We start from the raw sequence: 72089 nt of genomic DNA on the forward strand, positions 1-72089 counted from the left end.
TTTGAAAAATTGAAAGTAACTACAATTTTTTAGCAAATAAATTGATGAAGATAACTGCTATCAAAACTTATTTTATTGACATTGGTAAAACTTCATAGACTCAAATAAATCACCAACTAGCTATATTTTTTTCTAAGACATCTTAGTAATTTATAATTACAATAATAGTAATTGTAGTAACAACCAAATTATTGAACCATGATATTTGAGACGGAATTGGATTCATGCTTAAGAGGACAGTGGACTTTGATATAAGAAAAAAAGTGGATGAAAATATAAAATTTTCTTTTTATTATTTCATTATTAAAATATAAATTTATATTCAATTAAAATAACATTTTAAAATTTATCTTTTAATAAAATGAGTATTTGAAGAGTTTAGAGAAAAAAAGGAAATTTTAATGACATTTCGCAAAACGATATTCTAATTCGGTTTAACATCTTTGAAATATTCCAGGTCACATAATTTTGGAAAAAAGGAAATAAAACTGATAATAAACATTTCAGCTAAATATTGAAAGAAAGCGGGGAATGCATATTATGTTTCCGAGTTTCTTTAGATAGTTAAAAGTGAATTTTAACTCAGAAAAATATAAAATTCTTATGAAAAATGAATGCATGCGCATAAAATTGTTTCTAAAATTTAACATTGATTCGTATTAAAAAGTCATAAAATGTTTTGTTTCAAATAATTATATATTTGAAATAAAAGAAAGGAAAGGGTAATAGGAAAATAAAAAATTAAGTCGACAGGAATATTTGAAATTTTTAAATGATATATTAAGTTTTAAAGATTTTTTTAAGATATATGATTTATTTATATTTTAATACATATGCGTAAAACATTTCAGAATCCTAAGTGAATAATTCACAACACTTTCAAATAAAATCCACCACTACCTTAAGGTAATAAAATAATGAAACTTTTATTATGGGGATGATAAATTATTATACACCATTTCTCCTAAACGCAATTTTCAATAAAATATTTGGTTATCTTATGAAGATATTTTGTTATTCAGAAATTATATCTGGTTAAGTTTTTATAAAAAATTTATTTTCTTATTTCATTCAATAATGAAAATAATAAATGATTTTCATCAATGAACTTAGAAATATTAATAAACTTTTTAAATCACAGAAGAGCTCTCTAATATTGAAAATCAGTAAATAAATATAAGAGAAACTATAAAATGGCCTAAATCTATTGCTCAATGATATTAAAATTCGAAGAATGGGTTAATATTCAGGTAGAATAGCGAGAGCGTTTCATTCCATTAGAAAAAATATGTCAGACGGTTATTACAACCATTTCGCTGTTTACTGCATAATGGAACCACGAAAGTAGCTACTATATCCGAATGACCTTTATTACTTAAGTGTAAAGAGAATCATTTCGATAACGGCAGACCACATACTAGAAGAACGACCCAGAAGTGATTTCATACTTTTTGACTAGAACTTTTGCCCTAAATTTTTCATTCTGGCTAATCTTCCAGCTGAGAACGCAGCTCAGCTGTCTTTTCATTTGCTCGATGGAAGAAAAATATTCTATGGTAAGAAAATGTTACGAATCCTACTATTATCTTTAATTACTATTCTCTTCAATCCTACTATTCTCTTCAATTCTATAATCAAAATCTGCAGCAGGACATTTAAATTTTAATTCAATAAAGGAATTATAAAATTTTCTTTGATTTTTCTCTTGCTTTTTATATTAGTCTTGCATTATTTATAAAAGATTTCCTAAAATTTAAGTAACTTCTCCAAATGATGTCGTTTAGAATAATAATAAGGTAAAAAAATTCTTAATCCAATTTTTGTTTTAAAACATTTATAATAAAACCAAGTGAAAATAATATGGAAAATCATCTTGACAATGTTCTTTGAATTTCATTAAAATTCAAGGAACAATCATATCTAATTTAATTTATTTCTATTCATCGTACTAAATTTTGTATTTACTTTCTTAATAAACGAAATTATTTAGCATCCTTTTTTATTAAAGAAAAAAGAAACCGCAACAAAAATAAATAATTGAAAATATGTTCTCAGAATTATATTTTGAATAAAAATGGGCTGCACGGAAATATGAAAAAGTCTATCTGAAAACAAAACGTAATGAAACTTTTAAAAAATATGTAAATAAAATTTATATTTTGCACACTAATGAATCTTTTTTTTAATTTTTGGTGTTCTAAGAAGTGTTTTCATATTTCATATAATCCTTTTTTTTTAGTAGATTTTGTTCCCTTCCTTTCCAAATAAATTTTAGAATATCTTTTTTCAGAACATTTTTCAGTCTATGAAAAATTTCAATTTCTCATATTTTCATGGCTTTTAATCAAAACTGTTATTTAGGAAATCAAATTTTCTTTTACTAATTCTAAAGTAAATCTATTCCAGAGACTCGGGTGTCTTAATACTGCTGTTATGTAGAAATGTGAAAAGTAATAAAATACTTCTTCGGATTTTTACTTTAGTATCAAAAAATAATTTTAAATAGTAAATTCTTTATATTATAGCATGTAGAGTACATTTATAGTTACAACGTTAATTTAAAAATAGTATATTTATCTGGTAGTATTTAATTTGTGTTTTCTTTTTCTGTCATAATTTTTAGTAAATTAAATACAATCAATAGTTTACATAATACTTAATTTTAAATAACTTTGCATTTGAAAAATCTTCTATTCATTTTCGTTGAATTTCTTCTTGAGTAGTCTACGATTTTAATATGTTCAAATTTTTTATACATAGTAACTTTTTGATTCTATTCTACAAATATATCAAAATCTTTTCAATCTTAAATGCTAATAGAACCAAACAAAATGCGTACAAAGCGATAAAAAATCATGAACAAGAGCACAATATTCATTGGAAAATTACCACAACATGACGTTCAATCCCTAAAAATATTCTGGAATATTTTGACACCCTGTGATATTCCATAAACAAGTTGCGGTCACGAAATCCAAATAAAAAAAAACACTTAAATGTCTTAAATCTTCCTTTTCAATACAATACAGGAAAACCGTAAAAAAAATCTTCAGACTTTACGTAAAATCCGACTTATAAGATTTGAAACCATATTTCCATTAACTCTGGTGACTCCCCAATTTAAGCACCATTAGCTAAATCACGGGTGTGAGTAAAAAAAAAAAAAAACATACCTATGCAAAATAGAAAACAATAATTTCATAATTTATTTCGTCATTTAGCAATTAGTATTTTTCTTTTAATTGAGAAAAAATATATACGAGGGGCCCCATCTTTATCTGGCTGGACGGGTTAGAGGCCGCTGTAGAGGTGAGAAACCCTTAGGTAGGAAACCGTTCGACCTTCGGAGAACTTTTCAAGGTTCCTATATAACTCGGCGAAAACGCGATCGCTCAGGTTTTCAACAGGGAAGAATACCTCTCCACTCAAGAGAGGTAAGCTGCATATTCGAATCAGAAGGAAACATGATGAGAGGAAGTTCTAAATTAGCTCTTTTAGTGGTGTTGGTAGTGTGCGGCGGAACTTTGATTTCAGCTGCCAGTGACAATGAAACGATTCCTGAAGAACATGAAGAGACTTTTGAGGAATTGGAGAAGAAAATTAAAACGAGTATGGGAAATTTGGTGAAGATGGCCCTGCCTCATCTAATGAGAGGGTCTTCGGATGCTAAAGTTTCTGGCCCGTGTTCGGCGAGTATTATAAAGCTAATTGGTGGATTACGGCAGATTAGAGAGTGGGCAATGAGATGTAAGTAATGTACACTTTTTTTTTTCATTAGTAAATAAAAATTGCTTGTTTGCTCAAGAATTATTAATAGAAAGAAATGAAGTGAAATAATAGTGAATAATAATTCATTACTATATATTTCTGAGTGCTGTTCTCCTTTCCCTGATTTTGTGAATATATTCTTTGCATCTCTTTTTCAATGACTGCTATTTAAAGAGTTCGAAATCAGATTAATTTCTCTCTTGTATGTGGTAATTTTCTAATAATTATTTTAATCAAATATATTGTACATCACACTTTTTTCTCATGGATTTTCTAATTTATTTCTATCATAATAGCTATCAATGACGAATATATAAAAATCATTTTTAAGTCAACTAAAATGTTTTTAAGTTAACTATCTAATTCTAATGAACTATTTTTTAATTGCATGGTTACAAAATATAGAAAGAAACAGAAAATTTAGTTTAACAACTGTCAATTTGTTAAACTAGACTTCTTTGTTAAACTAGACTTAAACTAAGACTTCTTCCCTTTTGAATTTAAAGTATTGTGCATTTACTGTATCATTAATTTATGAACATTTATTGAATTAAGAAATAAAAAAAACTTCAAATTAACCAATGCGTTTTCCAACTAAGAATCCTTCGTCATTTTTTCTGCTTTTGAAAATGTATTGATAGGGTACGTATTTTCGCTTCATTAATAATTAAATTAGTTTATTTTTTGATTGAGAATAGTGGATAAACAATTAATCAAAAGCATCATATTTTCTTGAATCTTTAAAAAAAATCAATTTTTTTTTAACCAAAAGAAGATTGGAATTTTTGGAGATTTTTTTAACCAAAGAAGATTTAATTTTTGTATTCTATATAAGAAATAAGTCTTGAATAACCATTTTGTGCTTTTTTATAAAATGCATATAAAGTAATTTTGGGGAAATTCTGCTTTGAAATTTTAAACTTGGAGAATTATAAAGTTCCCATTCGGCCAATTGTTACAAACGGGGAAGAAAATAAGTCTACTAAATCATTAGTTCAGTGTAAAAGGATAAATACCTTCTTTATATACTGAGAAAAATAGCTGAAGATCTAATGCTGATTTCAGATTAAACTCCAAACTTAAAATATTTATAAGGAATAAACTTCTGTTGATAAATTCTTTCAACAAAGGCCAATTTCTTCCAAAGATTATTAATAAATGTTGTAAGAATCATGCACATTTTAATAAAACACTCGAATGACAATTTTGAGATACATAAATAAATTGAAAAAATATCTGAATAGTTTTCATTTAATAGAAATGAAAGCATTAAACATAAAATAATCTTTACTAACAAGGGAAACATGGTTTTATATTAATAAAAAAATTATTATTTATTTAACTGTGAAAAAATCGCCACTAATATCTCCCTTATATTTCATAATATTTATGTGTAAAAATTGGAAAATATCTATTTAGTAGTTTATTTTTTCTTTAAAAAATAATTTATTTTTGAATTTCATTTAATGGAATCATAAGTGATTCTTTAGATTCAATGACATTCTTTCTTCCAAAGAAAAATGCTCTGAAAAGTCAATAATTTATTTATTTATTTTAATTTTCTAAATGTGGATAGGAGATTTAAGGGCAATGTGTTTTCTACGTATCTCGTGATCTCCGAGGGCTTATGGATTCAGCTTTTACTAATATTAACGTTGAATTTTAATACACTATGCTAATAGAACAATATAAATTCTATCTGTAGGACATACCACATAGCAATAAATTGCAATGTGCTTTTTTTAAAAGTATTTGATCAAATTTAAAAATGTCGGATCAAAATAGCATTAAAAATTATCTAAAATGAATAGTATTTTAACTTATGTTGCTTTATTTAAATAACATCCTGTTTTGAATCTAGAGGAAAGCTATTTTAAAGAAGCACTTCCTAATTTTGGAACCATGATCAGATGCTAGTAACTACACATGAGTTGGAAGTTTCCTTTTCAACTTCTGCACCTCTATAGCGAAGAGACATTTAATTTTTTGCTATTATTAATTCTTACATAGGTAGTAAAGCGCCTATAACCTCAAACAATTAAAAAAAGTTAAAATTATCGAGTTTTTAGATATTATCGTTTGCTTATATGCATGATAAATATAAACACGGATTGAGAAATGCTTTATATGCAATATAAATTTCCAGAATATCAATTATAATTCAAATGCAAAAATAAAAACGTTCTTCTTTCGCTTATTGTTTAGTCTCAAAAGAAAACGTATTGATTTACCCATTATATTGCGGTATTTACTCATACAAAACATTAAATTAAATTTATCCGTATGTATTTTTGATTAATTCAGAAACTATGCAGTAGACATAGAGTAGAAAAGATAAAGTAAGGATAGAATATTTTCTCTAAATGCTGAAAGTTTGAAAAAAACTAAAGTTTTTACTGCAACTTTTTTATTAAACGTTCACCAATCTTTAGGAAATAGGAATACCATTTATAATATGATAATTTTATGATCAAATATACTTTGAAACAGTTTTAATATGATTACTTTCTTAAAAGGAATTAAAATGTCAAAATTCAAAACAACATACCAGTAATTTATCTGAAAAAATATATTTAATTTTTTTTTCTTATTTACGATTTATTTTTCTTAAAAAATTCGCCTGAATGATGCTGTAATCATTTCCAACTATCACTATCTTTTCTTTTCACTTTTTTCACAAAATTTTCCAGAACATAATCTACACATATAATAACTTTGTAAATCGGCAAAAAAAATTATTACATTGAATCATTACTATTGATTTTTTTCTTGAAAATTTATGATTAAAACTTTCTTTGACATTCAGCTATTTTTTTTATATTTATGTTTTTATTACTTGCTCAGAATTAGAAAACCGTTTCGCATTAAGTAAATATTGTAACACGTTTATGCGATAAACACGAATTCATTCATTTTTTTATTCATTTCCCGAACGCTTTGCAGTGCTCTTGAACTTGATAACCTACAGTTGTTTACAATTTTTATGTTTACTTCTTCATTGTGGCATGAGGTAATTAATTTATATCATAAGAAAAGATGCCTGGAATATAAATTATCAAACTTAATGGATCAAAACAGTAATATTAATCCTCTCGAATATTCATTTATTAAATCTCGTGTAATACTTTGCGAAACCAATAAAGTTGATAAAAGTATGTAATGAATTAATAATGCTGGTAGAAAAAATGATGAAACATATATTGTTTCTAAAGATAAAACAAATTATTTATTATGAGAATATCCATCTCTTCACTTTTTTATAATGAAATAAATTTATATATTATTATTAATTTATATATTTAATTATTATTAATTATTATTATTAATTGATATATTATTATTTGGAACAACATGACGTCTAACTATTTCATTCTCACTAGAAAAAAATAAGTACAATATTTATATTTAAATTCAGCAGTAAAATATTCTTTCTTAAATCCGATAATACAAGAAACAATTGAATTTATTAAAAGTTTTATAACTTTAACTAAAGCGCTTTCTTACTAAATTAATGCAGACGATATTATTCCACATATATCATCATATATTTTTATTTTTGAATTTTAATTGTGCTAAAACAATTCTACACAAATGTCGAAAAAGAAAATTTTATTTTTTTAACAATTTAAACTGTCAATTGACGTTCTTCAGTTTATAAGTATTTTATTTAAACCTAATTGACGCAATTTTTATGCTATCAAATGGAAAATTCAAAGATACTAATGTAGTTGTTATAATTTTCTTTTATATATTACAAAAAGTTATCGCTGATATTACAAGCTAGGAAAAATAAAGCATATAGCACATTTTTTCCTAATTTTTATTGCAGGCAATAATGAAAGACGACTGTATATATATTTAAAAATAGCGAACTTCCATAAAATCTTATCTGCCATAAAGTGTTTTACATTTTCATGCTTAATGTTGACATTTAAATAATAACAGCATTATGCACAATTGTTTGTTTGAAAACGGTCCTATGTTTCAATGCTTGTGAAGAAATTTTTAGGCTTCAAAGGTTTGGAATTACAAGATCCAACTTATCTAAGAAATATTTTGTATTTTGTATATAATGCAGAATATTTTCAATTTCCCGTATGTACCAAATGTTCTCAAATTTGTATGAAGTCAAAATCAAAAAGCGGTGTGTTGGCCTCCATGTCATTAACTCTATTCAACCACTGTAAAAAATTACTAAATAAGATCGCTTTAGCTTTGTTTAAATTTCAAATGGAACGTTAATTTAAACGGTTAATAATCAGGACGACTCAGATTATATAGAGCTCTCATATGATGTAGTTATATTCTAAACATTTTAAATTTTATTTTGAACTGTCATAAATCATATTCAAGTATATTTTAAAGAGTTAACACCAAAATAAAATAATATTAAGAATTGATGTGATTGAAATTGAAGCAGTTTCTAAACATATTTAGAGAAATTTTTAAAAATTTCCCTTTTTAAATTAGAGGATACTTTAACTTGTTGAGCAATAATATAACTGAAAATAAATGAATTTGTTGTTGCAATGGGAAAATAGCCTATAAAAATAAGTGTGCTCCATAAGAATAAATCACATTTCAAATTCATAATCATTTCATTCTTTCAAAAAAATCGGTGACAAACAATGATGATGAATAGATAAGTCAGCACTGAATTAATGAATTATTCATTTCACTATTTTAAATGTCTTGAAAATTAATTGCAGTAAATGAATAGCAATTGATGAATTTTTAATTTAAAATTAATTGCAACTGAAAATTTGTCTTCTAACAAACGATATTTAAGATTTTATTTAAAATCAGCACAAACTGCATGATTTGGTGAATTTTTTAAAGAAATAAAGCATTAAATTTTTAAAAGATAAATTTAATTTATTATTATTTTGAAATTTCCTTTTTTTTCTGTTAGATAGGTATGTATCATCTGATATTTATATTCATTTACCTAAACGATGTTAATTACGTTATGTATAATCTCATTTAGTGTTATCCAAATATAAGTTATATAAGTACATAATTTGCTAAAGTGAAACCATTTTTATATATTGATTTGACTCGACTTCTGTCATCCTCTACTGTTTCCATAGATTAGAATTGGATTTTGTTAATCAAATATATCGTTTGAAGCCAGAAAGTTTAACTGGGTTTTTTATTATTCATTTATGAATTTAAATTTTGAACCTTAATTAGATTGCTCGTCCTTCAAGATATAATTATTCATGAAAGCAGAGTGAATAATGTTTAATGACACAGAATTTAATGACATCGCTTTAACTTTCAAAGTCATTCGAAAACTATGAAATGATGATTAATGAGCAGAATTATTTTTCCAATAAATATTTCTTAATCTAATTATGTTTCTCAATTTGCAATCAGATAAATATTAAACATTTTTTTTTATCTTATTGCTCCACTAGCCGCTTTTGGCGAACAATTGGTTCACCAAGAATATTGTTTTTGTTTGATTTCTATTAAGTCTTACTTATAACATAATATCCTTGATACCTCTAAGAAAATATTTTTAAAACTTCAAATTGTAATAGCCATCAAAGCCAAATTATTTTAACAACCGGAAAGCTAAATAACCGTTCAGTTCATTTTGTATATGAACCATTCAGACTGAGTCAAGTTTCATGATGTCATAACTTAACTATCCGGATAATTTATCTTCGAATTTTCGCAATGCTTTGATACCATTTTCTTATTCATCACGTAAACTACACAGATAACGGACAGAATCTTTGTTCCTTGGCTTTCAAAAAAAATCGCACATTTAAATATGTAACGAAAAACTGTTAAAGGTTTAAATTTCATAATTCAAAAGTTGTGCAAAAAAGTATTTTTAAAGAATTACCAAAAAGATAGGAAAAAAAGAAATTGATATCGCTGAAAGGATATATTTTTTTAAATTTTTAAAATGATATAAAAATTGATACATTTTCTGAAGTTATCGCTGAGAAATTTCAAACTCTAATGCACTTTTTAATTAATTTGAATTCAGATTTTTTTTTAAAATACCTCCAGGATTATCAGTTCCGTAATCCGAAATATATCTGGGCTAAATTTAGTAGGCAAAGGCAAATAATCTAAGATAGGTAGGTATCTAAGCCAAATGTTCTATTCTGTAGAACGTCAACACACAGATATACATTCCTCGTTATTATTAGTGGAAGTACTTATGTACAAGTATATGTACATATACATTGAATTTATTATTTTTTAACCGATTAACCACTCACTTTTTCTTAATTTCCATTTTTCGCAAGCTAAATATAAAAATTTCATTTTGTATAGAAGTTATTTTATGTTATATTAAATGGAGTAATTACAGTACAAAGAAAATCACTTTTAATAGCTTTGTAATAAATAAATGGCAATTGATAAATATTTTCACTCCCTAATACGTCCTTTTCCCTTTTTGGCTATATAAACTGCGTATGCCCTACCATTTCCGTTACAAGGTTACTCGCCGCAAGCTGTGAGAATTTAGTAATCCGAGCTGAGAGACGTGAACATCACCATGAATAATGTATTCAAATTAGAATGCATTATTATTCAAGCATTTCGCATTCAGATCAATTAGCTTGTGAATATAGATTCAATTATAATTAGCGACATCATCTTTAATTTCTCTAGGTCACCGAATATCGTTATAGAAAGTGAAAGAGATTGATAAAAATTAGACGTTCTAGCAGCTTCTATGGTATTGTCATGCTAGAAATGATATCCGAAATATTATTAAATTCTTATTATGCTTCGATTTATTCTTAGTCATTGACAATCCATGTTGATAATATGAAGAATCGTGGTGCTCATTCAAACAGAGCTAAAAATTTTAATACAAAAATATGTTTGAATCTAAAAATAACTAATACTTTTTAATAATTTGATTTTTTTATTCTTTTAGACTCAATAAGGAATTATGTTTTAGACATGGAAAATTCATATTAATAACATGGGATAAAGAATCGTGGCGCTCATACAAACAAATTTAAAATTTCAAATATAAAAATATGTATGAATATAAAAAATAACTAATACTTTTTAATAATTTGATTTTTTATTCTTAAAGACTGAATAAAGAATTATGTTTTAGATATTAACAATTCATTTTAATAATATGGTATAAATAATCATGCCGGGACTTCAAAGAAAGTTAAAATTTAAAATACAAAAATAACTAATAATTTTTAATAATTTGAGAAAGGATTCAGATTATAGGCATTGGCCTTTGAAACTGACCATTCGAGATAACATATACGTTGCAACCTTACATGCATTTAATAATTTTAAAAAAAAATTAAATTTATTTTTTTAGCTACCAAAAAAATCCATTTTCGGTTTAATAATTATTTGAGATAAATTCTTCATTCATATTCCATTCATCTATCGTATTGCTAAATTTTTGCTAAAAGTTTATACCAAGTTTTTGCGAATTTTATAGAAAGTAAAGTACTCCAGAATCCACCTGGAAATAAATTTAGCGACTAATAATTAAACAATATAATCTTTAATTAATGTATTGATTAATTATTTCATCAAAAACTTGGAGGCAAAAATATAATTGTAAAATTATTAGATGCTAATAAACATGCCCAAAAGTTTTAAAGTTAAAAATATAAGTTTTATTGAATGTTTAAAAAATTTCTTTCTTGGGGCTTTATTTTCTTCTAATATCCTCCATAAAGGATCAAGATTTTTGTTGCAGCTTCTAAATGTTCAATAAAAATATTATATTCTACTTAAGAAAAGTATGTACTAATTAAAGTAGATTTCAAGTTCTATATATATTATTTTCCTCTTATTGTCTTTCATAAAATTCTTCTTCAATAGTTTCCTTTGGTAAACATTAATACTTTTTCTCAACTTATCAAGGGGATGCGGCTTTTCTCTCAATTAATAAAAATCACTAATTACTTAATAGGTAAGCTTCGAAAGTATTAAAGCATTGCGTTGTCATTTTTCGCACACAACTGTATAATATTCCAGAATTTTAGTACATAAGGAAGTGAACGAAAATTATTGCAACATTTCATATTTCCAAGCTTAAATGTTGTGAAATTAAATAAAGGAATCTACAATTAAAATAAAGGAATCTAAATGAACTTCTTTCTAGAACATAAACTTAAGGATAAAATAAATAACCGCAAACTTAAGGATATTTCCATAGATTTCCGCAATTCCAAGATTACAAATATATTTTTTTGCTGTTAAAAACAAATTTATTTGCGTCACAGAATAAAGCAAAGAAATGCTTAAACAATAACAAACAGTTCATTATCACTGTAAAGCATCCGAAATAATTTTTTTTTTTTATTTCTATAATGCAAGGTTCTTCAGTTGTTTCCCAAATCATTCTACTCAATATTTACGTATAAAAAGTGACCTTCCATTATCTCTCTGTTTTTTTTTTTTTGTTTTTTTTTTGTGAAGTAATAAATAATGGAGATAATCGTTGCGGAACTCTATAATTTCAAGACTATGATATCTAATGGTCTTTCATTTGCACTTGCGCAATCTGTTGACTGTCTTAAACTTACAATAACTTTTGGAAAAAACATGTTTAAAAAGCAATTCAAATTGGAAATTTGATTCCAGCAAATAATTTTTTAAAATAATAAAGGGAAATTGGAGCAGTTCTGAAATTAATTTGTGGGCTTCATATATTTACCATATTTAATGTGTATTTTTTTTTCAGTTAATGTATAATTCTTAAATATTACCATCTTTATTTCGTCTCTGATATTTGTATGCACTGATAATTCATTCATTAACTTTCATTCTGATAATGATAACTATGCACATAGGAGCAGTAAATAATTAATTTAATTACCATAAGAAAATACACTCATGTCCATAAATTAAGGATAATGCAAGTTCAGGAGAAAAAAGAGTCAGAAGAAAAACAAATGTGACTTATTTGTAAAGCCTATTTATTAAACAAAAGGTAAAGAGCAAAAAAGATGCTATATGTTTAATATCTTTAATAAAAATTGTGATTTTTTTTTGCTCCCTGGAGCAAATTACAAAAAAAAACTATTTACAAAAATCAATATTACAAGGTTGGTATGATGGTAAATACATAGCACGTCTTCCAGACGATGCAATATAGTCCATACAAGGCCTAGGCATGCTGAGTATCAAATTATCGATCTGATCTTGAGGAATATTTCACCATTCATCAAGCAATGCTCTCCGAAGGTCCGGAAGACATGTAAGAAGTGGTTGACGGGTGTCAACTCGTCGGCCAAACATGTTCCACACATGCTCTACTGGATTCAAGTACGGTGAGAATGTTGGCCAGTCCATATGAGTTATATCCTCCGATAGAAGGCATTCGTTTACGATTTTGCAAAGGTGAGGATGGGCGTTATCATCCATAAACACGAATTTTGAGCCCATGGCGCCCAAAAACATAAGTACATGTGGTTCCAGAATGACGTCCTGATAGATGTGGCCTGTCATGGTTCCAATTTGAACATGCAGAGCAGTTCTGGAACCCAGAATAATTCCTCCCCAAACGAGCAATCCTGCATCACCTTGATGGTGTTGTTCAATTATGTTCTCTTGGTGGCAGTGGGTACCTTGCGGTCTCCATATGAAAGTCCAGCGAGGATCAGATTGCAAGCTAAACCTGGACTCGTCGGAAAACATCAGACAAGCCCAATGTTGCGGTGTCCACAATGCATGCTCTCTACTCCAGGCTAACGACAAGCGAAAGTGAGCTGCAGTAAGTGTAACACATCTGAGAGGCCTACGAGCATATAAACCAATCTGCCCTAAGCGTCTGTACAAGGTCTGCATTGAGACTGACATACCAGTGTCTGAAGAGAGCTGAAGAGACAGATCTGATGCTGTGCTCCGTCTGATTCTTTTGACAGTAACTGCCAAATACCGGTCCACATTCGGCGGTATAACTCGGGGGCGACCTGTGCTGTAACGTCTGCTCACATTACCATCATCTTGGAATCTTTGCCAAAGCCTGGTGATGACACTCTGGGCGATTCCAAGTTCCTAGGATACTTCCAGCTGGATAAGCCCACATTCCAGATAGATAATTCTACCACGTAAAAAATCACCCAAATGCGTCCTTTGTGTCATAACTTTTCGGTTATTGCATTGAAAGGCTTATAAAGCGCTTGCGAACAATTTTACTTCTTTGCCTGTATTTCTTATACATCACTCTCTTACACTCTCGTCTTTGTGACTTACTATCGGTATCATCTGGTGTCTTTCTGCAATTTGCATGTGATTTTTGAAGATGTGTGAAGTCATTTTACGGGTGATATATGTGTTTTAGAGTTCGATTTCTGCGTGACTCTGAATCATCCTTAATTTATGGACATTAGTGTATATAAAAAAGGAGAATTAAAAGGTGATACCAGCCTTTCAGTTGAAACATCTTCATATATAATTAGTGTTTTAAGAATTAGTAATTTATTTTTTATATATTTTTAAAATTTACTCATAATTATATGGTAGCGATGGCATGTAATAAAAAAAATGCGTTTGGCTGAAAATAGCTGAGGAATATTTTTGGCGCAATAAAATGCTTTAAAGTAATTGAGGAGAAACGAAAAATCTTTTTAATAGTAAGTGCTTTATAGACATGAAGTAATTATGTGCCTAATTTGATAGCTCTAGTCCTATTAGTTTAACTTGGAAAATGTTTTGAATAGTTATTTATTTATTTTGTATTTTGCAAATATATATTTTTTTTTTTGCATTTTTTGTATAATACAATTTACGAATGTTAAGATGACTTATAAATTTAATCTTATTGTTAAAAAAATTCTTTTGCAGGGTACATTAGCTTAATATAAAGCATAATGTTAATTTCCCGCACTGATCTGAAGCATTTAAATTGAGAACCATTGCAACAGGTATATTATTCCTATAATATATATACGCACTGCTGTATCAATAAAAACCTTTTAAAATAATCATGGAACAAAATGCAAGAAAGTATTTTAATAAATAGTCGAGTGATAGGAGTTGCCAAAGAAACGAAAATGTTCTCCTTATTTCCAAACGTAATTATTAATTTAGTATTATTAATAATCATAGCATGTCAAGAATTTTTCTACTTAATTGTATGAATAAAATTGCTATGAAACATTATTTATTCATATTATAAACAGTACAATTATTTTGCCAGTAAGCATCAAAGCAACATATTTTATTAAATACTTAATAGAAAATACGCCATGAAGATCGCAGATTGTCGATAAATCAGTCCATAACATGTTGTCCTTGTACTTTCGGTATTTCCATTCGAAATGAGTGGTGACTATATATAATGAACCTTAAATCTTAGCATACATATTTCCAGACTTCCAACTATCAAATTCACGGAAACGTTCCATTGCCTACAAAGAAAAATAAAAGCTGACCCAACGGCATTTCCAGTTATTTTAATTCATTCTGCTAGTTCATTGCCAATGCAGTTCTCGTATCGCCTATGGCATATTAATAAATAAAGAATCTGATGATTAAAGAGCTTGGAAATATTTCCGAAGAGGAAAAGAAATTATTTTAATCTTACGTCATTTCCAACTTCCATCTGCGAGGAAATCATACAAAAAAATGTGCGCAATCCGAAAATCTTAATTAAATCAAAGTGTTACATTAGTTCAGTTTAATTTTATTGGAATTTAGATCAACTAAATTAAACAAATGTTGTTTGAGAGCACACTTCGTTAATTTGATTCATATCCCGATTATGGAAAATATTGTAATATGGAAAGAAAAAGAAAATTACAATTTAATATGACAAAAAATTATCTCCTTAAAATGGATCACGTGAATGGAAAATAAAAGATTTAATATTAATTGATTTTTTTTTTTTTTGTTTTTTTTTTTTTTGTTAAAGCGGCACCAGTGATAACTTTTAAATATCTGATGCCAATCATCGCTACGAATCATCAATATATGGCGCTTCATTTCTGCATTGTAAGTTATCGCCTATGTATCGCTACTAAACATACTTCATTGCTACATTATAATTTATCGCCAATATTCAATCAAAACTGGTCAATATTTCAGAATGGTGACGATTGATTAAGTATTTGGTTGGAACCACGTGTGACTACTACTTTGTTATTCTCATCGCCACTGAACATGTTGTACCGCCGTATGAGGGTTGAGCAAATAAACTGCTCGTAATTGGGGCTAATTGGCATCACCCATAGATAAGGATTGAAATACCGGACCAAAATTTCAATACCGGTATTCGGTATTTTTTAGATCTTCATACCGGGATACCGGTTTTAATACCGGTATTAGAAATTTTAGAAAAAGAAAGAAAACAGAGGTGTTTCTTTGTTTTATTTGCCAGTTTTAAATTTGCCAGAGTGTAAATATCACAAAAAATAATATAAATTATAACAATATATAAAGAATCACAAAAAAGTAAAGGAACATCTTATTTATTTAAATCACAAAAAAGTGTAAATATCACTATTCAGTCTGTGGTACTATTATAGATTTTTGAAAAGTAATCTTAAGAAAAATAAATGCATCCATTGTACTGTCATTAAGCCTGAAAAGTAATTTTGTGTAAAAATTACCACCTGTCGAAAACGCTCTTTCGGCATCTACGCTAGTTGGTGATACTGTTAGCAATGTGCGATATACTTTTTCCAAGTATTTACCTCTAAATCCCTCATCTTCAAATAAATCAATTTCTCGTAGGAGGGTTTTGGATATAGCTGATTTCGGTATTGTATTTTGGTTTGTTGAATTTTTTTTATTTACCGCTACTTCTAATTTTTGTTCAAGAGACAATTCCTTTTCACTATCGACAGTAGTGACATCATAATCTTCGATAACTGAACCGAATTCTTCTGAATGTGGATAAAGAATTTTAAGAAAATTCTCTATAAACTTAATCAGATTTGAATTGGTTATTTTCTTTTCGTATTTTTCATTTTCATTTTTAAAATCATTATAATTATGTAAATACCACAAGCATTTTCTATTTCGGTATGCCTTTCTTCTGTGCGATTTTTCAATGTAGTATATAATTCTTCAGATAGTGATGTGTGTTGTTCTTTCATGACTGCAACATGAAATTTATTGTTGCATTAGCTGTTAATAAATTAAAATCTCTCCGACATAATGCCTCTATAGTCAGTTTTATTGGAAGTAGAGCTGATATAGTTCTGGATATTAAGTCGAATTAACTATCTGAAATATTAATTTACATGTTTAAGTTGATTATTGCTTCTTTTGGATTGGTTTTCTAAATTTCCAAAATCGTTCCGTCATTAGGAGTAAACTGTTCCAACATGTCTTAGAATCTATTATTAACATATATTCTGTTTTTATTTTCAATTAGTATATATTTTTGTAATATGGCATTTTTTGTAGGAGAACGTTTGCATATCTTAACAATTTTTCGAACTTTATAAATTATAGGAAGCATATTATGGGTTAATATTTCAACCTCATTAGCAATATCGTCTGCAACAATTACATTGTCATTATCTTCATTGTGAATATCACTCTCACTCTTACTCTCTTCAATGTCGGAATCCGAAGTTTCTATATCCACAATATTTGAATTCTTCTGTTCTTTATTTTTTTGGTATAATACATCTATTACTCCTAATTGAATTCCATGAGCATAGCACAATTGTTGATTTGCACCAATCAACTTTCCAACTTTTTTCATAACTGTTGCTCCATTAGTCGTTATGGATACAATATCTTCTTTCAGGGATAATCCATGTTTCGCTAATTTATATTTAAGCAATTAATTAAGCCATTAATTAATTGCTAATTAATTTCGCTCGTTAGGAAGACATAAAAACAAAAAAAGTATACTATTTTGCTATGTCGGCGATCCCTGAACATATAGTGGAGACAATTTAAAAAATTTCTAGTAAATACCGAAAAACCGGTATTTAAACTTGTGAATACCGGTATTACAAAATTGTACAAATGGCTCAAAATACCGGTATTCGGTATCCCGGTATACCGGTATTGCAATCCCTACCCATAGAGCTCAATGTTATTTCCCGAGGTAAATCGGCCCTTAGATGATGTATATTTAGCATATTTTATGAAAAAAAATGCATCTTTGGGAAACTTCTAAAAATTCTAGCTCTTAGTTTTTAGTTAAATAAATTTATTTTTTGAATGTATAACATTTATTCGAAAATATTATAACCAAGACTATGCCAAAAAAAAATACGGATAGAATATTTCACAAAATTCTTTACTTATATATATTGTTTATATACTATGTATGTGTAATAATCAAAAACCAATGAATCATTGTATTTAGATTAAAATAATGATAAAATACCACTAAGAGGTAAAAAATAGTAATTGCTTGTTACTATTCAAACTTCTGGATATGGTCAGTTTGTTATTTTCAACAATTTTATGAGCTACCATGAGATAAGAATTTCATATCCTGAACAAATTTATCGTTCTTTTAATGCAATGTTGTAAAATCCTGATAATTTCAAATATTTTCAGATCTTCAAAATCAGATTTTAGCGAAATTCTGCTTTATGAAAGAATTATATTTCTTTCGAGAAATATTTCACAACAATTATTCAGTGAAAAAGCAAACGAAATAATAAAAGAAGCTGTATACTTAAAATAAATTGAACAAAGAAAATAACTTACCAACTTAAAAGGATAATTTTTCGGCAATTACAGGTAACTATTTTGAAGGTTCATATCTATATCGAAGTAAAGAAAAAACAATTTTTAAAGCAATTATCCCATACAAATATATTTAGAGGGAACTTTATCCATAAAAGTTTTAAATAAGGAAGAAATGTTTCGAATTATGTCCCGAAACATTATATAAAGTATTACGAGTATAATTTATATAATTGATTGCTTGTCACATAATTCACTTTTTCAGTGCAAACTAGTCATTGTTTAAAAGCACGCAATAAATTATCATTTAATCATAGGGTGTTTTTAGTAGTCACTCATGGCTTTTTATTTATTTGCCATTCACTTTTTACCTTATTTTCTACTCATTGTTTTAATAACTTCCTGATATGCATATAATTGCTTTCATAAAATTCAAAGTCTCCTTTATTTCACAAATTTTTAAATTCATTCCATGATTATAAGATAATCTTCATGTTGGCAATTTTTTGGTTTTTTATTATTTAAAGTTTCAAATAAATGGCAATAAATAATAGATTTCTTTTTCTGTTGTCTATCTATTTTCTGCTTCAAAAGACTTCGCAAAAAGTGTTGATTAATCTAAGTGTTTTTATTCAATATATTCTTAAGTGACATAGCAAACAATTACCAGACAAATCTAGATGAAAAAATGCAGGGTGCGTCAAAAGATCTTATTGTTAGACAAACTTTAATGGTATGCCAAGATCAAAGATCATTGAGATTATATAACAAATGGAAGAAATTAAATGCTGTGTTAAGGAATAGAGAATAAATGTAACTCTGAGAAAATTTTCTCCTTGAATAAAATATATTCATTCCTCCTTCAGTCATACTAAGTAACAAGTGTAGACTAAACAAATGATAAATCATAATTTTATTTTAAATTTTCAGCTCATTTTTTTCAGGGGCTGTGAGACATCTGTTACGGATAATGATTTCATGATCTTCAACATCATGTTCAATCATATTTCCATCATATTTTGACTGTAAATAAAATATATCTAAAGCCATTATATGTAATTAATTAATTTACTTGCCATAGCAACCCTTAACAAGATCGTTTAAATATAAAAATGAACCATTTGTACATCTTTGAACTTTACTTAATTTGTTATAATATCTGTGATTAAATTTGTATGGCAATTGCTGTAAATAATTTTTATTAACAAGTTCTTAATTTCCTTTGAACTAATTAAAGTAATTTCATGATTTTATTTTAAGAATTTATCAATCCTTATTTCAATATGTTGTCATTCATTCCTTAATAAAAGTCCAAATAATATTTAGCTGTATTCTTCCATAGTGGCTGATGCCAAACTTTGAGAGTTATCGAGTGCAGGCCTGTTTCATCTCTAATAATTTTTAAAAAATGCGCAGTAGTATCAATAATGGACATCTGTTGATTTAACGATGTTGGCATGTGAACACTGAAAAAATTAATGTTTTTCCTTTATTCAATTCCACATCCGAATTGACTACTTAAAGATCAAAATATAATATTTATATATCATTGTTTCCTGCTGCTGTAAAATAGGAAGCATTTATGCTAAATCGGTTTAAATTCATTCCTTTATTTGGTTATATAAGAAGGGCAATTTCTATTATTCTAAATTTCAATATCAATTGAAAATGAGGACTGTCGATGTTGAAAAGAGCACTCATGAATCCTTTTACGAGCACCAAATCTACTTACTATATATCAGCATATATTCTTAAATTAATCATTGGCATATTACTATGGCGCCTTATGTCTCATTTTCCATACACTAGATCTACTAATATATTTATACATCTTCTGAAACTGAGGATTGTCGATGCTGATGAGGGCTCCTATGATTAAGTGCATTGTTACTTATATATCTGCATATACTTATATATTTGCATATCAAATAAAGCTAAAGATTGTCGATGTTGATTGATTAATGCACTTACAAATATATTTTATGTGTACCAGGTCATACTTCCATATATATTATTTCCATCTCGTGAAACTGATTGCCAGTGTTAATGAGTACGCTCAAAATGCTTTTGACATGACTCGTATCTACATACTATATAATATGATCTTTAATACAAGTGAGACTCAAACTTGTGATTCCATGATTATAAAGACAAATCAACCAGAACATTACCGCTGCAGAAATGAAATGCTTTGAAGCACCGAGTTATTAACATTAACTATAACGAGTTATTAATTTGAGAACATTCTTTTTCAAGTGGTTTACGGCTTTACAAACGCAAAGTCTCCTATTTTATCCATTCCATAGAATATCAATTTTAACTTGAGCTTATTAAATCCATTAGTCAAACATATTCCTTCTGGGTGAGTGTATCAGCCTAGATATAAAATGACATTACACAGCCGTGATAAGTTGGTGATAAAAACTAAGTTTCCGGATCAGAGAGTTATAAGTACGAAAACTGTTATCATTAAATATCGGCCGTGCATGTTTGTTCACCGTTAATCATAAAGTCAAGTGTCTAATTCTCAGTCCACTTTTTCGTAAAACTATATCATTCTTAGGTAGAGATTACTTAAAAGTCATTGATTTTATCATTCAATGTCATGAAATGAATAAAAGTGTGCCAACTAAAATATTTTTTCTATATTAAAAAATAAATAGTGGGTTTATTGGTGGGTTCAAAATAAATAGTGGGTTTAAAGTTGTGTTTTCGCCAACTGAGCACATAAGTTTTAAATTCGTATGAAATCTATAAATCAAGATACAATTGGGCCGAAGAAATATATTTAAAAAAAATAAACTAAATACGTCCTTTAGTTTTTTAGATAAAGTTTTAAATTCAATTATTTTTCGAAAACTTTATTTGAAATTATGTTAAGGAAACGCTCTTTTTTGTCATTCCAACCATAAAGAAAGGAAGAAAGAAAAATATAAAGAACCCGACTTTCCATGTTGTTTTCTAAAAGAAAAAATATATATATCCTTTTATTCATTATCCTCACTTTGTTTCTATTCTTATTCCTTCATTTTTCCATTAATCATAATGTATTACCCATTTTATTACTGACTTTTATCTGCCAGTTCCTTTCTTGCACGTATGAATGGTGGTGGAAAAATAAAGGAAGAAAATAAAATAAACGTTGATTTATTGACAGATCACTTTAAATTAAAGATTAATGCTTGAATTCGCCAAAAGATTTTCAACATTATTAACATGGCATCTTTAGAGGCTGGCATGGTGTTTATAAATTACATTATGTGACACACATAATTAAAAATCAGCCAAAAGATTTTCAACATTATTAACATGGCATCTTTAGAGGCTGGCATGGTGTTTATAAATTACATTATGTGACACACATAATTAAAAATCAGCCAAAACATTCCTCAGAATATATCGTTCAACCTATAATTAACATACTTAAATGATAATTATTTCTTGTGGAGTTTATTTCTCCAACATAAGCTTATTTTATAATTTTAACTATATTTTTAATTATAAAATAATTGAAATTTTAATGTTTTTTTCTATAAATAAAAACAAATTTTAAAACATAATGATGTTATGATGTTTCAGATTAAAAGTTCGATTCTCCTCTGATTTATAATATTGTTCAATATTTGCATTGCGGAAGAATATTGTAAAAATAAAGTTACAATATTGTAACTTTTCTTGTGCAACATGGGACAACATATCCGATTCATTTATCAGAGAAATTTACCGAAAAGCATTTTAATGAAAGGATTACTGATGTAAGATGCAATGAGCAATTTTCATAACATATTTTTGTAAAATTAAATATTTGAAACATCATGAAATAGAATTTTTAAAATATTAGATTTTACACCTTTGAAATAAAACTACTAAACGCGATACCCCTCTTGGCAATTTTATACAGAAAAAAAATTGTTAAATGTACGTTTCTTAGTGGTATGTCACATGTAATGATTTCCTAAAAATAATAATATTTTTATATTAACTAAATTTTACGCTGCCTGTATAGTATTTTCCTATTCCTTTTTTAAAAAAAGCGGCAAATAATTGCCATTACGATATATTTAATTCCAAATCGAGGTGTCAGGTTAAAGTGGCGAAATAAAAAAATAAATAAAAAGAAACTGTGCCTCCAGGTAACCCTGAAAACGTACCATTTTATTAGGTCACAGAAGATGCAGGAGCAATAAAAAAAATAAAGTGAGATAATTTTCCTCAAAATTGTGACATCTCATTCATCCCAGGCAGGTCAAGGTTAGATTTACGCTTACTGTCGTGGCGACATCTCTCGAACTTAGTGAGAACTAAACGGTCTACATTTTACGCCTGTATTTGAAACAGAAGAATATGATCAAAGTTTTAAAAATATACTTATTATATTATAGAAAACATTTGGCTCAGTTTAATTTTTAAATTATTGTTTCTTATAATTGTCTCTGAACTTTTTTCTGATATTTCTTAATATAAATAAATTATTTGAAATTTGAAAGGAAATAAATAAAGTACATATTTATTTTATTTTAAAATACAATAATTATTGTCTGATGTTTCTTTAGTTAATTTTTAACTTAAAAATTAAAAAGCTTTCAAAATAGCTCTTGTTGTGAAGCTCTTTCCCATTAAAACTGACATTTATTGAGTAAATTAGAAAAAAAAACTTTTGTTTAAAAATCTATTTATAACGTATTTTACAAGAAATTTTTACTTTCCACAGTTTGTTATGTAATTAATTATTCATTAATAGTGATTAACCTAGATTTTTACTTTTAGTTTTTTTTTTTATTATTTCCTTTAAACTATTTTCGAAAAATAGAAATAGTTAAGCAAAGGCGTTTTTTCTGAAAAATTAAGTAAATGCAAAATTATTACTCTTATTAAGTATCAAGATAGGTTTGATTAAGAACTAATCGATGATATTTTAGCAGCTTTTAAGTTTAAAGATATCTAGACTTTTTGTAATGCTTTCCATCAAAACTATGTTGTGGAACAGGAGCATTCCAATTTTTATTTATTATCACGTTTTCTTTTAAGCCAAACAAATGATTTCTGCAACTTTCAACATTTTTGATAAGCAAAAAAAAAGATAAATATTTCCACTTTATCTGTTTAACTGCAATAGAGCATTTGAAAATATGTGTTATTAAAAACATTTTTTTAAAAAAAAGCTACTGTGCTTATTTATTACAAATCGAAACATTCTTTCATATTAACTAACCACATGTATATTCAAATTCAATAAAGAGTTTTACGTTTTCTTTCATTGCATTAATACGTCGTTTTTAAACTGGATGAGGTTCGAAAGGAAAGAATCCCATATTTTGTAAAATAATTAGAAATCAAGCTCTTAACGGCTGTCACTCTCGAAATTACATCAGAACTCAGAAAGCTTGAATTCACGGCATGAAATTGATTAAACATAGGTATTAATTCTGCGTAATCAAGAGTATGGTAATATTCTAGATTAAGCTGAATTAATACCTTATTCAGCTTAATCTAGAATATAATTCGAGGTCAAAAATCCTCTGACAAGCCACAAAGATTCAATTTTTTGTTTAATTGCTAAAAACATAATGCTTGGTAAATACTGCATCTAATTTCATATTAGCTTTTTTTCATAGATTATTATTCTTTCTAGTTGTTGATGCTACCGGAAAAATTCCTCCCGGTGTACTGGAAGGGACATCGCTTTCGATGGGGGACTTCGATGAATGTTTGGACATTTCAGTCGGTAAGAAGGACGAAATTCCTGTCCCAGAAGATCAGGCCATCTTCAGAGGACAATATTGCTTGTTGGAATTCCACAGACCCGAAGCTATTAACAAAGCCATTGAAGATTACGAAAATGGGAACAAAGATACACCTATCGCCAAAACAAAGACGGTAGCCAAAGCATTCTTACTTTTTTAACTTAATATACTAAGATGTTTTTAAAACAGTATAATGATATAATTATACTTCGGTGAATAATTATATCATTATATTCACCGACTATAATGATATCATTATTTTCACTTTATTTATAATTATGGTGAAGGAAATAGTAACTAATTGTATTCATAAAAAATTATTAATCGTCAAATAGATTAGTTGCCAGTATGCTACAACCAATCTATGGTGAATTTATATTTTCGAAACACTCCTAATTTCCCAAATATTTTATTTATTAGTTTTTATAACTTTTGCTCTTTGATAATCGGGGAAAATGCCCAGGAATAATATGTTTAATCAATCAATCAATTATAGCTAGCGGTTTTTTAAACACTTACGACATAAAAGTCAATAATAAAGATTAATCAATTCACATTAACTAACACTTCGCTGCTAAATCGCAATGTTTTTAAAGATGAGAATACAATTTAAAGACAAGAAAGAAGGGACATTTTAAATTTAATCAGTTTTTTTCTTATAATGGCATCAGTTGTTGTCAAGTAAAAATATTTATATCATGTCTCCTTAAACATTGGCGGCATGACATATAATATCCAAAAATAGTAACCAAATAATGTCTTAATATCTTGATGCATTAGTGTCGCTGCAGCATTATTAGACCTCCATCTCCTGCAAGAAAAATTGAAATGTAGCATTTTACGCGACTGTTTAATATAATATTCTCACTGATTATTTTATTTATTTTGCAAACAATTAAAAGTTTAAAAATTCATTTTTAAAATTTTAAAGATCTTTCGTGTTTTTAAAAGCATTCGGAAGACTTTTTCTTCTCTCCTTCTCTGGATCTTAACAATTATTCTTTTTACATTGTTTTGTTCATTAATATAAACTGTTTTGCTTCTTAAAATAAATTTCGATAAATTATTTTAATTTTGATCATCGTTCATATGAAAAATCCACATTCATATGACAAATATCATTTTTAGCTTTTAAGCACTTTGAAAGCACATTTTTTTAAAAAAAAGCACATTTAAGCACATTAAAAAAAACTCAAAAGTATTTTCGGTTGATCTTACTCAACTGTAAGAACGATAAAAACCGTTCATATCGTATATTTTGCATTTGAAAGTTATTATATCTGTTCTTTCGATTATTTGTTAAGATTCTTTATATTTCATTTTAGTTTCTCAACCTGTTTGTAAGATACAAACATTTAACTAACTCTACAATGAAGGTTGGGTTATGTATTCCTTCAAAATGCTCACAAGATGATGTGCAAAGTATAATGAATTCAGGTAATAAACTTATATCTCATTTAACCAAAATTATTTCATGTGAATGTAGCAAATTCTATATTTTTATTCTTTTGTGCAAGTTATTTATATGCAATTCAGCATTCAGTTTGTTTCTTTGGACTGTCATAACCAGGATAATCTTACGAGGGAAGAAATCGTTTTAGGCTATGAAAAGGGTTGCACTCAAAATTTATTCTAGAACTATAAATTTCTCGAAATCCATCATGAAACCAAGACGTTTTCCAAGCATTAAACAAAAATTTAGTCACTGAAACTCATGTTTAAAGCAGCACCTGTAAAGAAATGGTTTCGTTAGCTAGATGTAATCTTTAATCCCTTTTCTATTTATTTCTTTATCAACAGTATATTAATATTTTTCAGTTGCTTATCCGTACATACATTAAATTGAGAAGCAGTAAATTATTACAAAGTTATAAGAAATATGAAATGCACATGAATATAATAAACGCCGCAATATAAAACCTATTATTTCAATTTCACTAGTTTTATCATTAGGTAAGATTGATGTTGATTAAATTTATTTATAAATTATACCAGATTACTCATAAATACTTGCTCTTTCACGATTATATCGAAATGTGTATACTTAATATACCTAATAAATCAATCATTTTACAAAATTTTGCAAGTTAAATTGGCATTCTTGCATTAAATTTACATTTACTAAACCACCTTCTTAGATCTTAGAGATCTTAGATAATTCACTTAAATATGTTTACTTTTATAAGAGCAATTTCAAATTACTTTTTTTTTTTTTGCTTTAAAAGTTTTGTTTTTGCATTAAACTTTTGTTTCATAAACATTACTTTTCGTCAATTTATTAACTTCTTTTCAACACCTTTTCATAATTTTATTATTTGTTTTTTCACATTTTTCCTTTTTTTTTTTTTTTTTTTTTTTGTTATGTAAACATAAATTTACCTTGAAAATGGCACAGCATAATCAGAACTTATTTCTGTGCCATTAAATTCCAATCCAATTTATTCTGAATATGGTACTGCCCTCTGGTTTTTAATAAGTATTATTTCAGGATCTATGTGAAAGGAAAATTTAAACAATTAGCAAAATCTCCATTGATTCTGAAGTTTGCGAAACACAGTTCAATTCTTTTTTTCTGAATTCATTAACACTTGAAGTATTTTAAAATTATTTCCTTGAACTCATGGCACTCAACTAGAAATTTTTACCATCCTAATCTGAATTTTATACCATTAAAATTGAAAATCCAATCCTGCTTTACTTTTCCTAATACATATATTTTTGCTTGATTCGCCTGATCTTGGAACCAATCTGAAATGAGGGGATCATATGAAAATCAAAGATCTCTGACGAGAATTAAAATATATTTTTGACTCGGAAAAATGGAATTTCGGAATTATGGCAAACCCTGTCAATTAAATAAATGCCATTATGACTTTCAATTTTTAATTATATTTGTCATTATGCTTTGTTATTCCTTTTTGCTTAAACTTAATAAAAAAAATTTATCGAATTTTATCATATGGTTTATTTTAATCTCGATACAGTTAATAATATAATTTATTTTTCTAAAAAGTAGATAGTTATTTTATGATTAGTTAAAAAATTAAATTCTTCTTGACTATTTTATAGTTTTTTTAGTTAAATCTACAGTGAATTTTCTTTGTTACTACAATCTATGGTTAATAATATCCATAATAAAAATCCAAAATCCATAATATCGGCAGTTTTCAATTTGCATAATTCAAAAAATTGTATTCAATTTATATTTTTCATAAAAGTCACCAACTGGAAGGATTAAACAATAAAAGGCTTCTTAAGAATAAAGTGAATTTTATTTTGAATTTTTGGGCTGATGGGAAGCTGGTCGCTACTCCTGGGAATGCTGAGCAAAGACATTTTCATTTTCTGCTGTAGGGGAGAATAGGACCACACTTAGTTGATGTTATTTACATATTCATGCATTTTTACAATTAACCATTTGAAAATGCCGCAGAAAGTACAGGGGATTTCATGATGTAACTTTGGATAGAATATTTTCTTATAAAATATTAATAAGCGAAAGTTATTCTTCATAAATTGGTATAATTTATTTCAAAATAATGAATGATTCGATAGATGAAAACCTCAAATTAAAATTTGTTTAAATTTCGCGAAAAATAGTTCCACAGGTAAATTAAACTAAAATCAGTTCAAAATGGCAGGGTCATGATAAGAACCACATTTGTATTATGCAAATTTCATCTCAAAATACATTATTAAACTTTTTTCAGGATATCATTTTCGAAACTGATAATGTTTCTATTTAGAGTCTCTCAAGCAATACATTGGGAAAGTGAGTGTTTCCTATTGCGAAAAGAAAAATGAAAGCCATACTGGAACGGAGCAGATAGTTTTAATGTAAGTATTCCGCTTCTTCAAAAAAATGTTGAATATAGAAATAATATTTTTATCCAATGTAATAAGCAAATTTGTCTGATTTACCGATTTAAAAACCAAAAATTGAAATCCATAAATACTGCGCAAAGAAAGCAACATGCTGTTGTTTTAAAGGCACTTACTATAAATCAAGGAATAGGAATGAAAATAGGGAAATAGTAACAAAATATTTTTGAAATAACATTATTCTGGTATTGAAAAAAAAATGCATGTGTAAAATATTTTCATTAATATAGATGTTAAAGTTTAAATTCTATAAAATTTCAAAGCGCTTCGAAATTTCCATATAAATTTCTTTATCGATGCCATCTACCATAATTCTGTTATTAAAAAAACCTTATGCAATTAGAAACTAATTATTCCTTATTTGAAATTATCAGTTGGCCAGTCTTTACTGCACAGTCACTTTTAGAATTGGTTTAGTTATATTAATGACCCGTATTTAAGGCAACAGTAGAGTTATTTTGGGATGGACTTCGTAATAGTGAGCTGTAAGCAGATAATATTTTGGCTGTCATCTCCTTTCCAACTTGATGGCATTTGGCCATAACAGATTTAGTGTGCACCAGTACCCGTCCCCAAGGCAACTCTTCAGTGGTATTGGGTTTCAAACCTGGAACCCTCTCACGCCGAAGCCAACACTGCACCACCAGGCCATCGTGGCCCTGGAAACTGCTGAAATACAAATGGCTGCCTTCAGTTTGAACATTGTTCTGTGCTTTTTGAAGTCCAAATAAATTCTAAATGAATTTTGTAACTTGAATGCCTCAAAATTAATTTTGTAGAACAAATTGCCAAAATCATCTCTCAAATAACATTTTGTCACTTATGAAAAAAATTATTAAAAAAGGTCTCAGTCAAAAACGACTTTTGCTTTCCTAGACTAAATAGTGTAAGTTTGATAATTTATTGAATTTCTTAAGTCTGTTTTATGAATTCAAATTATATTGTGAATTTTTTTAGAAGTTAGAGGATAATGTGAAGATGTAAAATGTCTCCTAAATTAATTATGTTTAACTTACAAAATGTATTTTCGATTAAGATACCTAGAAAAACTGCTTAAATTTAGAGACAATTCAGTTTCTTTTTTCAGAATGAAAGCAAACAATCAAAGGGGAATATAGCACTAAATGCAATTTACAATCTATATATAGAGACTATTCTCTTTTTAATCTGGTCATGTTAAGAGAAAGTTGCTAAAAATGCTACATCAGAAAAGGTTCAGTAAAAGGCTATATCTTATATATATGTAATTATTTCTTTCAATATTACGTTAAAAATCACTTATAAACTTAATAGACATTTGTTTAAATTTATCTAATTTTCAAAAGAAGTAACTTGAAACACGGATTACTTGAATTACTAAAAATGTATTATTTGAGAATGCTTCATAAATAATCAAACATTAGGAAAATTGTATGATGTTTTACTAAGAGAGATTAACCTATAATTTTCAAATAATTTTTAAAAATTTCTAGACTATGTGGAAATTTCGTTTTAACCGTATAACTTTCTTTAAATAATCAACTAATGATATTATTTACACTTAAATTGAGCTTTCATTATCTTGGTTGCAAAATAATTTTAATACAAATGAGTAATTTTTATTAATTAATCTGAATGTATTTAATCAATTAACTAATCTCAAAGAAATTAATAATTTTAAATAAATGAAATAATTTTGGAATATTAAAATATCAAAATTTTTACGTGAGAAAGACAAATACCTTCAAATGATTTTTTTTCTCCTTTTCTGATATATTTGGTAGCACTTGACTTATTTGCATTGCTAGACTACAAATATCTTCACTTGTAGAGAAATTGCACTTACATATTTTTGGACCCAACAAAATTTAGATATGAATGGATAATAATTTAATAATTTTAATCAAATAATTTGGATTGAATTAATTAATTAATTAACAAATTAATCTGAATGAAAAAATAATTTTAATATCAAATATTACTAAATTATTTTATTAGTATTCAATTTTTTATTAAAAATTAGCAATCAGAAGTACCGAAATTTAAAAAAATAACTCATTGGAAATGATTATTATCAAATTCATCAATTGTTTCTTAACCTGACGTAGGGCGGTTTCTGCAAACCACGTTAGCTGGTTAGGATGTCCTTACCGGCATCTGATTCATAATTACATAATCTATTCCAAAATATTCTCGAGTATATTAGAATGATATATTAATTCATTCATTAATATAAATGCATTGAACTCCTTATTCAATTAATCTTTTATCAAAACGTAATACGGTATGCTTAAAACCGTTTAAATTATCATTATATGGTTAATCGAACTGTTTTCAACGTAAAATAAAAGATCTTTTTTATTTAATTTTAATAATTTAATTTATTTTTATAATTTTATTTAATTATTTAATTTAATAATTTTAATAATTTAATTTTCACTCTTAATTTTTATAATTTTTTCTTGCAGGTGTGTTTTCGGTTTTATTTTGTGTTGTCTGTTCTTGGGTACTATCGCTGATGCATTCTTGCGTTTACGAAAGGATTCTCAAGATTTAATATCAGAAAAATCAAGTAAGATAATATTACTTATCTTATGTATTTTACAAAATTCTCCGTTTATAATCAGTTGAGAAAATTAAATTTTGAAAATCCTAGGAGATTTATCTTTAAAATGTATTCAAGATTTTTTTTTAAATCTTATGTTTTTATATAAAGTATGCTGTGGACTTTTATCATCACAATCAATCAAAATTTCCAAAGCTTTACGTTGATTTTAAAATTTGTCAAGATATCAGAGAATTCTAAGTTACAAATTCGCACCACGATCTGGAATAAAAAACAATTCAAAACAAATGGTATTGAATTAAATATAAATGTTCAAATATGGCAACAGAAATAAAAATATAATGAGGATTATTTGTCCCCCAGAAGGAAGGAAGAAGGAATTCTGGGAACCAAGAATCTTTCGGCTCGTTAATCAATGGTATCGTTACGCTCAGGCCTATGGTGTATATTTTGAATAAAGTCTTTATTTATCCGCAGTGTCGTTTCATACCTTTTCATTTGAACAACCCTTGTATATGGAACCACTGCTCGTCAAAATCGTCTGAAGATTTCGTTACTGCCAAGAAACTGTAAAAAAAGACTTAAAAGAAAACTAAGAAGAAAGTACCTTGGCATTCACATTACTAATAATTGTATTTTTATCGCGTAAAATTAAAGCATGATTTAAAATAAGATTTTAATAAATCGCAATTGAAACATAGAGTTGGTAACGAAGACAAAGAAATAAATTATTTTGATTCGCCTTTTATTTTATTTAACATGATATGATTCTTGTTTCTGAAAATGCAATTTATAATCGATATATCACTCACTTACATCTGTGAACGAGTTTTGAAATTTTGTATGCATGTATATTCTTAATGTAAATAGTCTTTTCTAATAATTTATGAACCAAATTGTCAATTTATTAACAAAATAAATTAAATTTTAATTCCTAGAAGCTTCATCTGGTAAATAAGTTGGCAAGCAGCTGATTTCATGATTCTATTACTCTTATAACTAATTATGATTTAAAATCTAAAGAGTGAAAAATAATTAAAATAGAATTTTCTCCTTTTAGTGAAGTAATAAATCTTTGTTAAGTTCTTAACAAAGTTCTTTGTTAATCTTTGTTAAGTTCTTAGTTGTTTGTTGCTTAAGTTCTCTTTTTACTTTATTCCATTTATTATTGGATGTTCGTGTGAAGAACCTATATGAGCGAATTTCGTCCATCTTTAGACACTGTTTCTGAGTCTTCTTGATAATTAGCTGTTTATTTTCTTTACATAAATATTTAACCATTCATATAAATTAATTAGCAAAGAAAAGTAATAGCTATTATTATTGCAGATTTTATCCGTATCATCATCCAGAAAACATCTCTTTATGGGAATGCCATTAATGTTTTAAGCACCAAAAGGAAATCGAATGGCTTGGAATGCCTCCATGGTCTTCGAACGATTATTGTGATGCTTATCATTTATAGTCATACCTATGGTTATCTTCATATTTTGCATTTCCAAAAATATTGTAAGTTTTTTTTCTCTTCTGTATTTTGATAAATTTTTGAAAAGAAATTTAAAAATTGATACAATCATACTAAATATTATATTTTTAAAAAGTTAAACTGATATTTGAAATTTAGTTGATATTCAAGCTGGTAACTCAATTCCAAATTCAGTCAGCTAAAATTTTAAATTAAAATTGACAAACACAATTACGAAATAAATATTAAATTATTTACAGACTGATTGTTCAAATTTAAAATTTTATTGTATAAAATAATTTCCTTGGGCAAATCGCCACTTAATGCATAAGGGAATTTTCATTTTGCTTGCTCTTTTCTGAAAAAAGAAAAGCTATGTCCTTGTGGTTGCGCTTCTAATCAGAATACCACAGATTCGATACAAATTCGTCTGCAGATGTAGGTTTAGTTCAGCTTAGTTACTTCGCACTTTGAAGCTATATAAAGGCTACTTTGAGACTGATCTCGTAATTTTAAGCTATGGCCAAGTGAAGAGGGCGATACCTGAGATTGCATTTTCTCTCAAAAATTCCACTCTATACCAATGAGACAGCGTTTGTCTCGACGGATTCAACAGGCACGTGATCCGTTTTTAGATAATTTATTGGCGAAATCAAATTTTCAAACAAGAATCCTCTAATTCAAAAGTCAAGATCTCAACCCCATACCAGCCCCACAAATGCGAAGGGGTTCTTCTGTTTGTCTACTTCTTTTAGTCAGTTCCGAAGAACGTTGAAGTTAAGAGAGTCGGTTACTAGTTCAGCCGATAATCTCATAATCTGGACATGTTTCAATAATACATAATATATCTCAGAAAAACCATAGCTTACTATTATATCATAGATATATTTTTAATAGCTGTATATATTTCAAAATTCATGATGATAATCTTCTGCCACAGTGGTTGGTTCGCGCCGTCCTGGTGAGTGCAAAAACTGGGAATACTACGGGGTTGGTTACATTCTATTGATGGTGGGATGTGCCTCCTTCAGGAGGAGTCATACCGTGATGAGTGGTGGCCTTTGGAATTCAATCATAGTTCAAGTCAATGCTGTTGCGTTGTTCTGATCATTCAGATTTTTCCGAACACTTTCGAGGCGAAACGAAATAGCTTTTTGTAGTTACCACAGAACATGAATCCAGATAGGAGTACTTTTTTTAATTTAAAATAGCTCAAAATGAAATCCAGCATATCCTTCACGCACATTAAGTGAAGATAATCCTTGAGTTTAAAAAATTATACTACAACAAAAAGAAACATTCCTGCTAAAGTTGTTTTAAAATGCGTTTTGTCTTAATTCGATTATTTTTATTTAATTTAAGCGAACTTGTTTCTGGTTCGATTTTAAAATAACTCTTTTCATATACGTATGTTTTTAATACATACATTGTGGGAAGTAAAAACATTTTCAAAGTTATTGAAGCACCAAGTTTTTGGAGCACATTTAAAAAATACAAATTATCATCTCAATGAAATCAATTTAACTATATAATCTATTTTATTTTCCTCTGACAGCGAAAGCAGCCAATTTCTTAAGATTCTTCGACAGTTTCACATTTTCTGGAATTGGAAATGGATCTGTAGCATTAGATTCCTTGATTTTCGTATCGTAAGTAGACTTTTTTGAAGCAATTTTTTCTTCCTTTATTGTAATAATTTATGTATATAAATTTTATGAGGATGAATAAAAAAATAAGATTGGAAAACAAAACGCATTATTTTATCTGAATCAATAACTCTAATGCATTTATAGCTGCTGAGCTGATTTTGGTTACTCAATTTAAAAATGAAACATTTTGCTTTGCCAAAACAACATATCTATTTTGAACTTGAAAATTTTGCGTAAAATATGATTTAATTTAAAAATTATTTTTCTGAATAAACTTTTATATTTTAATTATAATAAATTTAAATAATAATGATTTTATAATAATAAATAAATTTAAAAGGAATTCTAAGAGATAACTTTCTACAATGAGTGTAAGTCATTAATTTTTTTTTTTCATTTTTAATTGGCAAAATACGGTTTTTTATAATGTCTTTTTCAGCACAAATTTGCATTAGTTTTCGTAAGCAAATTTTTAAAATATTTAACAATTTGGTTTACAGTATCTAAAAAACTTTAATCGCCATCACTAATAAGATAAGTTTATTAACACGACTGTAATTCTTTTTAGTTAGATTTTATTTTATTAATATTTCATTCTTTTTAGAGCTGTAACAATTACATATCAAAGGTGGAGATTTGCATCTAAAGAAAATAAAGTCAACTTAGGAATTTTTAAACTGCTCTTACATCGTTTTCTCAGGTAAGACAGTGAAAATTTTTGTGCCATGGCACAGTCTTTAAAAACTGTTCTTAAAAAATGCTTTTACAGAAAAAAAAATATTTTTTTTTTGGAAATTAGATTTATACCTTTGGTATTTATTCCATATTTTTTAAAAACAACTTTAAATCTAGGATAGTCAGAACTTTATAAATCATAACCTTGGAGTAAGATATATCAATAATTTCCAAAAAATAAATGGAATACAACGTTATAGCTAATTTTTAAGAATAACATTTTATATGGGGAACAGTCAGATAGTTTGTAATTTACAATTACAAAATATAGAATTTAGATTCATTTTATTTCAAAAGATATTATAACTGTGAAAATATTTCATAAAATGGAACTATTTCCATTGTCTTTGGATAGTTGCACTTTCTGAAACATAATTAACTTCGAATATTATATCCTTGTTTCATCATTTAAAAATAATCTAAACAATAGCTCATTCTTCCCAAAGATAATGAAAAATGTTATTGTCTTTGTTCTTGAAAACTTGGCAAAACGGTTCTAAAATTTCTTAATGTATTTTGTGATACTTACATAACGCTTTAATGTATCCACAAAAGAAAAAAATGAAATAATTTCTATCTAACATAAAAATATGTTCCCATACAACTGATATCTTGCGTAGAAGAGAAATAGTATTTATATAAGGAATTAGTATTTTTTCCTATTAGCACTAATAAAATAAATAATAGTTTTACATATGCCATTCCACCTCAAAAGTTATTTTGTAATTGACTTGTTTTATTAATGATATATTTACATTGCTGGAAATATATCAATATAATATTATGGTGAAATATTAATATATATATATATATATATATATATATATAGATAGAGAGAGAGAGAGAGAGAGAGAGAGAAATACTGAGAAATTATTAAATTTAGCAAGAATAATTGTCATTTTGAACATTGCTATTCTTAAAACAAAGCATAATATGATCGTAAACTATAATAATGTTCTAATTTGACTGGAGTTTTCACTATTCATCATTGCTGATTTTTACTTGACACTAAAATGGGATGATAACATTTAAATGTACCATAGAATTTAAGGCATGCATTTCGCAAAAATTCAAGTGGGATCTGTATACATTTATTTCCTCATTATTAACAAACAATGATGATGAAATTTGGTACAATACGTATTTGCTTTCCTAGGTCAATAACTACAAAAAAGAAATTATTAAAAAAAGAACTCATTTAAATTAATGCAAGGAGAAAAAAAATTTAATCCAAAACGTAAGAAAAAATTTTTAAGCTGAATGCTAGAGCATAACACAAACAACTTTCTGATCATTTCCTCCCATATAATGTGAGCCCATAAAAAGCAAAGAAAGATTGTAATTGAACCAAATAAAGCATGATGAACAATTTTGGAATACACGTAAAATAAATTTCATATTTTAGTCGATTTTGACTCTTTTTTTTTTTTCATTTAGAAAAGCAAATATGTGTTGTTTATTTGTTGTTTATATCTGATGTATCTTATTATCTTATTTGTTGTTTATATCTGATGTATCTGATTATCTTATTTGTTGTTTATATCTGATGTATCTGATTATCTTATTTGTTGTTTATATCTGATGTATCTGATGATATTATTTGTTGTTTATATCTGATATGTCTGATGATCTTATTTGTTGTTTATATCTGATGTATCTGATGACCTTATTTGTTGTTTATATCTGAGGAAAGAAGCTAAGTTTAAAAAATAAGATCTCACAGGCAATATGTAAAATTACAATTTAGAGGCGTATTTAAAATTTGAAACTCCTTCTATCTGCGATTTCCTTTATATATAACGTATCCAAAAAGTATAAAAGTACACTGTATATTAAAATGTGATACTATTTCATACTACTTCCTTAAAAACAAAGATTGGAAGAAATATATTCAAACACAATATAGAAGAAAGCTTGAAGTTTAGTTTGCATTCGTGAAATTGGGCTATCTTTCTTCCCTTTGTCGCAAGAGCAACAACAATGCACTTAAGAAAATTAAATTTTCTTTCTTTCTGATTTTTAATAAATAGCTGGAAGTATTTCTAACTACATTCAATAACAAAACGCGCTTGTACAAAAACACAACCTCTTATTTCAACATCCAGTTGATATATATATGTGATGACTAAAATACAACACCAGCAAAATTATCAAAGAACATCAACTCGAACTCTTTAAGAACTAACATAATTCTGTAAGAATCCAAAACGAACAATTTTAGCTGTAGTTAATATCACCACGTAAAAGCCATGTAATGTGCATAATGTCAATGTCATGGAAGAAACATAACTGCATATGTTATAGATCACTTAACTAAGCACTGTCTTAACTGCTTATGTTACAGATAATTTAACTGCGCAATATTTTTAGCAGAGAACATAGCTCTCTTTTTATGTGTTACATAAACATTGAATTGCCAGCCACCTTTTCAAAATGATCTTTTGTTAATATTTTTTTAAATGCTTTTTTTCTTCTTAATGAATAATATTATAAAAAATAATTTATGCATTCCTATTTTCTCACTGATTTTCTTCATCTTCAGAATGTCTGCAGCTCAAATAGTGGCTATATCTTTCTTTCTGCTGCTCCCGGCCTTTGGTTCTGGACCAATCTGGACTGCTTACATGACCCCCATTCTGAATAACTGCAGGCAAAGGTGGTGGCTGAACCTTCTTTATATCAGCAACTTTTGGGAACATACCGACGTGGTAAGGAATTTAATGGCTTACATTTTTTCGACTAATTTTTTAAATTTTTTTTACATCATTAACAAAGGTTTACATTCGACTCTAGATTTAATGATAAGAATTTGTAACTTTTGATTTTAGACAGTCAATCAATATTTATCTTAAAAAAAGAAAATATTTTTATTTCTTGAGTTTTTCGAAATGTTTTTTTCAAAATCATTTTTAAGATGAGATCAACATATCAAAATAAAAACTTTAGTTTTAAAGCTGAATTCCAAAGGATATATATTTTTTAATGTTTCATTTTTTAGCAAAAAAAAAATTGAGGTAAAGCTTGAATGTATTTTATTTATTTCCTGCAGCAAAAACAAGTTTAAAATTCATACAAAATTAGGTTTATTTTTAAAAATTGTTGAAATTCTAATAGAATTTTTACAAGGACTATAAATTATCATATAGTTTTATGAAATAAATATCGTATAATTTTTAAAGAATCAATTTTCTTCTATTTATTACTTTCAAAATTAGGTACTTCACAGTTTTCCAAACATTCAGGTTTTATTATTTATTATCACAGAACATAAATCTAGATTTAATATTCATTAAAAAATTTAATAAATCCTTAATCTGAGAATTTTTAATAGAACATATTTGAAAAAAAGTGTCATAAGTGCAAAAATATTTTATTATAGAAATATCAAAATGAATCAATCTACAAACATGAACTAAAAATTAAAAGAGGAAACTTAATATTCATTTACAATATTTATATTAAAAACAAGATAATTTAATACTCTTAAATTCGAAATAGTAGCAATGAAAAGTAACGGGGAAAAAGTGTTTCATTTAAAAATTTCTTTCAGGTTTATCTTTCATATTTCATTTTTATATCATCTTTATTTATTTTCAGTGTTTATATCATTCTTGGATACTGTCACTCATAATGCAGCTGACAATTCTCGGTGCCTTTTCCATATGGATTCTTAAAAAGTAATAGTCTTTATCAATATTTTAAATAAAGATTACTTCTAAAAAATTTCAATTTTATTGTAATTCTTTTAATATTTATTTGTAACAAAAAATGAATTGATACTAATGTTCCCACTTTTCCAGATCTAGACGATTCGGCCTTTTCTTCATTATTCTGCTAATAATTTCCGGAATCATATTTGTTGCTATTATGACTGTTATTCACAATCTTCCAGGAAGTTTAGCCTTTTATATGATGGATAAAAGGTATGCATAGAATTAGAATAATCAATCTGTGTAAATATAGATTTCACTCATGTTTCATTTATTGATAATTCTTTCTAATGCAAATTCTCATTTTATTACCAGGACATTCCCCATTGCATGGAGAGATGTTTTTACGAAGCCATTTGATCACGTGGGACCTTTTTGCATTGGACTTTTGACTGGTTATTTCCTAGCTGTAAAAAGAGATAGACTGGAAATTTCAAGGGTAAGAATATTGATTAATTTAATCTAATAAATATTCTAAACATTGTTTTTAATGCAAGTTCCTTCCTATATATAAAAAAGAATTTTATATTTTATTTGCAATAAGTATAAATATGAAAATTTTCTTTCTTTTGGTATCATATTAATTATTCTTCTAGTATCATATTAAAAGAAAACATTAAAGAAATGAGGTCTGTATGTTAGTAATGTAGATTTCAATTACTTTATAAAAGGCAATCAAACAGTTCGTTGAAAATAATTAGCAGTTGGATAAAAGGGAAATTGTAAAAGAATGTATGAATACGTTATATTCTTTATATTTTCATAGCAATAAAACTTTTTTGTAAATTATTTATCTTTTTAAAAAATTTCAAAAATTTTCTGCTATTGGAAAGTGCATTAAATAAACATTTAATAATTAAGTGCATTAAATAAACATTTAATAATCAAGTGCATTAAATAAACATAAATAATTGATAAACTTAATGTATATGGACCTTTTTAAGATTATTGCATTAGTAGTAAATCAAAATTACGTCTTATTAGAAATTCTCGGAGAAAGTTTTCGATTAATATTAAGTTTATATTGAAAATTTAAGAACTTCTGGTTTGTGGTCAGGTGCGGGTATTAAAACCAAAGTATCTTTTTCAAGAGAAAACCGCTGTTACATCAGTTTAAGAGTTCTTTTAAACTAAAATAAAACCTGTCGACCTTTCTGAAAAAAATTTTATTAACAATTGAGCTTCTATTTTATCTATCAACAGTACATGTTCTTATACTAAAATTTTAAAAACAATTAATTTTACGAAGTTTTAATTGCTCTATTTATACTTTTTGACATTCAATGTAAGAGTATTGGGACATATTAAAGTTAAAAGAATTTATTAAATAACATTTGTTTTTTTAAAATCATTAAATTTATTTTATATAATATTAAAATTAATCTCCTTATTCTTATTCGTAATAAAAAGTTTCCTGCGATAAATTTCTGAATTATGTATTCAGACTTTTGATAAAGAGAATTTCATCATAAGATTAATTAGCAGATTTGATTATATTAAAATATTTCTTTTTCCATGAGTGTTAAAAGAGTTCATTTCAAAAATAATAAACCCGCATTACACACAAATATAATTAATATATTTCCATATTTATAGATTATTAATTGATATGTACTAATATTGAATGATATAAAATGTGGTTACATATCTGATATCTAACCTAAGCAAAGCATTTTTAATCAGAAAGAAAACAAACTTTGAAATTACATATTATTTCTATTAATTTAGCTTTAAAAATATTCAGATATTTGTCTTTACCTTTAATATTGATTTACAAATAAAATAAATATTCATAAGTTAATAATCCTATCGTTATTTTAAATCATCTTAAGTTTGGTTAGCTTATTGAATAAAAAGAATTGGTATATAGAGCTTAATATTATTAACTTAATTCTTCAGAACCATCATTCAAGGCTTATTTAATATGGAAATTTAATTATTGTTTTTCTCTTTTTATAAACATTAAAGTTATAAAATTAGTTTTAAGTATTTACCTTGAATTTATTCAATTTTACAGAATTAAATCAATGCGAAAAAAACTACTAAACCAGGAAGAGCGGTGTTTCCAAAATTTACTTGTATACTTTATAAGGAAATTTTTTATTCTGCTCTCTGCAGAATAAAATTGAGGACGTAAAGTAAAACCGTGAACTTGCCACGACTGTCCAGATTCTTATTTTGAATTTCACATATGTGAATTATGTGTTTCTTTGTATAATAAAGAAAGTCGATGCACATGTATTAATAAAGGGCATTGGCGAACAACAGATATAAAACATCGAATTTTGGCGTGACATGAATACTGAATATAGCGATTAATTGGCGGCAAGACTTTTATGACAACTAATCGCTGGCATGCTATTTATACACAAATACCAGAAAATTGAATGTGTATTTTGAATGTCTCTTTTTCAGGCCGATTGAAAATCACAAGATCATGCCAAATTTCAGTTATTTAAGCCATTTTGAGTCATCACTTTTTCATGTCTGCAAAAGTACAGACCTACAGATGCTCAACATTTTTGTAGATTGGGTTCTAAATTTGATAAGGATCTATATTTTAGATCCTAAACTTGCATGCTAATGTTCATCTATCTAGCTCTTTTCGTTTTTTAATTATCGTGTTCATTAGTACTTTGACAGCCAGACAGATAGAGTTGCAAACTTCCTTTTAATAGATTTTGTTTAAAATTTGATAGAAATCTAAAAATTTGGTACCAAGCTGACATATTAAATTTCATCCTTCTAAGTCAAAGTGGTTTTGAATCATCCTGTTCTCAGACAGACAGACGTAATTCCAAAAATGTGTTTTCAGGAATCAGGGAAGTTTAAAACTTGAATATTGGACAAAATCAAGCATTCGGATTTTTTGATGTTTTCAATACTTTCTCTTAGTGTTGTGGTGAAAGCTTATAAACCAGTTAACAACTACGCTGCATAAGCAATTGCTTTTGTATCATGGTCATATTACTGGACTGCTAACCACAAGATCCCGGTTTCTATCCTCACTCATCGCAATTCGCCACATTGGTGACCTAGGACGATGAACTTTCAACCTTCGTACAGCTGTTGTGGCGCCATCTACCCGCAACCAAAGTCATCAGACTCACTTGACGCAGCAACACAAAAAGGTCGCAACAACCCATAGTCGTCAGACTCACTTGACGCAGCAACAGCATCAGCAACCACACACGCTCGCCATAACGCTTGGCGCTACTCAAATGGGTACAGGCGCATTAGAATCAACAGCTAATACATCATCACTCAAGAGTCATATCTTTCGTCTCACCTCCGACTCACTGAAGGGAGAGTCTGTGGTGAAAGCTTATAAGCCAGTTAACAACTACGCTGCACGAGCAATTTCTTTTGTATCATGGTCATATTACTGACCTGCGAACCATAAGGTCCCAGGTTGTATCCTCGCACATCCCAATTCGCCACAGTGTGTTTCGTATATCAGAAAGTAAAAAGTCACCATGTTTTATTAAAAGCAATTGATATTTTTCTTAAAAAAACGGTCTTTATAAATATTTTTTTAATAATTTTATCACTTTATTTTAATCATTCCCAGTTTTCGGTCGCAAATAATTTTTTTTTATAATTTTAATATAAAACTGACAAGATTTTTCATTACAGGTTGCTTCAGTTATCCTGTGGTGTTCCTCTATAGTCTGTACCACATCTGTCATGTTCGGACTCTACAGTTATAGGAATGGTCAAAAGATGGAAACACCATTGGCAACGTTTTATGCAATCATGCATAGAAACGTCTGGTGTATTGGAATCGCCTGGATGGTCATAGCTTGTACCACTCACCATGGAGGTAAAAAAATGTTTAGCTTTGACTTAACTATCACAATCCGCATCTGTATAAGGTTAAAATCATTCTAATTATAAGAATAAAAAAATAAAAAAAGACTTGGATATGAAAACGAATAGTTTCTTATCTGTGATATTTAAGGAAAATGAAGCTAGAGATTCGAATTCGATCAGTTGAGAATTCTATTGTTAGTTTAACTCCTATCAGAATAGGTTCTACAGCCTTAAAGAGAAAGCTAAGAAAATGCCAAGGCAGCATGACGAGCTGAATTAGTCCAATAATATTTACTGTGGGAACTGAAATATGTGTTTTCTTGCATTTCAGAATAGTTAGTTATTCTTGTTTAATTTCGCACTTTTCCCTAGTAGTAAAATGTAATTTAATTGGAGAAATAGTTTAATTTTGTGTAGTTACTGAATTCAAGAAATATGGAATTATGAATGAAACGCTTATGATTTTAAATTCTTTACAGTGCGACTTATTGGGTTTTTAAAAAATATTATGCTTTTTGAAAAAATCACAATATCATAAAGCTTGATGTAGATAAATAAGAAAAACAATGATTGTACACCCCCATGCTATGTTTTCTTCAAAATGTTAGAACTATCTCATTTAAATCTTTATTCTGCCATATTCATTAGCATTTAGACAATGATCTCAAATTTTGTAACTATTTAAATCTTTGAGAGTACTTGGGAATATTTTTGATTTATTATAATTCATTTTACATTTTAAATAAATCAAAAAGAAATAAATTACTAAAATAATTATCTTTTTTACCTTAGTGTTTTTTGCTCAGTTGAAACAACTTTCAGCAGAAATTTATTGAGCAAAAATCGAAAATGATCGAATAATTTTTTAAAAAGTGTTCTGAAAGTGAAAATTTTTAAGTAAAAGTCTAAAGTGAGAACTAATTATTATTATTTTTTTTAATTTTACGATGACATACAAAATGAGTAATATTCTAATATATATATATATATATACAAAAAATATTAGCATTAGGTAATTAAAACCTATAATTGAAACAATCTAAAATTAAAAATATTTTGGAAACGAAACTAAATTATATCGGAATCGCAACTAAAAATTATTTCTGATTCAAACTAAAACTAAAAAAAGGCAGAAAAAGCACCATTGTATTTGGAGAGCGCAAATGCAGCTACTACTAAAACACAGATGAATCAAGACAATAGTAATAAAAATCAAGTTAATAGGAAAAAAGTATCAAAATTAAACCAAATAAAATAAGAATCCGGTCAGAAGACTTTCTCAAGGGTCACCCTCAGGCAGGGATTCAAAAAAGGGATTTTCCTTCACAGAAAATTTTATTAATACATATACATAATGGCTAATAATGCTTTTTTTCAGGACCAATATCCCGAGTGCTGAAATCTAAACCATTTATTCCTTTGGATCGTTTGTGCTATATGGCTTACCTGATACACCTTCCTATTATGCATTACCGAAGCGCATCTATACGTGAAAGATGGTACATGGGACATTTGGAAATTGTAAGATATTTTTTTAAATTATTGTAAAATTTAAGACATTTTATTATAGATTTTTGTGTAAAATTTGGAATATTGCGTTGACGAAAATAATGAGTGATTAATAGATCAATATTTGATGATGCTGAACTGATGGAAATAGTAACAACTTAGTAAAGAAGCCCCAAACATCCAGAAAATTGTAAGAAACGCAGAGTTAAAATTTTCGGCAAAAAAGTTTAAAATTTCTTTACCCCCTCCCCTTCTCTTAACTGACGAGTGTATGGATCTGCAAGAAAAAAATTATGACTAGTCAAATAATATATTTGGATATTATTACAAAGAATCAATAAATATGGATATAAATATCATTCTAGTTTTCGTAATATTGCCTTTTTTATGAGACCGAATCTTAATTTGACTCATAATAGGCTGATGATTAAATATTCTATAAAATAATTTATAGAAGTTGCTTTACTACAGATATAGGCATCTTCTATCATTGCGGTGTTCAATATTAAAATTAATTATACATTTTAAATATTTTTTGCATATATTCTTTCTGCAAAAGTCGATAAATCCGTAAATAAATAAATATCATTTAATATTAAATTTTACATTTATAAATTGTATAAGTCTCATTACATATCAGGCGCATTTTAATAATATCACAATTGCTCCAGGACAACTATGAATTTTATATTTCCTGAAGTTAAGGAATTTCGGTGACTTTCAAATGTCAAAAACTTAACAGCTATTGAAATTTGTTTAAAGTCGAAATAAAGTTATATAAAAACTTGATTCTGCTGTTAAAAACCTTGTTCTAATTTCCGATAATATTTAAATTACATTTGTAGTTATTACATTATACAGTACTGTCAAATTGTTATTATATTTTTGTTCCTAATATTTATTTATATATATTATATTATTATATATATTATATTATATATATAATATATATTTATATATAGTATAGTATATATAGTATTATATATATTTATATATATTATATTTTTGCTAAAAAGATAACAACCCGAAAAATAAAAAAATCTTTATCAAAAAAGGGAATTCAGTTATTTTTAATAAAATTTAGTCATATACTAAAAGCGACGGTGGTTGGTTCTCATCGACTTGGTAAGTGCAGAAATGGTGTGAAGTTGATTACATCCTACCGATGATGAAGCATCCATCCTATCGGAGGGGCTGCATCGTGACCGGTAATAGGGCTGAACCATGATTTACGCGGCAATTCAATGTCATATTTTACTTATTAACTCATATAAGTCATATTATTGACTCTCCGACCAGTCCGAAGGCACTCGGATAAATAATACTGAATGACCGGATAACTGCAACAGCAACACTGGCGGGAACTGTAGTTGAGTCATAAGGGCCATCAATGGCCACGGTACAACCCTTCCCTAAGGAAGCACGTCCCGTCATCGATGGGAGGAACCAGAACCCCACCTTTTCGTGTACCTTCCAAGGTGGCGAGATTCAACAACCATGTCAGAATCATCTCATCCTCATTTCGAGGTGCTCCCCGGGTTTTAATATTAACTGATATAAAATAAGCATAATAGTTATAAAATAATAAAAATATTTGGTATATTTTTAGAGATTTGAATTATATTTATTAAAAATATGCAGCTCAAATTCAGTAAGACATACCATATTTTATCTATTTATTGAAAACCATTAAATATATGTAGCCTTCTGTAAGGTTAACAGATAAAAAACAAATAACAATATTTTTTTTATTTCAGTTGTTCATGGCTACAAGTTACATTGTGATGTCTTTTATCATATCCTTCATTTTAACTGTTATATTTGCTGAGCCTTACTTTGCTATAGAAAAGCACATATTTTCTTATTTCTGTGCCAAAGACAAAGTTAATTTCCAGTCGAAAACTGATCTGAAAGAGGTACCAATACCTAGCATTATAACAGAACCCAAAGCCACTACCACGCAAAATGGATGTATCAACCTAGGATATTCCCAAAAGAACGATTTATTTTAACTGAATCAAATATTATTTTATAAAAGTCATTTGATCGTATTGAATTGCATACTAGGTTGATGAAAATACTGAAGCAATCAGCTTTGCAATTGATAAAAGCAATTATTGCTTCGATGAGTCGAAATAATATAAAGACTGCATCAGATTGAAACAAGTAAACTGATTTTCCAATTGCCAGTTAAGAAATAGCCAACTCTTGTCTGCAGCAGTTGTAGGAACAAACTGGATTCCATTCAAATGTGCAATCAAATGCTATATTTTCGAATTACTATTGTCTGCATGAAAGTACCAAAATGTATGAAGAATTTCACATCGAGTTTACTTTCTTGAGTGTAGTACAGCAAAAAAAGACCAATGAATTTTTGCATTGATACAGAATACAGTCGAATTGCATCTTCATCATTTCCGATAAACTGAAAAATAAATGTTATTCTTCTTTTTGCATAAAATCTGCAAAGCTGGGAGTTTGAAAAACATATGGTTTGATGGAAACAAATTTTAACGGTTTTTGTAGAATTTTAATGCATAATTCATTTTAATATCTGTGATAGACATTAAAAAACTGACTATTTGTGAACGATAAATCTGCTGGTTGACACTGGAACGAAGTAAATAATCGTTTCTGCCTTTAAAAAACTACGTACAAATGTGTAAATCAAAACTATTAATTGTTACACAGTTTTTCCCTTTTTGTATTATTATGGAAAGATTGAGAAAATCGTTTGCTTTTTGCTGCAAACAATTATATGAAAAAAATCAGTTTATTAAATGTGTATAAATGTGAAAGAGTGTCGGATGTGTGTGTCTAATGAAACAAACAACTATGGAAAAAAAAGAAAATCACTGTACTTTTAAATATATCATTGATGAATGTATTATATAAAATATTATTACATTAAATATATCATTGTTATATATGTCAGTAAAACTGTATATTTATTAAATTCATATTTTTCCAGAAAGAAAATTGCTTGAAATAAGTATTTTAATTTTTTTAAATGAAGGATTTACTCTTGTACGTGAAAATTTTATATTACATATTAAATATATTTTCTTGCTTTTCACGACTAGAAAAAATATATAGAGTATTATTTATCATTGGCAATTGTTTATACAATCTCTGAGAGTTAACTGTATTTCGCATAAATGCAATATTATATGATGAGTTGATTATTCTCTTGGGTTTCACAACCAACTTAATCTGTCAACCTGACTTTTTTTTTTTTGAAAATAAATTTGTTGTCACAAAAAATAGCTTGCATCAATTCTGAAAGCAGCTTTACATGAGCGTAGCAAAGTCAGGTAATTTTTAAAACCCTCATCTTAATGCCATTATTGGTATATGTGGCATTGAAAGGCATTAGAAATTTAAAATTTTCTCCCTGTGTTGATAAATTTGTTACATTGAACTAGTTATGATATTACTAACAAAAACTTAAAAGAATTAATAATAGACTTTATCCTTAATCAATTTATTAAAAGAAATGCTACAGTTATATCAAATTTTTAGTTTATTTTAAACACATCTTTTGACAGTTTACGTTTAGAAATTCTAAATTAACATTTCATAAATTGCTACGAAATGATTCATAAAAGTAAAGAATTTTAGAAGCTTTCCTAAAAACCAGAAAATACATAATGTATATTATTATAATACATATTATACTTCAATTTATAGTTTAAACCAGCAATATAAATTATTGTGTATTTTTGAATGCTTTATTATTAATCGTATAGTATTACAAATATTTTATCATATCATAAAAGTCACATGTATTTTTATTATGGCATCATAAAAGTTATATGTTGTTAATTATAAGTATTATTTTCTGAAATGAGCAATATCATTGCTAAAAATACTCATTATAATATTCATTAAGTTTTACAAATGCTTTGTTTTTGTACTATAACATAACTGTAACTAATATATTAAATTATAACAAAAAATACTGTTTTTTTTTATCCTATAAACTATATTATAAGGAACTCCATTATAAGGAATTAGTCGATTGAAATGGCGTTCATTCTTTTTCATAGCAAATACATTTATAATTTATATGGATTCCATATTGAGATCAGGATCTGCGATAGCATATAGAAACACTTATTTAAACTTAAAAAAAGAATGTAATATACCACTCTGTTAAAACAAACAAAAAAATAAAAAATTATTTCTCCTACCCCTGTATAGCTTTATAATTCCACACAGATTCCTACTCCATATATAATTCTAAATTTCTAATTTCGCATTATATATACATATTGTATATTAAATTACTTTATTACTTACTTACTGTATAATACTTTACTGTATATTAAATTACGTATTGAAAAATTCTTAGTGTGTTTTAAAAAGGTAATATATTTGATATATTACATAGAGACATGATAATAAAATAATTATTTTTAAATTTTTATTTAAGTAATTATTTTCTACTATCTTATCTTCTGCATTGAAACTTTGTAATCGATTTTAAACTAACTTTCCAATGAACTACAACCGAATGACAAAATTTGAAACACAACACACAATAAAAGTAGTTAATGTTACATTGTTACGAAGTTCTGAGCTATTTTTTTTTAAATTTCGAGATTCTAACTCTTTCGGGAAAATGCGTATTATTAGATTGGTTTAAAAATCAATTGCAAAATTTGACAAATAAACAAACAGACACGCATGCTTCCAGTTCTGATGTGTGTGTAAAATTTTCTCTAGCTCATCCGATAGATAATTTAAAATCTGTAACAAAATTTGTAACGAAAAGACAGACAAGAAAACTAGTTAATAAAAACGTATTAAAATAAAATAAGAATGATACAATATCATTCTTATTTTATTTTTACCAAAATATTTCGATATTTTAAAAATTGAATTTGAACTATTAGAAATTGGTTTAAATTAGAACAATGCATGAAGTTCTTAGAATGTTTTTAAAGTAAAAAAAAAACATGCTCGAAGCTTCATCTATAAAATGTAAAACATTCAAATTATAAGAAGACCTAAAATGAAATATATCTGAGCTATTCCAAATGTAAATTCTATTTGTCGACTGATATCGTAGATCCAGATTTTTTTTTATACATATTTAAAAGAATCTCGGCAAATGAGTACTTTTTGACATAATTGATATTGTATTTGAATCCTTTATCACAATATTTTACAAGTTTCGGTATTCATTCTTCAAACATCAATAATCATCACCCAGCGAATCAACTTTACAAAAGCGTCGAAGTACGTATTGACATCGTCGATCCGTTATGACATACACTTTTTTGTTTCCTATACCTGAATAGTTGATAGTTACTCTGTGTCAAATCCAGCCTGGAGAGAAATAATCTAAAACATTATAGTGAATTGCTGTAAAATTGCTTCATTTGATCAATATCAATGAATGAAATGAAATATGTAAAATACGACAGAATGAAATTATCATTTAACGTTTGAGACACTAAAGAAGGTAATAAACATTATTAATAGCAAAAACAAGATTCAATTTTTTTTAAATATTGATCTAGTTAAGATATGTCAATTAAATGGGAAAAATGAAATGACCACCATTAAATAAGTTATGAAAATAATGTAGATAGCAATAAAAAAACAACTGTGAAAAAGAGATGAAACAAAGGCAATAAGAATGAAAGAAAAGCATAAAAACACCAAATGATACTAAACGATGTTTTTCTCGTGTTGTTACTCATTTTTAGTTTAATTAGATATTATTTAGATTAATCTTATTAGGAACCCGTGGGACTGAAATTTTTGGAATTGTCAGAAAATAATAATGTGCATTTTAATTTTGCAAATTTCTAAAATTGAAAGTTTTTTGTTTTATACCTCTTTAGCAACAAAACTAACAACAAGCCCCTTCCGCATTTATTCTGATTTTTGGTTTTGGCTTTTAATGGGTATTTTTTAATTTCCTGTTTTTTAATCAATTTTAAGAAAAAATTATAAAATATTTTATAACCTTTTCCATAAAGTTCATCCCGAAAAAATCATATTTATTGATGCTCTCCAAATTTAAGAAGTGTTATAAAATCGTTTAAGAAAACGTGCTTTAATTCTGACATAGAATCCAATATGCATTTTCTCTACAGGATTATTTGTTGTTTGTAAATGTCCATTGACAAAAAATATTGTATATTCCTTCGTGTTAGGTGGGGTTATTCATCGGTTACCCCATCAAGTTTCTAGCACGGTCTCTGGGTAGGTCGGGTTATTGCTTCTATACAATCTTAAAGATTCTTTGAACATAAGACTGAGACATTTTCTATTATTAACAATGTCCAAATACCTTAAAAAAGCTATTTTCAATGCATCTATATTAAGATGTAATAAAATCCGAGACCATTCATTGCAAAGTATACAATTTTTTGATTACATGTTACGGATATTTTTATGATATTGCGTCGAAGCAAAGCGTGGTGTCGATATGGGGGATATAGGGGTGCTCGGGTAACCCAGTCGACTAAGGAGATGCGGATCAGCCCAGGCCGGAAACGGAGCAGGCTAAAGTCCCCACATCGTGTAGTAACGGGATTGTGCCAGTGAGTGGGGAGAGCTACTTTAAATAAAAAAGAACCGGTAGAAACTTACAAAGCATTACACAATTATGAGACACTAAAAAAATAACATTATTTAAATATAATCGTATTTCGCCTTTCAAGCATGCACCGTCAGCTAAAGAGAAAAATACTAAAAAAATTCCTGTAAAAATTAACAGAAAAAAAAATCGGAACCCAAATAATAAAAATTAAAAAAATGAGAAAATTCTCAATGAACCGAACAAGCCACTGGCATGAAAAAAAATTGAAAAACAATATTTAAAAAAAAATCGCGAATACTACTACTAATTGTTGCACAATGTCTCTTTTCAAATGAAATTAACCCATCCAGCGTCGGCTGTCTAGCTTAAGAATGCTCTTAAAACGGCCGCAGTCAAAATAAAGGTTGAACACAAATTACAAGAAAAGAAATTGGCAGAACGTTCGTAAACCGGCCCCTGACCATCAACAACAGGGGATAAATTTTCCCGCGTCTCGACCATCAACACCCCCTAAACACCGGGGATTTTGAATAGTACTGACTGATCAATCAAGTAATAAATCTGTCGACGCAGGGCAATTGCCATGCGGTTTTTCAACTAAGAAGTTGGTTTTCGCTCTGAGAACTAAGAACTTCTCTTTTAATCTGCAATGTTTGTAGAAAATAGAATTTGTTCAAAAATAATTTTTTAAAAAAATTCCGCAATATGATTTTATAAATTTTTATTAGTAATAGAAAAATTTGTTTAATAAATTATTTAAAAGGAATTATCATTCATCAAATTGCATTACGAATATAATACATTCTTTTTACTGACATTCAGTGAATTTCACTTCAGCCTTTTCTAATTTTTTGTTATAACCATTTCACTCGTATATTTGGTATTCGAAATAAAAATAGCATGATATATATATATATATATATATATATATATATATATATATATATATATATATATATATATATATATATATATATATATATATATATATATATATATATATATATATATATATATATATATATATAAATGGATAAATATACAGTGCTCTGATTAAAATAAATTATCAAAAATTTATTATTAATAATTTAAAAATACTACATTCATTTCGGATATAAATCTGTTATTGAAACTTATAAATAAAAATGTGAACAATTTTTTTTGTTTGATTTTAGATTTTTGTTTTTCATTCCATTTTTTTAAATTCTGAAAATAATAAAACAATCTTTTGTCAATATATAGTAGGTGAATATTTTATTGATAATATGTTGATGAAAATATTATTAACTTGAATATTTTTGACTTATTATATTATTTTGAAATAATTAAAAAAATAAGCTGAAATAATAAATTTTTAAAGTTAATTTTAATACTAAAATTAGAAAACATATTAATGTATCCATTTACCCACGAAGCTTATATCTGATAAATATCATCATTTCATTCCTATTTTTAATAAGTGAATATTTTGAATATCAATTTCTTATATGATTCCTAATCTTGTCACAAATCTTAATAAAAATGACTCATAGTGCAGAAATATTTTCATAAATCCATGCATTTCTCTGCCGACAAATATTGCGAAGAATCTTTCCTTCATCTAACTCCATCAATGAAATCAAAATTTCAATTGTACCCCTTTTATTAAGTTACAAAATTATGATTTTTTATGAAAATTCGTAAATTATCTCGTAGATAAAAATGAGACTTAGCTGCATGTGTCCAACAATTAAGAATTGCCCTTTCAAACTGTTGCTTCCATGCTCTTCACTTCTGAGCAATTCAAACGAATTTCATTGGCAATATTTATAAGGTATTTCACTGCATGTGAATTTCAAAACATAGATGCACAATAAAATAAAAAAAAAACTATCTAGAGTAAGTAATCATAACTTCATCAACGTTTAAAACCCGTTAGTGAAAAATAAGGTTCTTATTTCATTGTAACAATAAAAATACTTGCTACAAATTTTGGCACATTCATTAAAATAAAATAAATCATAGATATTAATGAATCTGTAATAGTTTTTCCAGTTTGTTGAGGAAGGGCAGAGTTCTTCATTTAAATGATCTTATCCTCGGGTCACAAAAATTGGATGGAAAAAAAGTGGCTTAACAATAACATTACATATTAAGAAGGTTGTGCTAGAGAGAAGCGTGAATTGTTACGTCATAGAATTGGCAAAGACTGGGTGGGAGAATCATGTTGGTGTGGTAAAGCAGCAAGTTATTGATGGTCTAGTCACAGATCGGGGTCTCATGATTTTAAAATCTTCTTATCATCTGTAACTACTTTTTATCAAAGCAAAAATAATATTCACAAATAGCTTTTAAAAAATTCAAAAGCTAATATTTTCGTAAGTTATTAGTTTTTAAAGCATAATAAAAATGTTAATTAAAATTTTCCCATGGTAATTCGAAGGAAAGTAAATTAATTAATTTGACTTTTGTATATTAATTTATCGAATTTAAGTATATTTTACATCAATATATTTCATTATGGATTAAGTTAACTAATTAAATTGTCTTCATGGTCGCTTCTATCATTTCAACCTAATTTTTTTCCATTGTTGATATCAAGATATGATCCAACTAATTATTTAATGTTGAGTATGTTTCAGTGGTATGCTTTTGTTAAAAATTTTATTATAGTTTAGATAAACTTCAAATGCAGAATCAAGCATTGGTGGAAAAATTTTAGCTCATTTTTAAAAATTGCTATTAGGATTGGCCTTAGGAGGTGCATTAGAAATAAATTTCCTAAAGGAAGCAATTTTTCTATTGGAAACAATTTTCAGTAGTATCTAATCAATAGCTGAATTTCAACCAGAATATAAACAAATTTAGTAAGAAAATCTACTTACATTGTATTAGTGAACAGAGAAATCGAATTTTTTATTTTACTTTTTAGTCATTAATTGTTATTAAATATATTAAGAAGTACGTCTTTAAATGTTTTATGAAAAAAAAACTTTAATGGATATGAAAATCAAAAATAGTCGAGCACACACTTTGTTTGACATAAAATCTAAAACTGGTTAAAGAGCAAAGCTTAAAAACTTTTTTTCATAGATTATTGCCATAATACCCACGTGAATTTTATAAAAAAAACAACGCTTTCAGGAGTGATGAATTAATCTTTTTAATCCAAGACTCATAATTTCAAGAATGATTCGGAACATCTTTCAAAAATTAATTCTTGTCTTGCTGAATGCCAACAAGGGAAAATAACTCCCTTTCAATGCAAGATTCGTTAAAAGTACGTCTATTGTACAATCTGCCTGGCGCATGTTCTATATAACCCATTTTGAGACACTGATTTTTCTTCAATAGGCTGTTGTCACCAGATGTAACGCTTCTCTTTGTAACGTAACTTGGGCAACTTTAAGCACTAAACCTACCGACATTTTACTGCTTGATTTGTTCGTAAAACTTCTATTAACAAAGCGGACAAGCCGAAAAACCACTTTCACATAGAGAAACACATGCGTTTTCTTACCGAATACTAGCAATTGAAAGGAACCGAGATCCATAGATAAAAAATGTTCTGAATTCACAGCCTTATGATACGTTCAACAGTGAGAAATCGTATCAGTCTTTAATGCGTTTATTTAATTTCATTAAATAGCTAATGCTGTTTTCATGCAAAGCAATAATTATAATTGCACAGATACCTTTAGTAATTCTATTCTTCAGAGCAATATCATACTCATCCTCGAATTTTGCTGAATATAAATAAATGTTTTCGATTTATTAAATATATTTTCTTTCTTTCATACGCTAAACTTTTTTTAATAGTCATTATTACTAAGTAATTTTTTTCCTTTACGCTTTTCGCAACCCGTCACAAGACACAACTCTTCCTCCAATTTGAATGTGCTTCGATTTTTTATAGAGATTTTAAATATATATTTATAATAGAATTATATATTTTAAAGATATAATTTCTAAAAATTATTTTTTTTATATTTATAAAAGAAGCGGGTTTTTTTTCTACATGAGCAATTCCCCCTCCAAAAAAAAAGACAAATATGATTTGCAAAGAAACAGTAAACAACGCTTGTATTTAAATAGTGGAATAAAAAATAATTTTAAGCAGTAAAAAAGAATAATAGTAACTACATTTATCAAGATACTTTAAATAAAAACGTCTATAAAAATAATTAAAAACGTTTTTACTAAATCTATTTGCGGAAACAAACTTCCTACGTTCCAGCCGGGATTAAAACAGTTTTTGGAAAGCAACTTCCTACGTTCCAACCGGTTTTCATGAGACACGTTGGAGCGACTTTCTACGTTCCAGCAGGTTGAAGAGATTGAAAAATTCCTGTAAAAATTAACAGAAAAAAAAATCGGAACCCAAAAAATAAAAATTTTAAAAAATAAGAAAATTCTCAATGAACCGAACAAGCCACGGGCATGAAAAAAAAAATTGAAAAACAATATTTAAAAAAAAAAATCGCAAATACTACTACTAATTGTTGGACAATGTCTCTTTTCAAGTGAAATTAAAATCAATGCATTTTACGATAAGAGATTTTGCATGAATGTCGGCTTCAACTTCGTACTCTTCCGTGCTGTCAGATTTTGCAGTGAAATTTTAAAAATTAGAAACGTTCTAAAATCGATATTTTAAACGGATTCTTGAAAAAGAACTTTTAATGCATTTTTTCGCAACTAGATGGCGCCACCAGTTCAATAATCTTTATACTGTTTCCATCAAAGCAAATGCACAGTTGGCTATAAAAATATAATTTATAGTGTCCAGAATCTTTTAAGTTTCAGAGAAAACTGAAGCAGTGTCAAAAATTCTTCGAATTTCAAGTGTTGTTACGTCTTTATGTAGCAGAGAAAAAGCTCCCGATCGACTGGGGCCGTTGGCGTGGTCCTGTAATCCAGCCACTCTGGAGGTCAAGGCTGAGGATGGCTTGAGGTTGGGGGTTCTGTCCTCGACTTTCCCATGTTGATCCGGCTTCCGCGCTAAGCACGGTGTCGATATGGTTGATCTGGGGGAGCTCGGGTTAACCAGGTCGACTAAGGAGGGGCGGATCGGTCCAGGCCGGAAACGGAGCAGGCAAAAGTCCCCGCATCGTGTAGTAACGGGATTGCGCCAGTGAGTGGGGAGCGAGTGCCAGCCCAACCGAAAGGTTGGAGTCAGTCTTTTTTCGCCAATGCAATTAAAAAGCCTCATTTTTATTCACAATCTGGGTTTTTTCAATTCGTTTTCTTCAACTTAAATTCATTCCTGCCAGAGTGTTAACAAAATATTTAGAAAGGAAGATACCTGTTCCAAATGCTACTTTAAATAAATCAGAAACGGTAGAAACTTACAAAGCATTACACAATTATGAGACACTAAAAAAATAACATTATTCAAATATAATCGTATTTCGCCTTTCAAGCATGCACCGTCAGCTAAAGAGAAAAATACTAAAAAAAATTCCTGTAAAATTTAACAGAAAAAAAATTGGAACCCAAACAATAAAAATTTAAAAAAATGAGAAAATTCTCAATAAACCGAACAAGCCACGGGCATGAAAAAAAAAATTGAAAAACAATATTAAAAAAAAAAAAAATCGCAAATACTACTACTAATTGTTGGACAATGTCTCTTTTCAAGTGAAATTAAAATCAATGCATTTTACGATAAGAGATTTTGCATGAATGTCGGCTTCAACTTCGTACTCTTCCGTGCTGTCAGATTTTGCAGTGAAATTTTAAAAATTAGAAACGTTCTAAAATCGATATTTTAAACGGATTCATGAAAAAGAACTTTTAATGCATTTTTTCGCAACTAGATGGCGCCACCAGTTCAATAATCTTTATACTGTTTTCATCAAAGCAAATGCACAGTTATCTATAAAAATATAATTTATAGTGTCCAGAATCTTTTAAGTTTCAGAAAAAACTGAAGCAGTGTCAAAAATTCTTCGAATTTCAAGTGTTGTTACGTCTTTATGTAGCAGAGAAAAAGCTCCCGATCGACTGGGGCCGTTGGCGTGGTCCTGTAATCCAGCCACTCTGGAGGTCAAGGCTGAGGATGGCTTGAGGTTGGGGGTTCTGTCCTCGACTTTCCCATGTTGATCCGGCGTCCGCGCTAAGCACGGTGTCGATATGGTTGATCTGGGGGAGCTCGGGTTAACCAGGTCGACTAAGGAGGTGCGGATCGGCCCAGGCCGGAAACGGAGCAGGCAAAAGTCCCCGCATCGTGTAGTAACGGGATTGCGCCAGTGAGTGGGGAGCGAGTGCCAGCCCAACCGAAAGGTTGGACTCGGTCTTTTTTCGCCAATGCAATTAAAAAGCCTCATTTTTATTCACAATCTGGGTTTTTTCAATTCGTTTTCTTCAACTTAAATTCATTCCTGCCAGAGTGTTAACAAAATATTTAGAAAGGAAGATACCTGTTCCAAATGCTACTTTAAATAAATCAGAAACGGTAGAAACTTACAAAGCATTACACAATTATGAGACACTAAAAAAATAACATTATTCAAATATAATCGTATTTCGCCTTTCAAGCATGCACCGTCAGCTAAAGAGAAAAATACTAAAAAAAATTCCTGTAAAATTTAACAGAAAAAAAATTGGAACCCAAACAATAAAAATTTAAAAAAATGAGAAAATTCTCAATAAACCGAACAAGCCACGGGCATGAAAAAAAAAATTGAAAAACAATATTAAAAAAAAAATCGCAAATACTACTACTAATTGTTGGACAATGTCTCTTTTCAAGTGAAATTAAAATCAATGCATTTTACGATAAGAGATTTTGTATGAATGTCGGCTTCAACTTCGTACTCTTCCGTGCTGTCAGATTTTGCAGTGAAATTTTAAAAATTAGAAACGTTCTAAAATCGATATTTTAAACGGATTCATGAAAAAGAACTTTTAATGCATTTTTTCGCAACTAGATGGCGCCACCAGTTCAATAATCTTTATACTGTTTCCATCAAAGCAAATGCACAGTTATCTATAAAAATATAATTTATAGTGTCCAGAATCTTTTAAGTTTCAGAAAAAACTGAAGCAGTGTCAAAAATTCTTCGAATTTCAAGTGTTGTTACGTCTTTATGTAGCAGAGAAAAAGCTCCCGATCGACTGGGGCCGTTGGCGTGGTCCTGTAATCCAGCCACTCTGGAGGTCAAGGCTGAGGATGGCTTGAGGTTGGGGGTTCTGTCCTCGACTTTCCCATGTTGATCCGGCGTCCGCGCTAAGCACGGTGTCGATATGGTTGATCTGGGGGAGCTCGGGTTAACCAGGTCGACTAAGGAGGGGCGGATCCGCCCAGGCCGGAAACGGAGCAGGCAAAAGTCCCCGCATCGTGTAGTAACGGGATTGCGCCAGTGAGTGGGGAGCGAGTGCCAGCCCAACCGAAAGGTTGGACTCAGTCTTTTTTCGCCAATGCAATTAAAAAGCCTCATTTTTATTCACAATCTGGGTTTTTTCAATTCGTTTTCTTCAACTTAAATTCATTCCTGCCAGAGTGTTAACAAAATATTTAGAAAGGAAGATACCTGTTCCAAATGCTACTTTAAATAAATCAGAAACGGTAGAAACTTACAAAGCATTACACAATTATGAGACACTAAAAAAATAACATTATTCAAATATAATCGTATTCCGCCTTTCAAGCATGCACCGTCAGCTAAAGAGAAAAATACTAAAAAAAATTCCTGTAAAAATTAACAGAAAAAAAATTGAAACCCAAACAATAAAAATTTAAAAAAATGAGAAAATTCTCAATAAACCGAACAAGCCACGGGCATGAAAAAAAAAATTGAAAAACAATATTAAAAAAAAAAAATCGCAAATACTACTACTAATTGTTGGACAATGTCTCTTTTCAAGTGAAATTAAAATCAATGCATTTTACGATAAGAGATTTTGTATGAATGTCGGCTTCAACTTCGTACTCTTCCGTGCTGTCAGATTTTGCAGTGAAATTTTAAAAATTAGAAACGTTCTAAAATCGATATTTTAAACAGATTCATGAAAAAGAACTTTTAATGCATTTTTTCGCAACTAGATGGCGCCACCAGTTCAATAATCTTTATACTGTTTCCATCAAAGCAAATGCACAGTTATCTATAAAAATATAATTTATAGTGTCCAGAATCTTTTAAGTTTCAGAGAAAACTGAAGCAGTGTCAAAAATTCTTCGAATTTCAAGTGTTGTTACGTCTTTATGTAGCAGAGAAAAAGCTCCCGATCGACTGGGGCCGTTGGCGTGGTCCTGTAATCCAGCCACTCTGGAGGTCAAGGCTGAGGATGGCTTGAGGTTGGGGGTTCTGTCCTCGACTTTCCATGGTGATCCGGCGTCCGCGCTAAGCACGGTGTCGATATGGTTGATCTGGGGGAGCTCGGGTTAACCAGGTCGACTAAGGAGGGGCGGATCGGCCCAGGCCGGAAACGGAGCAGGCAAAAGTCCCCGCATCGTGTAGTAACGGGATTGCGCCAGTGAGTGGGGAGCGAGTGCCAGCCCAACCGAAAGGTTGGACTCAGTCTTTTTTCGCCAATGCAAATAAAAAGCCTCATTTTTATTCACAATCTGGGTTTTTTCAATTCGTTTTCTTCAACTTAAATTCATTCCTGCCAGAGTGTTAACAAAATATTTAGAAAGGAAGATACCTGTTCCAAATGCTACTTTAAATAAATCAGAAACGGTAGAAACTTACAAAGCATTACACAATTATGAGACACTAAAAAAATAACATTATTCAAATATAATCGTATTTCGCCTTTCAAGCATGCACCGTCAGCTAAAGAGAAAAATACTAAAAAAAATTCCTGTAAAATTTAACAGAAAAAAAATTGGAACCCAAACAATAAAAATTTAAAAAAATGAGAAAATTCTCAATAAACCGAACAAGCCACGGGCATGAAAAAAAAATTGAAAAACAATATTAAAAAAAAATCGCAAATACTACTACTAATTGTTGGACAATGTCTCTTTTCAAGTGAAATTAAAATCAATGCATTTTACGATAAGAGATTTTGTATGAATGTCGGCTTCAACTTCGTACTCTTCCGTGCTGTCAGATTTTGCAGTGAAATTTTAAAAATTAGAAACGTTCTAAAATCGATATTTTAAACGGATTCATGAAAAAGAACTTTTAATGCATTTTTTCGCAACTAGATGGCGCCACCAGTTCAACAATCTTTATACTGTTTCCATCAAAGCAAATGCACAGTTATCTATAAAAATATAATTTATAGTGTCCAGAATCTTTTAAGTTTCAGAAAAAACTGAAGCAGTGTCAAAAATTCTTCGAATTTCAAGTGTTGTTACGTCTTTATGTAGCAGAGAAAAAGCTCCCGATCGACTGGGGCCGTTGGCGTGGTCCTGTAATCCAGCCACTCTGGAGGTCAAGGCTGAGGATGGCTTGAGGTTGGGGGTTCTGTCCTCGACTTTCCCATGTTGATCCGGCGTCCGCGCTAAGCACGGTGTCGATATGGTTGATCTGGGGGAGCTCGGGTTAACCAGGTCGACTAAGGAGGGGCGGATCGGCCCAGGCCGGAAACGGAGCAGGCAAAAGTCCCCGCATCGTGTAGTAACGGGATTGCGCCAGTGAGTGGGGAGCGAGTGCCAGCCCAACCGAAAGGTTGGACTCAGTCTTTTTTCGCCAATGCAATTAAAAAGCCTCATTTTTATTCACAATCTGGGTTTTTTCAATTCGTTTTCTTCAACTTAAATTCATTCCTGCCAGAGTGTTAACAAAATATTTAGAAAGGAAGATACCCTTTCCAAATGCTACTTTAAATAAATCAGAAACGGTAGAAACTTACAAAGCATTACACAATTATGAGACACTAAAAAAATAACATTATTCAAATATAATCGTATTCCGCCTTTCAAGCATGCACCGTCAGCTAAAGAGAAAAATACTAAAAAAAATTCCTGTAAAAATTAACAGAAAAAAAATTGAAACCCAAACAATAAAAATTTAAAAAAATGAGAAAATTCTCAATAAACCGAACAAGCCACGGGCATGAAAAAAAAAAAATTGAAAAACAATATTAAAAAAAAAAAATCGCAAATACTACTACTAATTGTTGGACAATGTCTCTTTTCAAGTGAAATTAAAATCAATGCATTTTACGATAAGAGATTTTGTATGAATGTCGGCTTCAACTTCGTACTCTTCCGTGCTGTCAGATTTTGCAGTGAAATTTTAAAAATTAGAAACGTTCTAAAATCGATATTTTAAACGGATTCATGAAAAAGAACTTTTAATGCATTTTTTCGCAACTAGATGGCGCCACCAGTTCAATAATCTTTATACTGTTTCCATCAAAGCAAATGCACAGTTATCTATAAAAATATAATTTATAGTGTCCAGAATCTTTTAAGTTTCAGAGAAAACTGAAGCAGTGTCAAAAATTCTTCGAATTTCAAGTGTTGTTACGTCTTTATGTAGCAGAGAAAAAGCTCCCGCTCGACTGGGGCTGTTGGCGTGGTCCTGTAATCCAGCCACTCTGGAGGTCAAGGCTGAGGATGGCTTGAGGTTGGGGGTTCTGTCCTCGACTTTCCATGGTGATCCGGCGTCCGCGCTAAGCACGGTGTCGATATGGTTGATCTGGGGGAGCTCGGGTTAACCAGGTCGACTAAGGAGGGGCGGATCGGCCCAGGCCGGAAACGGAGCAGGCAAAAGTCCCCGCATCGTGTAGTAACGGGATTGCGCCAGTGAGTGGGGAGCGAGTGCCAGCCCAACCGAAAGGTTGGACTCAGTCTTTTTTCGCCAATGCAATTAAAAAGCCTCATTTTTATTCACAATCTGGGTTTTTTCAATTCGTTTTCTTCAACTTAAATTCATTCCTGCCAGAGTGTTAACAAAATATTTAGAAAGGAAGATACCTGTTCCAAATGCTACTTTAAATAAATCAGAAACGGTAGAAACTTACAAAGCATTACACAATTATGAGACACTAAAAAAATAACATTATTCAAATATAATCGTATTCCGCCTTTCAAGCATGCACCGTCAGCTAAAGAGAAAAATACTAAAAAAATTCCTGTAAAAATTAACAGAAAAAAAATTGAAACCCAAACAATAAAAATTTAAAAAAATGAGAAAATTCTCAATAAACCGAACAAGCCACGGGCATGAAAAAAAAAATTGAAAAACAATATTAAAAAAAAAAAATCGCAAATACTACTACTAATTGTTGGACAATGTCTCTTTTCAAGTGAAATTAAAATCAATGCATTTTACGATAAGAGATTTTGTATGAATGTCGGCTTCAACTTCGTACTCTTCCGTGCTGTCAGATTTTGCAGTGAAATTTTAAAAATTAGAAACGTTCTAAAATCGATATTTTAAACGGATTCATGAAAAAGAACTTTTAATGCACTTTTTCGCAACTAGATGGCGCCACCAGTTCAATAATCTTTATACTGTTTCCATCAAAGCAAATGCACAGTTATCTATAAAAATATAATTTATAGTGTCCAGAATCTTTTAAGTTTCAGAGAAAACTGAAGCAGTGTCAAAAATTCTTCGAATTTCAAGTGTTGTTACGTCTTTATGTAGCAGAGAAAAAGCTCCCGATCGACTGGGGCCGTTGGCGTGGTCCTGTAATCCAGCCACTCTGGAGGTCAAGGCTGAGGATGGCTTGAGGTTGGGGGTTCTGTCCTCGACTTTCCCATGTTGATCCGGCGTCCGCGCTAAGCACGGTGTCGATATGGTTGATCTGGGGGAGCTCGGGTTAACCAGGTCGACTAAGGAGGGGCGGATCGGTCCAGGCCGGAAACGGAGCAGGCAAAAGTCCCCGCATCGTGTAGTAACGGGATTGCGCCAGTGAGTGGGGAGCGAGTGCCAGCCCAACCGAAAGGTTGGAGTCAGTCTTTTTTCGCCAATGCAATTAAAAAGCCTCATTTTTATTCACAATCTGGGTTTTTTCAATTCGTTTTCTTCAACTTAAATTCATTCCTGCCAGAGTGTTAACCAAATATTTAGAAAGGAAGATACCTGTTCCAAATGCTACTTTAAATAAATCAGAAACGGTAGAAACTTACAAAGCATTACACAATTATAAGACACTAAAAAAATAACATTATTCAAATATAATCGTATTTCGCCTTTCAAGCATGCACCGTCAGCTAAAGAGAAAAATACTAAAAAAAATTCCTGTAAAATTTAACAGAAAAAAAATTGGAACCCAAACAATAAAAATTTAAAAAAATGAGAAAATTCTCAATAAACCGAACAAGCCACGGGCATGAAAAAAAAAATTGAAAAACAATATTAAAAAAAAAAATCGCAAATACTACTACTAATTGTTGGACAATGTCTCTTTTCAAGTGAAATTAAAATCAATGCATTTTACGATAAGAGATTTTGTATGAATGTCGGCTTCAACTTCGTACTCTTCCGTGCTGTCAGATTTTGCAGTGAAATTTTAAAAATTAGAAACGTTCTAAAATCGATATTTTAAACGGATTCATGAAAAAGAACTTTTAATGCATTTTTTCGCAACTAGATGGCGCCACCAGTTCAATAATCTTTATACTGTTTCCATCAAAGCAAATGCACAGTTATCTATAAAAATATAATTTATAGTGTCCAGAATCTTTTAAGTTTCAGAAAAAACTGAAGCAGTGTCAAAAATTCTTCGAATTTCAAGTGTTGTTACGTCTTTATGTAGCAGAGAAAAAGCTCCCGATCGACTGGGGCCGTTGGCGTGGTCCTGTAATCCAGCCACTCTGGAGGTCAAGGCTGAGGATGGCTTGAGGTTGGGGGTTCTGTCCTCGACTTTCCCATGTTGATCCGGCGTCCGCGCTAAGCACGGTGTCGATATGGTTGATCTGGGGGAGCTCGGGTTAACCAGGTCGACTAAGGAGGGGCGGATCGGCCCAGGCCGGAAACGGAGCAGGCAAAAGTCCCCGCATCGTGTAGTAACGGGATTGCGCCAGTGAGTGGGGAGCGAGTGCCAGCCCAACCGAAAGGTTGGACTCAGTCTTTTTTCGCCAATGCAATTAAAAAGCCTCATTTTTATTCACAATCTGGGTTTTTTCAATTCGTTTTCTTCAACTTAAATTCATTCCTGCCAGAGTGTTAACAAAATATTTAGAAAGGAAGATACCTGTTCCAAATGCTACTTTAAATAAATCAGAAACGGTAGAAACTTACAAAGCATTACACAATTATGAGACACTAAAAAAATAACATTATTCAAATATAATCGTATTCCGCCTTTCAAGCATGCACCGTCAGCTAAAGAGAAAAATACTAAAAAAAATTCCTGTAAAAATTAACAGAAAAAAAATTGAAACCCAAACAATAAAAATTTAAAAAAATGAGAAAATTCTCAATAAACCGAACAAGCCACGGGCATGAAAAAAAAAATTGAAAAACAATATTAAAAAAAAAATCGCAAATACTACTACTAATTGTTGGACAATGTCTCTTTTCAAGTGAAATTAAAATCAATGCATTTTACGATAAGAGATTTTGTATGAATGTCGGCTTCAACTTCGTACTCTTCCGTGCTGTCAGATTTTGCAGTGAAATTTTAAAAATTAGAAACGTTCTAAAATCGATATTTTAAACGGATTCATGAAAAAGAACTTTTAATGCATTTTTTCGCAACTAGATGGCGCCACCAGTTCAATAATCTTTATACTGTTTCCATCAAAGCAAATGCACAGTTATCTATAAAAATATAATTTATAGTGTCCAGAATCTTTTAAGTTTCAGAGAAAACTGAAGCAGTGTCAAAAATTCTTCGAATTTCAAGTGTTGTTACGTCTTTATGTAGCAGAGAAAAAGCTCCCGATCGACTGGGGCCGTTGGCGTGGTCCTGTAATCCAGCCACTCTGGAGGTCAAGGCTGAGGATGGCTTGAGGTTGGGGGTTCTGTCCTCGACTTTCCATGGTGATCCGGCGTCCGCGCTAAGCACGGTGTCGATATGGTTGATCTGGGGGAGCTCGGGTTAACCAGGTCGACTAAGGAGGGGCGGATCGGCCCAGGCCGGAAACGGAGCAGGCAAAAGTCCCCGCATCGTGTAGTAACGGGATTGCGCCAGTGAGTGGGGAGCGAGTGCCAGCCCAACCGAAAGGTTGGACTCAGTCTTTTTTCGCCAATGCAATTAAAAAGCCTCATTTTTATTCACAATCTGGGTTTTTTCAATTTGTTTTCTTCAACTTAAATTCATTCCTGCCAGAGTGTTAACAAAATATTTAGAAAGGAAGATACCTGTTCCAAATGCTACTTTAAATAAATCAGAAACGGTAGAAACTTACAAAGCATTACACAATTATGAGACACTAAAAAAATAACATTATTCAAATATAATCGTATTCCGCCTTTCAAGCATGCACCGTCAGCTAAAGAGAAAAATACTAAAAAAAATTCCTGTAAAAATTAACAGAAAAAAAATTGGAACCCAAACAATAAAAATATAAAAAAATGAGAAAATTCTCAATAAACCGAACAAGCCACGGGCATGAAAAAAAAAATTGAAAAACAATATTAATAAAAAAATCGCAAATACTGCTACTAATTGTTGGACAATGTCTCTTTTCAAGTGAAATTAAAATCAATGCATTTTACGATAAGAGATTTTGTATGAATGTCGGCTTCAACTTCGTACTCTTCCGTGCTGTCAGATTTTGCAGTGAAATTTTAAAAATTAGAAACGTTCTAAAATCGATATTTTAAACGGATTCTTGAAAAAGAACTTTTAATGCATTTTTTCGCAACTAGATGGCGCCACCAGTTCAATAATCTTTATACTGTTTCCATCAAAGCAAATGCACAGTTGGCTATAAAAATATAATTTATAGTGTCCAGAATCTTTTAAGTTTCAGAGAAAACTGAAGCAGTGTCAAAAATTCTTCGAATTTCAAGTGTTGTTACGTCTTTATGTAGCAGAGAAAAAGCTCCCGATCGACTGGGGCCGTTGGCGTGGTCCTGTAATCCAGCCACTCTGGAGGTCAAGGCTGAGGATGGCTTGAGGTTGGGGGTTCTGTCCTCGACTTTCCCATATTGATCCGGCGTCCGCGCTAAGCACGGTGTCGATATGGTTGATCTGGGGGAGCTCGGGTTAACCAGGTCGACTAAGGAGGGGCGGATCGGCCCAGGCCGGAAACGGAGCAGGCAAAAGTCCCCGCATCGTGTAGTAACGGGATTGCGCCAGTGAGTGGGGAGCGAGTGCCAGCCCAACCGAAAGGTTGGACTCGGTCTTTTTTCGCCAATGCAATTAAAAAGCCTCATTTTTATTCACAATCTGGGTTTTTTCAATTCGTTTTCTTCAACTTAAATTCATTCCTGCCAGAGTGTTAACAAAATATTTAGAAAGGAAGATACCTGTTCCAAATGCTACTTTAAATAAATCAGAAACGGTAGAAACTTACAAAGCATTACACAATTATGAGACACTAAAAAAATAACATTATTCAAATATAATCGTATTCCGCCTTTCAAGCATGCACCGTCAGCTAAAGAGAAAAATACTAAAAAAAATTCCTGTAAAAATTAACAGAAAAAAAATTGAAACCCAAACAATAAAAATTTAAAAAAATGAGAAAATTCTCAATAAACCGAACAAGCCACGGGCATGAAAAAAAAAATTGAAAAACAATATTAAAAAAAAAAAATCGCAAATACTACTACTAATTGTTGGACAATGTCTCTTTTCAAGTGAAATTAAAATCAATGCATTTTACGATAAGAGATTTTGTATGAATGTCGGCTTCAACTTCGTACTCTTCCGTGCTGTCAGATTTTGCAGTGAAATTTTAAAAATTAGAAACGTTCTAAAATCGATATTTTAAACGGATTCATGAAAAAGAACTTTTAATGCATTTTTTCGCAACTAGATGGCGCCACCAGTTCAATAATCTTTATACTGTTTCCATCAAAGCAAATGCACAGTTATCTATAAAAATATAATTTATAGTGTCCAGAATCTTTTAAGTTTCAGAAAAAACTGAAGCAGTGTCAAAAATTCTTCGAATTTCAAGTGTTGTTACGTCTTTATGTAGCAGAGAAAAAGCTCCCGATCGACTGGGGCCGTTGGCGTGGTCCTGTAATCCAGCCGCTCTGGAGGTCAAGGCTGAGGATGGCTTGAGGTTGGGGGTTCTGTCCTCGACTTTCCCATGTTGATCCGGCGTCCGCGCTAAGCACGGTGTCGATATGGTTGATCTGGGGGAGCTCGGGTTAACCAGGTCGACTAAGGAGGGGCGGATCGGCCCAGGCCGGAAACGGAGCAGGCAAAAGTCCCCGCATCGTGTAGTAACGGGATTGCGCCAGTGAGTGGGGAGCGAGTGCCAGCCCAACCGAAAGGTTGGACTCGGTCTTTTTTCGCCAATGCAATTAAAAAGCCTCATTTTTATTCACAATCTGGGTTTTTTCAATTCGTTTTCTTCAACTTAAATTCATTCCTGCCAGAGTGTTAACAAAATATTTAGAAAGGAAGATACCTGTTCCAAATGCTACTTTAAATAAATCAGAAACGGTAGAAACTTACAAAGCATTACACAATTATGAGACACTAAAAAAATAACATTATTCAAATATAATCGTATTTCGCCTTTCAAGCATGCACCGTCAGCTAAAGAGAAAAATACTAAAAAAAATTCCTGTAAAAATTAACAGAAAAAAAAATTGGAACCCAAACAATAAAAATTTAAAAAAATGAGAAAATTCTCAATAAACCGAACAAGCCACGGGCATGAAAAAAAAATTGAAAAACAATATTAAAAAAAAAATCGCAAATACTACTACTAATTGTTGGACAATGTCTCTTTTCAAGTGAAATTAAAATCAATGCATTTTACGATAAGAGATTTTGTATAAATGTCGGCTTCAACTTCGTACTCTTCCGTGCTGTCAGATTTTGCAGTGAAATTTTAAAAATTAGAAACGTTCTAAAATCGATATTTTAAACGGATTCTTGAAAAAGAACTTTTAATGCATTTTTTCGCAACTAGATGGCGCCACCAGTTCAATAATCTTTATACTGTTTCCATCAAAGCAAATGCACAGTTGGCTATAAAAATATAATTTATAGTGTCCAGAATCTTTTAAGTTTCAGAGAAAACTGAAGCAGTGTCAAAAATTCTTCGAATTTCAAGTGTTTTTACGTCTTTATGTAGCAGAGAAAAAGCTCCCGATCGACTGGGGCCGTTGGCGTGGTCCTGTAATCCAGCCACTCTGGAGGTCAAGGCTGAGGATGGCTTGAGGTTGGGGGTTCTGTCCTCGACTTTCCCATGTTGATCCGGCGTCCGCGCTAAGCACGGTGTCGATATGGTTGATCTGGGGGAGCTCGGGTTAACCAGGTCGACTAAGGAGGGGCGGATCGGTCCAGGCCGGAAACGGAGCAGGCAAAAGTCCCCGCATCGTGTAGTAACGGGATTGCGCCAGTGAGTGGGGAGCGAGTGCCAGCCCAACCGAAAGGTTGGACTCAGTCTTTTTTCGCCAATGCAATTAAAAAGCCTCATTTTTATTCACAATCTGGGTTTTTTCAATTCGTTTTCTTCAACTTAAATTCATTCCTGCCAGAGTGTTAACAAAATATTTAGAAAGGAAGATACCTGTTCCAAATGCTACTTTAAATAAATCAGAAACGGTAGAAACTTACAAAGCATTACACAATTATGAGACACTAAAAAAATAACATTATTCAAATATAATCGTATTCCGCCTTTCAAGCATGCACCGTCAGCTAAAGAGAAAAATACTAAAAAAAAATTCCTGTAAAAATTAACAGAAAAAAAATTGAAACCCAAACAATAAAAATTTAAAAAAATGAGAAAATTCTCAATAAACCGAACAAGCCACGGGCATGAAAAAAAAAATTGAAAAACAATATTAAAAAAAAAAAAATCGCAAATACTACTACTAATTGTTGGACAATGTCTCTTTTCAAGTGAAATTAAAATCAATGCATTTTACGATAAGAGATTTTGTATGAATGTCGGCTTCAACTTCGTACTCTTCCGTGCTGTCAGATTTTGCAGTGAAATTTTAAAAATTAGAAACGTTCTAAAATCGATATTTTAAACGGATTCATGAAAAAGAACTTTTAATGCATTTTTTCGCAACTAGATGGCGCCACCAGTTCAATAATCTTTATACTGTTTCCATCAAAGCAAATGCACAGTTATCTATAAAAATATAATTTATAGTGTCCAGAATCTTTTAAGTTTCAGAAAAAACTGAAGCAGTGTCAAAAATTCTTCGAATTTCAAGTGTTGTTACGTCTTTATGTAGCAGAGAAAAAGCTCCCGATCGACTGGGGCCGTTGGCGTGGTCCTGTAATCCAGCCACTCTGGAGGTCAAGGCTGAGGATGGCTTGAGGTTGGGGGTTCTGTCCTCGACTTTCCCATGTTGATCCGGCGTCCGCGCTAAGCACGGTGTCGATATGGTTGATCTGGGGGAGCTCGGGTTAACCAGGTCGACTAAGGAGGGGCGGATCGGCCCAGGCCGGAAACGGAGCAGGCAAAAGTCCCCGCATCGTGTAGTAACGGGATTGCGCCAGTGAGTGGGGAGCGAGTGCCAGCCCAACCGAAAGGTTGGACTCAGTCTTTTTTCGCCAATGCAATTAAAAAGCCTCATTTTTATTCACAATCTGGGTTTTTTCAATTCGTTTTCTTCAACTTAAATTCATTCCTGCCAGAGTGTTAACAAAATATTTAGAAAGGAAGATACCTGTTCCAAATGCTACTTTAAATAAATCAGAAACGGTAGAAACTTACAAAGCATTACACAATTATGAGACACTAAAAAAATAACATTATTCAAATATAATCGTATTCCGCCTTTCAAGCATGCACCGTCAGCTAAAGAGAAAAATACTAAAAAAAATTCCTGTATAAATTAACAGAAAAAAAAATTGAAACCCAAACAATAAAAATTTAAAAAAATGAGAAAATTCTCAATAAACCGAACAAGCCACGGGCATGAAAAAAAAAATTGAAAAACAATATTAAAAAAAAAATCGCAAATACTACTACTAATTGTTGGACAATGTCTCTTTTCAAGTGAAATTAAAATCAATGCATTTTACGATAAGAGATTTTGTATGAATGTCGGCTTCAACTTCGTACTCTTCCGTGCTGTCAGATTTTGCAGTGAAATTTTAAAAATTAGAAACGTTCTAAAATCGATATTTTAAACAGATTCATGAAAAAGAACTTTTAATGCATTTTTTCGCAACTAGATGGCGCCACCAGTTCAATAATCTTTATACTGTTTCCATCAAAGCAAATGCACAGTTATCTATAAAAATATAATTTATAGTGTCCAGAATCTTTTAAGTTTCAGAGAAAACTGAAGCAGTGTCAAAAATTCTTCGAATTTCAAGTGTTGTTACGTCTTTATGTAGCAGAGAAAAAGCTCCCGATCGACTGGGGCCGTTGGCGTGGTCCTGTAATCCAGCCACTCTGGAGGTCAAGGCTGAGGATGGCTTGAGGTTGGGGGTTCTGTCCTCGACTTTCCATGGTGATCCGGCGTCCGCGCTAAGCACGGTGTCGATATGGTTGATCTGGGGGAGCTCGGGTTAACCAGGTCGACTAAGGAGGGGCGGATCGGCCCAGGCCGGAAACGGAGCAGGCAAAAGTCCCCGCATCGTGTAGTAACGGGATTGCGCCAGTGAGTGGGGAGCGAGTGCCAGCCCAACCGAAAGGTTGGACTCAGTCTTTTTTCGCCAATGCAATTAAAAAGCCTCATTTTTATTCACAATCTGGGTTTTTTCAATTCGTTTTCTTCAACTTAAATTCATTCCTGCCAGAGTGTTAACAAAATATTTAGAAAGGAAGATACCTGTTCCAAATGCTACTTTAAATAAATCAGAAACGGTAGAAACTTACAAAGCATTACACAATTATGAGACACTAAAAAAATAACATTATTCAAATATAATCGTATTCCGCCTTTCAAGCATGCACCGTCAGCTAAAGAGAAAAATACTAAAAAAAATTCCTGTAAAAATTAACAGAAAAAAAATTGAAACCCAAACAATAAAAATTTGAAAAAATGAGAAAATTCTCAATAAACCGAACAAGCCACGGGCATGAAAAAAAAAAATTGAAAAACAATATTAAAAAAAAAAATCGCAAATACTACTACTAATTGTTGGACAATGTCTCTTTTCAAGTGAAATTAAAATCAATGCATTTTACGATAAGAGATTTTGTATGAATGTCGGCTTCAACTTCGTACTCTTCCGTGCTGTCAGATTTTGCAGTGAAATTTTAAAAATTAGAAACGTTCTAAAATCGATATTTTAAACGGATTCTTGAAAAAGAACTTTTAATGCATTTTTTCGCAACTAGATGGCGCCACCAGTTCAATAATCTTTATACTGTTTCCATCAAAGCAAATGCACAGTTGGCTATAAAAATATAATTTATAGTGTCCAGAATCTTTTAAGTTTCAGAGAAAACTGAAGCAGTGTCAAAAATTCTTCGAATTTCAAGTGTTTTTACGTCTTTATGTAGCAGAGAAAAAGCTCCCGATCGACTGGGGCCGTTGGCGTGGTCCTGTAATCCAGCGGCTCTGGAGGTCAAGGCTGAGGATGGCTTGAGGTTGGGGGTTCTGTCCTCGACTTTCCCATGTTGATCCGGCGTCCGCGCTAAGCACGGTGTCGATATGGTTGATCTGGGGGAGCTCGGGTTAACCAGGTCGACTAAGGAGGGGCGGATCGGTCCAGGCCGGAAACGGAGCAGGCAAAAGTCCCCGCATCGTGTAGTAACGGGATTGCGCCAGTGAGTGGGGAGCGAGTGCCAGCCCAACCGAAAGGTTGGAGTCAGTCTTTTTTCGCCAATGCAATTAAAAAGCCTCATTTTTATTCACAATCTGGGTTTTTTCAATTCGTTTTCTTCAACTTAAATTCATTCCTGCCAGAGTGTTAACAAAATATTTAGAAAGGAAGATACCTGTTCCAAATGCTACTTTAAATAAATCAGAAACGGTAGAAACTTACAAAGCATTACACAATTATGAGACACTAAAAAAATAACATTATTCAAATATAATCGTATTCCGCCTTTCAAGCATGCACCGTCAGCTAAAGAGAAAAATACTAAAAAAAATTCCTGTAAAAATTAACAGAAAAAAAATTGAAACCCAAACAATAAAAATTTAAAAAAATGAGAAAATTTTCAATAAACCGAACAAGCCACGGGCATGAAAAAAAAAAATTGAAAAACAATATTAAAAAAAAAAAATCGCAAATACTACTACTAATTGTTGGACAATGTCTCTTTTCAAGTGAAATTAAAATCAATGCATTTTACGATAAGAGATTTTGTATGAATGTCGGCTTCAACTTCGTACTCTTCCGTGCTGTCAGATTTTGCAGTGAAATTTTAAAAATTAGAAACGTTCTAAAATCGATATTTTAAACGGATTCATGAAAAAGAACTTTTAATGCATTTTTTCGCAACTAGATGGCGCCACCAGTTCAATAATCTTTATACTGTTTCCATCAAAGCAAATGCACAGTTATCTATAAAAATATAATTTATAGTGTCCAGAATCTTTTAAGTTTCAGAAAAAACTGAAGCAGTGTCAAAAATTCTTCGAATTTCAAGTGTTGTTACGTCTTTATGTAGCAGAGAAAAAGCTCCCGATCGACTGGGGCCGTTGGCGTGGTCCTGTAATCCAGCCACTCTGGAGGTCAAGGCTGAGGATGGCTTGAGGTTGGGGGTTCTGTCCTCGACTTTCCATGGTGATCCGGCGTCCGCGGTAAGCACGGTGTCGATATGGTTGATCTGGGGGAGCTCGGGTTAACCAGGTCGACTAAGGAGGGGCGGATCGGCCCAGGCCGGAAACGGAGCAGGCAAAAGTCCCCGCATCGTGTAGTAACGGGATTGCGCCAGTGAGTGGGGAGCGAGTGCCAGCCCAACCGAAAGGTTGGACTCAGTCTTTTTTCGCCAATGCAATTAAAAAGCCTCATTTTTATTCACAATCTGGGTTTTTTCAATTCGTTTTCTTCAACTTAAATTCATTCCTGCCAGAGTGTTAACAAAATATTTAGAAAGGAAGATACCTGTTCCAAATGCTACTTTAAATAAATCAGAAACGGTAGAAACTTACAAAGCATTACACAATTATGAGACACTAAAAAAATAACATTATTCA

The 72089-nt window shown here is 29.9% G+C and overlaps 1 protein-coding gene across 1 annotated transcript; it reads left to right on the forward strand.

Annotated features, from left to right (window-relative positions):
* The first annotated feature begins 3266 nt into the window (after window positions 1-3266).
* Window positions 3267-47095, forward strand: LOC129963896 (nose resistant to fluoxetine protein 6-like). Its single transcript, XM_056078485.1, has 15 exons — window positions 3267-3747; window positions 24023-24267; window positions 25460-25571; window positions 27881-27971; window positions 30464-30567; window positions 31891-32070; window positions 33582-33675; window positions 34280-34375; window positions 36953-37118; window positions 38008-38087; window positions 38211-38333; window positions 38436-38559; window positions 41757-41943; window positions 43312-43454; window positions 45200-47095. Exons 1-15 carry the CDS (start codon window positions 3465-3467, stop codon window positions 45452-45454), a joined length of 2283 nt encoding a protein of 760 aa, XP_055934460.1. The 5' UTR covers window positions 3267-3464; the 3' UTR covers window positions 45455-47095.
* The last annotated feature ends 24994 nt before the right edge of the window (window positions 47096-72089 follow it).

Source organism: Argiope bruennichi, chromosome 3 (assembly GCF_947563725.1).
Source record: "Argiope bruennichi chromosome 3, qqArgBrue1.1, whole genome shotgun sequence".
Classification (NCBI taxonomy): Eukaryota; Metazoa; Arthropoda; class Arachnida; order Araneae; family Araneidae; genus Argiope; species Argiope bruennichi.

Coding starts and splice junctions, on each gene's coding strand:
- LOC129963896 (XM_056078485.1), top strand. CDS start 3,465: ATGATGAGAGGAAGTTCTAAATTAGCTCTTTTAGTGGTGTTGGTAGTG. Junction 3,748..24,022: donor TAGAGAGTGGGCAATGAGAT/GTAAGTAATGTA, acceptor TATTCTTTCTAG/TTGTTGATGCTACCGGAAAA. Junction 43,455..45,199: donor ACATGGGACATTTGGAAATT/GTAAGATATTTT, acceptor TTTTTATTTCAG/TTGTTCATGGCTACAAGTTA.